Genomic DNA, 63,257 nt, shown 5'->3' on the forward strand with positions numbered 1-63,257 from the left:
TTTGTGGAATTCAAAATTTTTACTAACATTTTTAACTAAAATCTCAAATGTTGACAAAAATTGGGGAAAATTTGTTTAGCAACAATTTCGTGAATTCCTTACTCCCCTTATTTTTAAACCAGCTCTTGTCAAAGCCCTTGCATATATACATATCTGTCTATCTATCTGTAGTGCGGCGGTCACCCTGCTCCAGTTAGGTAGGGGTTAAAGGCAGCCAAGGGAGGCTGATTGGGTAGTCAGCCACAGGTGTGGGTGCACCCAATTAGGACACAGCTGAGGAGCAGAGAGGACTAGGCTGCCTGGGAGAGTAAGCAGGGTACCTGAGGCAGAGAAGGGCTGGGGAAAGGTAGACGGAGATGGGGAGCTCTGGTCAGGTGAGTACCTAGGCTAAGACCTTGCTAAAGGCCAGGGGAGGTACTAGAATGGCAGCTGGGGCTAGAAAGGCAGCAGGTCCAAACCCCCTTGCCAGTGATGAGTGGCCACTTCAAACTGTAGTTTGCCCCTGAGTGAAGGGGCTAGAAGAGGACTGGCAGTGGGTCACTGAGATGAGGTGGGCTTAGGGGATTGGGGTTCCCCAGGGAGGGGAGACCCAGAGTGTGGGAGTACTGTTGTGAGGCAGCACCCCAAGGTAAGGGGCACTGGAGAGACGTGGGGCCAGAAGTATAGTGGTGACCAGAAAGCAGTTACTGGTAGGAGGACAGCAGCCAGCAGGAGGTGCTCTGAGGCTGGATGAGCTAATTCCTGGACTGACCAGCAGGCAGTGCTGTGATGGTGAGTATCTGCCGTGCTACACGTGGTGGAGAATGTGGTGTGATAGACTCAAACCAGTGGGATAGAGGAGTCTGGTAGAGGGCAAATATACTGGTCACTGGATGAGTAGTTTTCTGTTCCCTGAGTGACCAGACTAGGGGCTGCACTAGAGTAATCAGGAACCTGCTAGAACCAATTAAGGCAGACAGGCTGATTAGAACACCTGCAGCCAATCAAGGCAGGATAATCAGGGCACCTGGTTTTAAAAAGGAGCTCACTCCAGTCAGGCGAGAGGGAGCCAGAGGAGAGGAAGTGCGTATGAAGAGTTGGGAGCAAGAGGCACAAGGAGCTGAGAGTGAGAGTGAGAGTGAGAGAGTGTGGGTGTGGGTGTGGGTGTGGGTGTACTGCTGGAGGACTAAGGAGTACAAGCATTATTAGACACCAGAGGAAGGTCCTGTGGTGAGGATAAACAAGGTGTTTGGAGGAGGCCATGGGGAAGTAGTCCAGGGAGTCGTAGGTGTCATGCAGCTGTTACAGGAGGCACTGTAGACAGCTGCAATCCACAGGGCCCTGGGCTGGAACCCGGACTAAAGGGTGGGCCTGGGTTCCCCCTAAACCTCCCAATTCCTGATCAGACACAGGAGGAGTTGACCCAGACTGTGGGGAAGATCACTGAGGTGAGCAAATCTGCCAATAAGCACAGCACTCACCAGGGTAAAGGAGGAACTTTGTCACAGTGGGCATCTATGGTCCACCCCTCACACAAAGGGAACTGTGGGGACTGGGTAAGTTGTGCCACTATTGAGGGGATAATGGATCCTGCCTATGCAGAGTTTTTCTTAGTGGAAGGTGCTTATGCCACTCCTGCTTGGGCCCCGGCATCAGTGCCCTGGTGGAAGGGGGCAGATGACCAACGAGGGAGACGGGAGTCCCTGCAGCAAGGAATGTGGGAAACTCAAGAGGGACTATGAGAAATGCAATGGGCCATCCAAGGGCAGCTGGCAAGGGAGCAGTGGGCCCTAGTAAAACACCTGAGAAGGGTGTTTAAGAAGAGCCGCTGAGAGTTGTGGGAAAAGCCCCGCACCAGGGCCAGCAGGCCAGTGGTGGAGTACAGGGCTTGTTATGCCTGCAAGAGGCATGGACATTTAAGGAGGGATTGTCCCTACTGGGATGGGGGCAAGGAGCCTCACCCAGAGCAAGGGAACGGACAAGCCCCTGGGAAGGCCCACTGTGTGAGGAAACCCAGGGGACAACGGATATGTTGGGCCTGTGGGCGACAAAGACACCTGCAGTGGGAATGCCCAGGCACAAGGCGAAGGCCCAAGGTAGCAAAGAGGTGGGGAGCCTGCTTTGGCTACCATGAGTAGGGCCATATTAAGAGGCACTACTCCTCAAGGGGTGAGGGAAGAGGGTCCTAAGGACCCCGGGGGGTTGAAGGCTGGCAGGGTTGATGCTGCAGTCAGGATGGTAGACCGGCCCGAAAGCAACCAATGGGAGATGTCAGGAAAAGGGACTGGGACAAAGTGGGTCAGTGAGAGGCCGGAACCCAGGCTGTTATGGAGCAGGTCACAGTTGGGACCCAGACCCTGAAGGTAGAGAATCCGGGGAATGCTGGCGTATGTGCGTGGCTGGAGGCAGTGGAGCAGGCCCACTGCAAGGCAGAAGCGAATGCCAGGGACATGGCCAGGGAATGGGAGGCAGCTGTAGATGAGCAAGAACGTATGTGTAAGCAGCTGGCTGAAGCAGAGAAGAGGCGAGCATGCCCAGAGGGGCATCCCCAGGCCACACTAGGCAGAAGCACCCCCCATCCAGGTGTGGGATTTTGTAGAGGGGGGTGTAGTGGGAAGGGGCTAGATGAGGGTCTATAAAGGCAGCAGGTCCAACCCTCACTTGCCAGTGATGAGTGGCCACTTCAGACTGCAGTTTGCCCCTGAGTGAAGGGGCTAGATGAGGACAGGCAGTCGGTCACTGAGGCGAGGCGGACTTAGGGGACTGGTGTTCCCCTGGAAGAGGAGACCCAGAGTGTGGGGGTACTGCTGTGGGGCAGCACCCCAAGGTGAAAAAAATGTCCCTGGAACCTAACTCCCCCTATTTACATTAATTTGTATGGGGAAATTGGATTCACTTAACATCGTTTCGCTTAAAGTTGCATTTTTCAGGAACATAACTACAACATTAAGTGAGGACTTACTGTACTGATAGGAAGATACCACCGAGCAGGAGGCACTCTGAGGCTGGATGAGCTAATTCCTGGACTGACAAGCAGGAGGTGCCTTGGCAGTGAGTCCCCATCATTTTATACTATCTATCGATATAGAAGTACTTTCAAAATACTAGACTTTTTTCTGTGGTCACCCCACAGCAGTGTGGGCTGCCATTTTATTTTGCTATTCTCAGAACTGATAACTTCCCTAGGGCAGTATTTTCTGATAAGGATTTTCAGCGTCAGCTTCTTGAATACCATTCACAGAGATGCCCCTATGGTTCTCAAACTGTGGGTCAGGTTCCCAAAGTGGGTTGTGACCCATTTTAATGGGGTCATCAGGGCTGCTGTTAGATTTGTTGGGCCCTGGAACTGAAGCCAAAGCCTGAGGGCTTCTGCCCTGGGTGGCAGAGCTCAGGTTACAGGCCCCCTGCCTGGGGCTGAAGCCTTTGGGCTTTAGCTTTGGTCTCTCTCCACCCCCCAGCCTGCTAGAGGTGGGGCTCAGGCTTTGGCTTTAGCCCCCCCACCCAGGGTGGTGGGCCTCGGGGTGGGTTCAGGCTTTGCCCCCCCCCCCCCACTGGGATTGTGAAGTAATTTTTGTTGTCAGAAGGGGGTCACGGTGCAGTGAAGTTTGAGAACTCCTGCCCTAGAATAGCCAGTCAATATGGCAACACCACCTGACTTGAAGGTTCAGGGTTCAGATAAAACAGGAACCTTGCAAATTCATTGAGAGAGTACAATATTAAGGTTTCTGGGAATGGAGTGGCGGAGTGAACATTTCCTGTCTTTAGGTGGTGCTCAACTTATACCTTAAAGCATAAGTATTGACTCCCATTGTAATTTTTATTATGTCCCTTTTCTTACACTGTGACAACAGCCTTGACTACCACTGTTATGGCTCTCCCTATCAGGAAGCAGGATGCAGTTTCTGCCAATCAACTCTAGTAGTTAATCCGTGAGGTCCAGGGAGATGGGCAGAGACACAGCAGGACTTCTTCTCCCACCCGTTGTCCCTTTCTTCTTTTTATCAATTTTCTTCTTTCCCTTGACCTTCCTGTCTTTTTCTCCTGCTCCTTCTTTCTGCTCTGACTCTTTAATTCTATCTTCTGTCTCCTCACTGTAATGAAAGAAGAAGGGTTAAACGGGCAGGATTCCAGCATGCAGAAGGCAAACTATTAAACTGAGAATTGGGTTATGAAACTCCTTCCCATGTACATTGTGTCAGGGAGATAGTGAAATCAGACTTGGTCAGAATATTACAATGAAAATTTCTTTCTTTCTTTTTTTCAGTGGGAATTGCGTTGGCAATGGAAAACTGTTAGCCAACAATGCAATACCTCAACTCCCCCAACAAAAAACCTAGCCAAAACCAGATAACATTTAATTTTATCTGGAATTTTTCAATTTTCCAATGAAATTGCTTTCTACATACATAAACTAACGGTTTCCAGGAAAAATTGTTTGTTTGACCCAATTTTCCATTTGGAAAAAAAAGTCAGTGGAAAATTTCCCACACACTTATACTGCAATGCCACATTTTTTTTTTTTTCGGAAAACAGATTGCAAAACTGAACAAGAAATCCAGGAATGGGCTGATTGGATGCTTCATCCACAACTGTTAGTATTCTTTCTCATTGTTTTCATTCACATTTTTGGGCATTCTTTGCTGGAAGGTGTTTAATATGCTAGCATAGACTAAACTAGATTATACTATATTTATGCTGTGTAGAAATACAAAGTTATAGCTAGCCAGAATAAATCATGTGGGGTCACTTCATTTTACAATGAACTAATAATTGATGATTGAAGTTCATGTATACAGCTACTGTATAATCTGGCCTCTCCAGGGAAAAAACCTTTAATAGGAATTGTTCACAGCCAATTAGTCTGAATGACCATCTGTCATTGTTGCCTCTGTATGATGTGTCTGTAGAGGATAATGGATGGTCTGGACTGATTTATATGAAAAAATACCATTAAAGGATGCTAGTGACATTACAGACCACAAGAATGGCGCTCAAGTAGTTTGTAATGTCATCAGAATGCTCCCCTCCTCTCCTGGAGAGGAAATTAATTCCATATCATTTACTTAGAGCCCTTTTTCGTTTTTGTTAGGTAAAAAAATTATTCAAGGCCATTTTTAAGTTTCAAAGCATTTAAAGTAAACAGAACATTTCAGTGCAACAGGGATATTTGTGGGGTCTAGGAATATTTGAAACAGGTGCTAATGGCAGGGAGGGGGGCCCTGGAGTACAGGGATGGGTGGAATTTATAGAATATCAGGGTTAGAAGGGACCTCAGGAGATCACCTAGTCCAACCCCCTGCTCAAAGCAGGACCAATCCCCAGACAGATTTTTGCCCCAAATGGTCCTCCTGAAGGATTGAACTCACAACCCTGGGTTTAGCAGGCTATCCCTCCCCCCATAACAGTCTCTAGTGCTTCCATAGTTGACAGGAGTCAAACCTGCACAGTGTGACTCCAAGGGATTCCTGGTCCATTACCTTAACCACTGAGCCACAACTACTTGATGTATGCAATGTGGGGCAGTTTATTTGTTAAAAAAAAAAAAAAGTAACTATTAAAACTTGCACTGTGAACATTTTGCTTGTCTGTCTGTCTTTGTATGTTTTGCCTAATTCTATTGCAAGATTTTCTGGGTAGACAACATCTTTTAAACTGTGTGCCTACAGCGTCTAGCTGTCCCGAGCAGGGCCCCAGGGCACTACTACAGCATAAATAAATGGAACAGCAACACATTCCTCAAGAAGCTTAAAAACACTTAGGGCCTCGTTCCCCCAGATCTCTGTCATATGGGACTTCATTGAAATCAGTGGAGTTAGTGTGTGAATCAGGTCCTTTAGTTTTAGGTCAGCACTGTTTCAGTAACAAAATAAATTGTCATTCCATAAAATGTATTCCAAGTCAGCCACACATTTCACTTTAATTCACACTCTGTACTGTGACTAGTTGGTCCTTAAAAACTAGGAGCAAAGTCCTCTGGCTGTTCAAGCTGATAAGACTGGAGAAGCACAAAGTACTGCTCTATTCTCTCTCCATCTGTCTTAAGCATCACTTCCATGCTGCAAGAATTCCTTTTCCCATGATGGGATTATGAAGAATGTTTGAATGGTGGCATTTAAAGACTACAGAGCATTATTCAGTATTTTAAAGCATTCAGTCACCTCTGTTTCCAGTGAGGAAAATTATACCAGTCTCCTTTTTAGCAACATATATATCTGAATCCTTTTTCATTAGTGAAGGGCATCTGGTCACAATGGGTTACTCCACTAAGGAAATCAGCCATTTTGCAAGATTTGTTTATAACATGGTAGTACCCAACACAATTAAAACATATTTCATATGTGCAATGAAGACAAGACCCAACTATGTTTTGGGGAACACGTTGTCCAGGTCTTCTTCAGCCTTCTAATTTGCAGTTTTGTGGCATGATCTGGGAAGATAATTAAACATATTTTGGCCTCATCAACAATGCAAGGACAAGCTCTGTCTTAAGCACCTCTGATCCTACTTGTGCTGTAAATGAGTTCTGCAACATAGATCAAACTTACACTATGAAAATCTACTAACACTGCATCACAAAATGAGATTGCATTGTTGTTGAGTATGATGCCATTTTGGGAATGCATGTTGATTAGCTGGAGAAGACAGCCAGATCTATGACTGTGAAAGAGCCCGTGTGGTTTGTGTATGCATATATATAAGAAGAACTGAGAGACAGAGAAACGGATCACCAAATGGTATATAGAAGTCTAGGGTCCAGAAATTCTCTTCCTATCCCCCTAGCTACTATGAGTTCAACAAAGCAGATGGATATGAAGTGCCTTGCACTGAAAGAGCTCTGTTTCTCCATTCATATTGTGACCTCACACATATTGACAGTTGCACCTAGTGTTGTAGAATGAATTTTGCTACCCTCCCCAACAAAATGAAGATCTAAGCTGATGTCTGAAAAAGGAAGAGTAAGGAGTTCACTCAGGAGAAAAAAAGCCTTGGTCCCAACTAGAAGAGCCCTAAAGTAGACATTCTCTGTCTAGGCTGGTGTGAGAGAGCTATTGGTACATGGTGTGGGTGAAGGGTTGAATAAGGGAGGGAAGATACACCTTTTATGTGTGCCCCATCCCCCACCAAAATAGAAGCAGGATAAATCTCTGATTAAATCTGAGAGTCTGGAGTTTTGTGAGAGACAGGGCCAGGAGTAGGACAAAAGTGTAACACTTAGCTTTCAGCTGTGAAAACATATTTAAGTTCTAGCTTAGCTAAGAAGCTGAAATGATCTTGGTGAGTCTCCTGTATGTGTCTGTGGAATACATGTCCACCTCTTAAAACCACAGCTTACTCCAGAAGGATTGGCAATCTTTATCAAATTAAAACAGTTGTGCTCTGAGTCAGCACTGGAGTTCATTGGCTCAGCTGTGTGGAGGAAACGTAGACAGTGCCAACGTTATCATTAGAGCTGGTTGAATAAACCACAGTGAATAATGACTCTGATGCATTCCCCATCTTTTTCTGTTGACAAGTTATCTTTGTGATTTTTCTCAAATGTATTTGCTACCTAAAATTTTTCTGAGTAGTTGTGTTGTAAGTATTTGACATTTGAGCTACTTTGCTCAGAAACATAAATCTTATCTTTCTCTGCTTAGAATCAGATTTTTCCATGCTAACATTCATGATTACAAATCTCAAATGTGCTTTCCTTGAACACTGTACAATTGGTTGTCCTCTTTGCTGGCATATTCATGGAACGTGAACACAGCAGAGATGTGAGCTCACTAAACTCAAATTCATTAAAACTTCCAATTAATATTGTAAAAACACTTCATGAATATTCATCTACAATTTATCTCTATCAGCCTGCAATTTGACTGAGCACTAAGTTAACTTGGCACAGAAACCTTATCCACATGCTGTGTACTTAAGCTTTTTTGTGTGGTGTGAAGAGGTACCACCCTTCTATGAGCTCATTGTTATCAGCACCTTTACTAATAATATTTGCACTTTAGTAGCCCTTGTCAATCTGAGGTCTCAAGGAATTCATTATTATTTCCATTATACTGTTGTTTGTTTGTATTACTGTAATGCCTATAGGCCCCAGCTGAGATTAGGGCTCCATTATATAAATACACAGTAAGAGACAGTTCTTGCCCTGAACAGGGGTGGCTCCAGGCCCCAGCACGCCAAGCGCATGCTTGGGGCGACATGCCGCAAGGGGCGCTCTGCTGGTCGCCGGGAGGGCGGCAGGCGGCTCCAGTGGACCTCCCACAGGCATCCCTGCGAAGGGTCCGCTGGTCCCATGGCTCCGGTCCACCAGAGCTGTGGGACTGGCGACCGGCAGAGCGCCCCCCACAGTGTGCCACCATGCTTGGGGCGGCGAAATGGCTAAAGCCGCCCCTGGCCCCGAAGGATTTCCAGTCTAAATAGAAAAGGCAAGGAGTGGGAGAAAGAAATGATTAATTGTGACCCTAATCCTGCAAACTGGATGTGCACACACTCCAGTCCCCAAAGAAGTGGTGCTTGGATGGATTTAAGGCCAGGGTTTGGGGTTCAGTTTTGAGGCTGAATCTGCAGTAATGTTTGGTGTTGGGTAACATGAAAGTCTCACAAGCTGTTCTCATGAGATTTTTTTTGTCTCAAAATGGCAAATATTCATCTTGAATAGAGGGGGGTCTCATGGCATTAGCAGTTCTCCAGAGATATTAGATCTACCTCATCTAGAATAACAAAAATCAGAGGGGGACACTAATGATAAATCTCCTGTCAATGCCGAAAAAATACAGAAGGTTCTCCTTTGGGTCTTCAGGGACTGACATAAAGGCAGAGGCTAGGGGCTATTTTACACAACTGATGCCATCATGCTGCAGACCTATGAGAGGAAAGGGCTCTGTCTCTTGGCCAGTATTAGGTCATAGATGGCATTTCTGGCCACTCCTTCTATCTGGGATCCCAGAAGTAGAGAGGAGTCTAGTGAGACCCTGAGACTTTGAACAATTTTACCAGTAGGCTCTCCATCAGCTGTGGGAGTTATAGGCAGGGCACCACCATGGCAGAGGGGCATTGCTGGCACGTGATGGCATACATCACATTGGTAGATGTGCAGGTGAATAAGCCCTCTGCCATGTACATTGGCCAAACCGGACAGTATCTATGCAAAAGAATAAATGGACATAAATCAGACATCAAGAACTGTAACATTCAAAAACCTGAATAAAGACTGGGAGTGGCTGGGTCACTACAAAAAATGATTTCCCCTCTGTTGATACTTACCCCTTCTTGTCAGCTGTTGGGAATGGGCCACATCCACCCTGATTGAATCGGCCTCGTTAGCACTGACTCCCCACTTGGTAAGACAACTCTCATCTTTTCATGTGCTGTATATTTATACCTGTCTACTGCATTTTCCTTTCCATGCATCTGATGAAGTGGGTTATAGCCCACAAAAGCCTATGGCCAGATAAATGTGTTAGTCTCTAAGGTGCCCTAAGGCCTCCTCGTTGTTTTTGCTGATACAGATTAACATGGCTACCCCTCTGAAGCCCCCTATTGGGAAAGCCTGGGATAGAGAGCTTGAGAAGGGGACAGAGGATACTGGGTGGGGGGTGGGTGAAATGCAGTCACTGGGTGATGGGGAGGAACATAGCTTGTACATGCATGCAGACACACGTGTGTTCTAGTGTGATGTAAATGTACGACGTGGTGCTACTGGGGGCTGGGGGAGCTTTCGGAAAAGCACTGAGCTTATCAGTGGAGAGCCAGTTCCTTGCCCTTTCCAAGGCCTCGAACATTTGTATAGTAAAGTGATTAGGACAGGGTTAATGAGTTACCCAGAGGATTCTGAGATGGAGCCATATTCCACCCCCAACCCCCTTTACTTCCTTTTTAGTTAGTGGGAGCTTTTCACTACACTGTTGTGATGCAGTTAAATAAAGGAGCATGTTCCCAGCCTCCTGCCGTGCCCATAAACATATTTTTGTTATCCTTTACAGTGATCCCTTTATAAAAATTTGAGCAAAGAAAAACAACCTCCCTAGTCCCCATCAGTTTTTTGGGGTGGTAGCAACTCTGGTGAGGCCCTCTGGTTTGTACAGTAGACTCGGAATTCTGTGGCAGCTGCAGGTAAATTGGAAAACAGAATTTTTAAAGGAATTCAACACAAAAATACACAATAAAATTTGTCCTCTGACTCTGATTCTCATTTGCATCAAGGCCCCTGTACACCACTTTGGTCACATAAAAGACGTACCTTAGGCCTGAGCTACACTGGGGAGGGGGGTGTGTTTCGAGCTAAGATACTTTGACTTCAGCTAAGCTATTTGCATAGCTGAAGTCGGAGTATCTTAGTTCGACTTACCTGGCCATCCTCACAGCAGTGAGTCGACCGCCGCAGCTCCTCCGTCGACTCTGCTTACTCCTCCTGCCGAGGTCGAGTACAGGCTTCGATTCGGGGATTGATTTATCACGTCTAGACGAGATGCGATAAAGCGATCCCCGATACATCGAACACTATCCGCTGATGTACTCTTAGAGTAAATACACATTATACTTATAGCCACTTTCAGGCCCCTTTGCACAGCTAAATATGTATAAAGCAGCCATAGTATAAGTAAACACCAAGCTCCCAGTGTTATGTATTTTGATACTAAATTGAACTTATTTTACATTGCCCTACCCCTTTTTCATTTTGAATGTGTTGCAGCCTATTTAAATCCTGGGGTGTGGAGTGAAGCCACTTAGAATGTCAATAAGTGACACTCTAATTTGTCTCCAAGACTTACAGGTTTTGAAAGGCTGCAGGTGGACTGACAGCGCTAGGCCAACAAGCCACTGCAGTTTGACTTTACACAGCTGCATTGTAGATGCTGGAGGAAGCTGGATGTTTTGGCAGCTGGGGGCATAGGAGAGGGTTAGGCACTTTGGAATAAGCATGTCAGATGAGTGTTTCTGCTTTCACTCTCTTGGCTTTGGTGATGTCGCCATTGTCATGGATAGGGGGCTAGCTGTACCCTGTCCCCTTTCTGGTCTCCGAATGCTCTTCTTCAGGTATCAGGACTCAGCTGTTATTTCTCCTGGGGTGGAATCCCAGAATTCTCCAACTCTTAGACCAGGGACTGGGCTGCAGTACCCAGCAGGTCTAACTGGCTTTGGAACATGCAGTTCTTTCCATCGCAAGTCTGAGACCAGTGTTGAACAGAGCGCACACACAGCCTTCTTAAACCAAAATATTGTTTGCTCTTAACCATAGGGATAAAGCATAACATAAGAGAAAAGGGATTTTTATACAACAGCAAAAAGCCTACGTATACGTCTCTTACCTAGAGTCTTAACATCCCCTTCTAGTCACCTAATAATTTCTGCATAATTTCTTCAGATTTCCCAGTTGAATAGTTCCCCCACAACTAAAACCCCTCTGGAGAGATGGAGTCCTTTTAACTGCATTTGAGCTTTTGTTTCCTATCCTTGGCCCCGTGTGGCAAAACAAGGCAGGAGCCAGGAGGTAGAATATTCGCAGCTCATAACTTGGGCATTGTCTCATAACAACCTTGAAGTGTTTATTGGAGGGGGATGAGGTCTAATCTGGAGCCATTGTGCCATTACTACTTGCTTTTTTTTTTACAACCTGCTATTAAGCTGAGCTGTCCCACTAACCTGGTCAGCACAGAGGACTCGTAAATTATTACTGAGCAGCTCCCTGTCTGTCCCCACCATTGCACCAGCATAGGCTGGACCTGAAATTCTAATATTAAAGACAACAGCGCACCCCAGCTTTTTTGTTTTGACAAAATCCTTTCAGACCTTCTTGATACCTCCGAAGAAGCAAGGAAGGGGAAGGCCCAATGATTTTCTCCCCTGTTTGCAATTTACCTTTAACTGCAAACCTAATGAGTACTACAATGCAGGACTCCAATGAGAAATAAAATTAACTTGAAAAAAACTCTTTCTTTCTGGGCCTAGATAAAGACAGAAGAGGGGTTGGGCTGGATTGGGTGGTGAGCCTAAGGACCATTTCCTTTATCTTTCCTGACCATCGAGCAAAAATCTTTTCCAAAAGCCAGTCAGCCTTCTTTTACTGTATTTCTGATGTTCTGCCCATCATAATTTGTATTTCTGAACACTGGACAGAACTGTTTCCTGTCTCCAATGGAAAAAGATGGGGGGTGGGAGGGAAGGGTCTTTTAAACTGAAGCAAAATTTTTTTTAAGGCTTACTACAGGAAAACAAAAGCTATTTCCATTATGGCCACAGTTCAGGCGTCCTTTTAAAAATGATTACATAGGGGAAGTGCTAATGAGCCATGCGTAGGGGTTACATTTTCTTTTCCATTCAAGTGTTAGTTTTTTTAGCTTGCAATCGGAGGCAAATCAGTGATCCATGACTGAGCACATCAGAAAGGTATGATGTAACGTCCTCTGCACTAAATCTGCCCTTCACATGGACTGCAAAACCCAATAGCATCGAGTTAATCATTGATATGAAAGAGTAGGTTTCAGCATCGACATTGGGAGGGAGTGGGGAGAAGAGAAACTTATATCCAATAAACTGAAGTGGTGGAAACTTTTTCTTTGTGTTGTGTAGCCACTCATTCCTGATGTGACACTTGGAGTCGTTGGGAAAGGCACTGAAGAATTCTATGCCAGTTTCATATTTGAAGGGGATGTTTTATGGCTCCTCCCCATCACTATTCTAATCTCTGTTACATATCTACAGACAAAACAGCTACTTGGCATTGTGTTGCGGATGTCTGTAACTTTTGCCAGGATGCTGAAAAGAGGCCAAAAACTTGGGTGGAGCCAGGAGCCAGAAGGTCATCTGGTGTTACTGCTATTTGTTAGAAATAAATAATGTCATGAATATACTAAACCCCTTTCCGTGCACTGATTTTTTTTTCAATGCACTTAATAGTCATGTTTTTTTCAGTGGGCTGATGCTGTGTGTATATATATATATATGTGTGCAAAACAAACCAGGCCACTCATTTGCACCTAGCATGAAACTCTTAGGTCAATTGTGCTGAAGAAAAAAAAGTAAAGTCTTCATTGCAAAGGTTTGATTTCTGAGAACAAGAATTTGGTTCTTGGTAGTTTATTTTCTTTTAGGCACTGCATGAAACTCCCAGTAGATTTCATTATTGGTCCCTTAGGGGAGAAGTTACAAAATATGAAAGTGAACTGACTTAAATAGAACCACTGAAGAATTCCTTCTGGAACAACAAACTTATAACTGGATCCTATGACTTTTGCATGCAGGTAGTCTTTACTCATATGAGTAAAGGTGATAGAATCGATGGCACTGTTCATATGTGTGATGAGTGGTTGCATGACTCGAGTAAAGGTTACAGGATTGCGTGGCTAAGATGCAGAAGCTACCCAATGCCACCATATCTTTTAAAAAATATTTCATTTGGGGGTTGTAACAGTATTGAACGGGCAGGATAACATAGGATAGATTTAGTCACATTTTTTAGACATCTAAAACTCAGGTTAATATTACAGATTCAATAATGTTAAAAAACCCAAATAAAATGTATTTTACATATAATCAATTTATTTTCTGAGCAGTCTAGATCATACCCCCTCCTTTCCCATGTAAAAATGTTTCATCAAATTAAATGGAGGCATCTAATGAGTTGGTATCACAGGAAATCCACTGCATTCTTTTCTTACAGTGGCGGTAAAGAAGTGGCAATTGGTGTAGCCTGCTGAACATGTGGAGCCCAAGGATCTATGGGACAATCTCTCCTGCACCAGCAGCATGGCTCAGTTATGTCAGGTTGCCACTAGTTCCCCCACTGTGGTTGTAGACACGGGCCCTCTCCAGTAGTATTCAGAAGCTTGTCTACTCTAGCAAACTTTGCAGCTGCAGTTTGGAGCAGCAATAGTGGAAGTTGTGCTGTTAGTGGCTGCCTGGAGGTAGGGGAAGCCAACCTGGTAGCAGCCTTTCCTGGCTATTTGACCCTCAGCCCAACATTTTTGTGATTAATATGGTTTTTGCTCTGTTGTGTGAAGTGTCCTGAAAAGACTACAGGAAAATTATGTGTAATAATAGCAATCAAGTTGGAAAGATTTGTGGAAAAGTAAAAGGGATAATCCTGATTTGCGGCAGGCAAGTTAAAAATCTCCTGCAGTGCATCATATCAGCCCTCCTACATAATAGCACAATGTTGCCACTTCATTGTTTAGCATGGCTGAAAGAAAAGAAACAGGACAAATTGTGCAACCACAAGTATTCAAACAATGCTCTTAATCTAAGTGAAGAAATGTGCTCTGTTGGCTTGGTAAAAGATTTATAGCTTTTTAACATTGCCTTGTCCCAGCAAAAGATGTGCTCCTGGAGGAAAGAGCTTGACACAACTAGCATGTGGCTTAACTAGGGTTGCCAAATTTCTAATAGCAGAAAAGAGAACACTCTTGCCACGCCCCTTCCCCGAGGCCCTGCCCCTGCCCCGCCCATTCTCCAAAGCCCCGCTCTTGCTCTCTCCATCCTCCCTCCCTCCCTCGCTTGCTCTCCTGCACCCTCACTCACTAGTTCATTTTCACTGGGTTAGGACAGGGGGTTGGACTGCAGGAGGGGTGAGGGCTCTGGCTGGAAGTGATGGCTCTGGGGTGGGGCCAGGAATGAGGGGAAGAGGTTCCAGGCTGGGGCTGAGGGGTTAGGAGTGTGGGAGAGAGCTCAGGGCTGAGGCAGGGGGTCGGAGTGAGGGATGAGGTGAAGGCTCCAGCTGGGGGTGCAGGATCTGTGGCTCCAGGCTGGAGCTGAGGGGTTTGGAGTGGGGGAGGGGGCTCAGGGCTGGGGCAGGGGATTGGGGTGCAGGAGGGGTGAGGGCTTCAGCTGCGAGTGACAGCTCTGGGGTGGGGCCAGAGATGAGGCTCCAGGAGGAGGTTCCAGGCTGGAGCTGAGGGGTTCAGAGTGCAGGAGGGGGCTCTGGGCTGGGGCAGGGGGTTGGGGTGTGGGCTCTGGGAGGGAGTTTGAGTGTGGGAGGAGGATCTGGGCTGGGACAGGAATTTGGGGGGCAGGGTATGGGTTCCAGGAGGGAGTTTGGGTACAGGAGAGGGCTCAGGGGGATGGGATGCAGCAGGGAGAAGGGGTGCAGGCTCCAGGTGATGCTTACCTCGAGTGGCTCCCCAGAAGCGGTGACATGTCCCTCTGACTTAGGCAGAGGCACGTTGAGGTGGCTCTGCGCGCTGCCCCCCACCTGCAGACACCACCCCTGCAACTCCCATTGGCTGTGGTTCCTGGCCAATGGGAGCTGTGGAGCCCGTGCTCAGTGTGGGGCAGTGCACAGAGCCCTCCTGGCTGCCCCTGTGCCTAGGAGTTGAACATGCCAGTAGTATCCTGGGAGCCACGCAGAGCCGGGTAGGGAGCCTGCCTGTGCTGCCAACCAGACTTTTAACTGCTGCTATGGTCCCTTTTCGACCAGGTGTTCCGGTCGAAAACCAGACACCTGGCAACCCTAAGCTTAATATAGCTGTGTTGTAGTATTTATTAATATCCATTGCAATTGGTTTATATAAACATCTGCTCAAAAGCAAGAGAATACCAAAGCGTATGTTGTTTGTTTGTTTGTGAAATCTTTACATGGTGACTGTCATGGTATCTGGCACACATTTTAAAAGGATTTTCCCATATATATATTTTTTTTTAAAGTCCATTGTGATTATTTGAGAGGGCAGGGGAAGCACACAGAACTGGATTTTTGCAGATTATAGATACAGGTGTACTTGTTACAAACATTAAAAAGGCATTTTGCTGAATAGTGCCCTTAGTTGTGATGCTGTAGCTAACATAAGGGAAACCAGTTTCCTACATTCTTTAATCCTCAAAGTGCTACAAACATGGCCCAGATCCTCAAATGTATTTAGGTGCCTAACTTCCAATGATTTCAATAGGAGTTAGGCAACGAAATACCTTTGAGGATCTGGGCTTATTCTTTCTTAGTGCTCCTTAGTAGGGCACCAGAACCAAGGAAAATCATTTTTCACTCCCTTACCCACTTCTACCCCTTCTTTCCCCCTTCCTCAGAAACAAAAAGACTCTTCCATCTCTCCTAGCCCCCTGCCAAAAGATTGTCTGTTAAGCTGGGTTCCGGTAGTGCCAGTGTCAAAAATGGCCACTTTTCAACAAGTTGGATAAATTCATAAATACTGATTTGATCATTTGGGATTTAGATGGCGCCTGTCATCCAGATGAATCCTGAAGTGCCTTTTGGTGTGTCTACACTGCAAAAAAAGACCACTGGTAGCGAGTCTTGGAGACCAGGTCCAACTAACTCAGGGACAATGAGCTATAGGTCAAAAACTAGCAGTGTAGACACTGGGGCTCAGGCTGGATCCTGGGGTCTGAAACGCACCTTTTCAGAGTCAGTTGACCTGGGCTCTGAGACTCACTGCTGCAGATCATTTTTTGCAGTGAAGACGTCGCTTTACAAACATGACTTGATTTAATAACAACATGTTTAAACCTCTAAAAATTACCAAAAAATTATTCTGTATAAAATAACATAGTGATTTTAGGGTCTGGTATTTCTGGATTTTCCAGGACTAGAAGCAAGTACTATGTATCCCAGCAGGAAGTTGGAAAGTTCCTTTTTCCAGTGATATAGGTCACTCCTTTCTAACTCTGAAGTTACCTCAATCTGCCATTGATCCAAGACTACATACTATCTTTGGCTTCTGGCCAATGTAATTTTAGGGGAGAAATTTCAGATTTGTGCAGGGTGAGGAGATGAAGAAGGATATATTTACTTAGCAGGCGTATATGTGTGTGTGTGTGTCTTCTTTTTTTTCCACATTGGCAGCTGTTTGAAACTGCTCAGAGGAGATGTTTTAATGGGCAGAGTGCAGGTGACTGCCATCAAAGGTAATACACTTGGCTCTGCTATTTACCCACACTACTTTGTGAGAGGAAGAATGGTTTGGGCCAAGATTTTCAAAAGCAAAAGCCTAAAGTTAGGCTCCTAAACCATGTTTAGGTAACTGCCTGATTTTCAAAAGTGCTATCTGCCCAGTAGCTCCCACTGACCTATAGGCAATATAGTAATAATTAATAAGCATGTGTGTGCATATAATATAAAATGTGAAACACTTCATTTGATATTGAAGTGCAGCCACTTCTGAGGTAAAACATGGCAGATGCTTAATATGTCCCTAAGGTTCTCTGCAGCAGGTTAGGGCAGGAAGTGAAAAATGTCATAGCCAAATGAAACCGCAGGGAAGATTTAGTCAGGTGAGATTAGGGTGACCAGACAGCAAATGTGAAAAATCCGGATGGGGTGGGGGGTAATAGGAGCCTATATAAGAAAAAGCCCCCAAAATTGGGACTGTCCCTATAAAATCAGCACATCTGGTCACCCTAGGTGAGCTATAACTATGAGTGTGGGAATCTGTGCAGGACCCAGGGGCTAGCGCTCCAGCCTTTGTAAATTTGAATTAATTTTAGTGTAACACCTGATGGTAGTGTTTCATGCCAGGGGTAACTGGAGGATCGCTGAGACCATTAGAAAGGCAGCGGTTCCTCAGCAAAAACATATCTGCTAAGAGAAGGAAAGAAAAATGGGCTTCTGATTCACTTTTGATTCACTATTTGCACCCACACATAGGGTGACCAGATAGCAAGTGTGAAAAATTGGGACAGGAGGTGGGGGGTAATAGGTGCCTCTAGAAGAATAAGCTTCAAATATTGGGATTGTTCCTATAAAATTGGGACATCTGGTCACCCAAGCTGTAGGCGGCTATTCTTTCGGGGGGGCGGGGGGGAAGCGGCAGGGCTGAGTCCCCAGCCTATGTGCAGGCAACTGCGTGCTGCATGTGTGTGTCAGTTCCCACTCTCCAGTGCATACCGTGTGGGAGCTTGCTGGCTCTATCCCAGCCTAGTGAAGAGTGGAGGCAGGGGAGGGCTTGGAGAGCTAGCCCACCCTAGACTCTCCCTGCAGCAGCGGCACCTGTCCTGTGAGGCTGGGCCTGGCTTCCCTCTCTGGCCCATGGGCTCTTGCTGTTTGGTGGAGCCTCTCACGGATTCATGTGATGCACACGCCCATGCACAGGTGGGGCCCTTACTCTGTGAGTCCGTCCTGATCCTGCTGGACATGGGCCGTTACTGGCCAAGCTGGGCTTACATGCAGTGGTGGAGTGGCAAGACAGAGATTGAGGGCGGAGGGACTAAACCCCCTCTAGCCATAGCCACTCGGCACCTATGTTTGTGATGCTTCAGTGGGAAAATATGAAAAGACCCACTGGAGAGACAAAGTCCATTTTTCTGGATTCTAGATTAGCTGAGTTTAAATGACCCCAAATGCCGTGCTGATGTTTTGTTTGTGTCAGTGATGCATTGTGAAAGCAGAACGGTATTGGGGGGAAAGTGGATAGAGTCCAAATCAGAGTTGCGAAGAAACAAAAAAAAAGTGCCTGAAAAGAGGACAACTCAGTCTCGTTTGCTGTAAAAAAACACAAGAAATGAACCAGTTTTTATTTATGATATTGCAAATATCCACAGTTGACAACCAAACACTTCACACATCAACACTCTTACATTGAAATGCATTGAACCTACAGTATTATAACATTCCAAGCAAAGCAAAATTAATACCTGAAAGAAAGTACCTTGTATAACATAAACCCTCTGAATTTCAGAATGCACTTGTTGACCCATTAGATTTGCCATTTGAATGGAGAAAATCCACTTTTCTCACAGCAGTTCACAAGCTTTGGAATAAATAAGTCCCTCCACCCACCCATTAATAAAGATCCAAAAGCTAATGGTAGAATATAGGTGTCTACTGTAACTCATCCATAGGTTCTCCAGAAAAACAATACTGACCTACAGAAGGGTCCCTATGATAGTTGCAGAGAAGTTGTAGAAGAAAGCTCTATTTGTTCTATCCTGAAAATAACCGAAAGCATCTAGTGTCACTTTTCCTGGCTATTCTGCTGATGTGGCCCCATTTCCTCAATTGCCGCCAAAGGACTTGAATGAAATGATCTATACCTGAGAAAGGGAGCTCAGAGGGATTAGCTGTCTATTTATTAACAGGTGGAGGTTAAAACAATTAAATATCATGGATTCCTGATTCAGTTCCCCCTCAGCTGTGTAATCAGAAGTACATTTAAGATAGCTTGAAACAGTGCTGCTACCACCTCTTTAATGCCCAATTTATGTCAGTTCCAGAACACAGCATCTTGCATCTCCTTATGAAAAAGTGCTACTTGGGGATTTGATTGTTGGTCTGTGTCATACACCCAGGCAGCCAATCAAAGTCAATGGTCAGCAAATATGCCTCAAACAGCTTCATTACTGTATTATATTTAGTTCAGTCAGAGCACTGTATACTTAAATGGAACTAAACATATACTAAAGCTACAGTATATTGCTTAAATTCAAGTGGGTCTGCCTCCTTTCCCATACATTTAAAGACTGGGAATGTTTTGGGCCCATTTAATTATTTTATTTTTTGCTGCTTGGTATTATTATTAGGTATTACTACTGAAATCTCTCTGTAAAGAAAATTCTAAATTGTGTTTGACAGGAAAGTGCAATTCACAGGATAAAAGGGAAAAAAAAGATGTTGACTCCACGTTTCCTTGTTAAAATACCTCTCCATCAGAATGTTAACTACTGAATAAAAGATTTCGAATGGTCTGTTCTCTATCCCATGCATGACAAACCTCAGCAACCAATCAGAGGCCTGCTGTCATTCTCAGCAGTACCTGCACGGCTGCTATTGCAGTACTCATATGAATTTGTGCACAGAGAGAGGAGGCAGCCTATGTATGCAATTGATTAGCTGCTTGTCATCAACTTCCGGTCTGTAGTAACACAAGGCGCCAGTGCAAAATACCTCTGGCCAGGTCCTCTGCTGGTATAAACTCCATCGCAGTTCAGTGACCTACAAGAATTCACACTAGCTGAGCATCTGGTCCTATATTACTTAGTATCAGGACATCCTAACTGCACCCACCATGGAGTGGAGCAGTAAGAAAATAAAACTTTTTCTTTCTGTACATTGTACCCTCATTTACAATATTGTGTAATTAAGAAACTTTAAAAATTATACAGATATCAAGCCACAAGATATCCCTGCATCTTGCCAGCAGATTTTTTTTATTAACTATAACATTCTGAGCTAATATTCACAATCATAACTGGCAGAGATGTTAGAAATTTGGGTGGGCTAAATTCTAACCTGCAGTCTCACACCTTGACAAGCTCAATTCCTGACAAGCTATCATAATTTTCCTCTAAAAGAGGTATCCCTTTTCTCCTATAAGAAAACAAGGCAACATCATGGTAACCTTGCGCATGACAGATGTACAGTCTTTTTTTTGTGCAGCTCCTGTCATACTGATCAGAAAATAAGGCTGCTTAGCACATCACTGCAAAACAAGAAGGTACACAGTGTCGTCGGTCTGATTTTAAAAACACACAAACACACAGAAAACATAAGGCTGTGCAATTTTTTTTTCAAATCAGAGAAAATCACACACTTAAAAAAATAGATTTGTCTGAGTCATCACCAAAAGTAAGAAAACATACTATTTCCCAGCACGGAAACTCTATTGTAACAGGATTGCTGAGCACACAAACACACACACTCAGTTAACTTACAATATTTTCCATTTGGAGTCTCATCCTGACTCCATTGCGCAAAACTCCCATTGATTTTAGTAGGAGCAGGATTGGGCCCTTTGTTTCTGTGGTTCCCAAGTCAAAGACTAAAAAGAGAAATAATTTCTCTTGACTCTCACTTGCCTGGATTTGAAAATATAGACCCTGCAACCAGGGGTGCTGGAACAATTTGTATAGCGGGGGTGCTGACAACCACTGACTCAAACTGTAAACCTTGTATACGGTAGAAACCACGTCGAGCCAGGGGGTGCAGCAGCACCCTCTGTACTCCTAGTTTCAGCACCTATGCCTGCAACCTGCTGAGAGCTCGTAGCTCAGCACGTACAGGAACAGGCTTGATTCACTGCCTTTTCTCATTAAAATTGGGTATATTTTGGTAGCTTTAATGAACTGTTGTTTACATCTAAACGTCACTGCTGCTATGGAAAAATAATTATCCTGTCTTGGTGTTGCATGTAGTATCTGTGTGAACATGTATAAACTGGATCCCATATGTATAGCATACACAAATATACATATACCCAGACAAAATCTACTGTACAAGACTTCGTATATTTAGATTTTAGGCAAAAAGCAGTTCTCAATCACTGTGTAATTTCAAAAATGCCCAAATCACAGCGGTCTTTCCAAACTCGTTTGTGAAACACAGCAACTTACTCAAGTCCATATGAACAAGAATAATGTAGCATGTATATTTTGTAGGTTTCTCTTTACATTTTATATACTGGGTGCCAAGAGCCATAAAATCCAATTATCCAAATTGGTGGGTGGAGTGGAGAAGGGAAATAGAAAGGAAGTGTGTGTGGTACAAAAATGCCTAGAAATAATAATCCATGCAATGCCAAGAGGGATAGATGAGCGAGTGCTATTAAACTAACTTTTTCTCTTCTTGCCTAAAAATCCTAAATAGTAATGGAAACACCATGGTGTGGGCTTAAAAAATAAAAATAAAAAAACAATGGGCTAAATTCATAAAAGGACTTAGGTGCTTAACTGCCACTTTAGGTGCCTAAATCCCAGAATCAGGCAACAATAGGATTCACAAATCCCATCCCAGTCCCAGCTGCCACCAAATCCTGTAGGTGCCTAAACTCACTCAGCACCTACATTTCAGCAGGAAATATTCCCTAGGCACCTATGGCTCTTCCTCTGAGCATGCACACTGCAACCCCATGCCAGGCATCCAGATACTTAACTCCAGAGTGATGCATGAACCAAGGAAAGACAGGAGTTCCTCTGCCTAACTTTCCTGCAGGGCACAATCTGGTAAGCATCTTCAGAGCTTGCCTACTGGATTGGGCCCCTATACACGAGAATACACAAAATGGCAGGAGGTGAGCAAAGAGGAGGCCCTCCCTCCAATGTTTTAGCCCTGTGGTTAGGGTGCTTATACCTGGGATGTGGGAACCCCCAGTTCTAGTCCCACCTTCACTTATGGGGGGAAGAGTTTTGAACTGGGACCTACCACCTCTGAGTGCCCAAACCACTGGGCTCAAAGTTATGTGGGTGGTTTTCCCCTGACCCCCCAAAATCTTGCTAAAGCAGTGTAGATTAACCCCAAAAGCGGGTTTGCACATAAGAATCGGAAGCCAAATGAGGTACCTCTCTGCAGCCCAGACTTCAACACCCATCTCACTGACAGGAGTGCAGCTTATCACCCCCTCCCCCCTAATTTTGGCATCTCCCAATGGCTAGCATGGGCAAGGAGCTGCCTAGCCTGCTGGCTTTTGTGAATCCAATTCTGAGGCACCTATCTCTCTCCATTCACTGTACAGGGAGTCTAGGCACTGAACTCAGGCTTTGTGAATCCTAGAGAGTTCCTAGGAACCTAAAAGTTAGGTGTGATGATGCTGAGCATCACCATGCCTACGTTTCTTTATGAATCTAGCCAAATGTCTCCATAGTAACCTGCATTACAAAACACTGTGCCAACAGGGCAAATATTGCTCTCATTTTCACACACGCATTGGCCTCAATGGAGTTGCACAGGTGAAAATGAAGGCTATATTTGCCCCAGCAGATATAGGGAATGATTTTTAACATAAGATCCTTGATTTCATGGGTGCAAATTTGCAGACATACATTTACAACAGTCACATGTTAACACCATGATTTTTTAACACAGTCAAGTAGACAGACACATAGGATGAAATTCTCTGCTGATGTAAATGGACAAAACTCCGCTGAAGTAAATACAGCTGTGTCCATTTACAGCAGCAGAGAATTTGTCACATAAATGCCACCATTTATGTCCACAAATAGTTGTGGGTACAAAAGTGTAATCACAATTTTGCACCTTAAAAATTGTAGGTTGGGTTGGGAACTTTTTTTAAAAAATCAGATCTGTAAAGTTTAGCTGTTGAAGCTTATTGATTGGATAAGCCATCACTCTTAGAAATAGAGAACAAGCTATACATTAAAGATGTAAAATATACAAAATCGGAAACATCATATGGTCTTGATCATATTTTGACATGTTCAAACATAGCAGTACATTTGTACAGCTGTTTAACCTTATGTTCACTGCTTTCTCATATGCAGTATTTTTTTAAACGCAAGTGGTTAAGTTGCTACTATTAGCCAATTCCTGTAACATTTCCAAATTTGCTTACCAACACCTTTAAGGCTAGTGACCCTTAGCAAAGGGGCTTCCAGTTTAACTTCATTCCAATGCGAGTTTTGTTGTGTTTATAAGACTTTCCATCAGTTCTTTCATGAATATATCAATCCATGTGATGCCCTCAAGCATTTGTAGCCTGCACACACAATTTCTGAATGTCAAATAAACTTGGCAGCTCTTTATAACATCTTTAGTGCAGATCAATCCTGTGTTTCATTTCAGAAAGCCAAATTCTTTGCAGCAGCTTGAGTGTTAGTTTTGACTTGCTTCTGAGCTGAGTAGTAATCTGTAGAATAGCAAACAAACAGAATTAGAAACTGCTGAAGTGGTGAATGATGTTTTAAAGAAGTGTCAGGTAGGTTTCTCTAAGGCCCACGAGGGAACAAAACTAATACCTTTAGTATGTTCCATATAAAGCTATGTAATACCAAACAAACAAAGGAAATGTGCTGGCTTTTATTCAGCACAGATCAAAGGACTTTGGACTCTCTTATATAAGCTGAGCAATGTAACATTTTACTCTCTGATTTTTAGATCCAGCACAGTAGTGTTTTCTGGTCAGAAATAGTTGTTTTTCAGTGCTCTTTTGCCACCTTAAAAAAGATCTGCAGTTTAGAATAACATCAGAAGAATGAGAATTATGCTGAACTTTGCTAATAACATTCTACTTATTACATCAAATAAGAACTCTAAGAAGACTGCATATAACCTTGCAATAACACCGAATTATTATTCATTCTGTACTCAGAGAGTAAGGGCTGTAATTATGGGGAAAATACTCTGTATTCTTCATCCATAGCAAAGTGATTTAATTCCTGCTTCAAGTGCAAAACTCAACCTAACAACGGAACCATGACCTGCTTTCCATAATTTGTGGAAACACTAAGTAGTGATTTTTTTTCTAACACAGAAACAAAGACATTTTTCAGGTAGTTAACAGGACAAATTTAGCTGAAATTAAATTGAAAGTTTACTCACATTTACAGGTAGGGATCCACATCGTCAGCTGGTGTAAACTGGATCCATTGGCTTTAATAGAGCTATTCCAGTTTAAACCAGCTGAGGATTTGGCCCTCATGATGTTTTAACTTCACTTTCTCACATAACCAAAATGGCAATGTATGCAGCAAATATTCATGGAGTCCTAGCAGCTTACAGTTGTATTCATTTCTACAGAGAATACTACTGGCAGAGGACACTCTCTGGAATTCTACAGGTTTTTACAGCCAAGTTCTGCAAAGACACTCCTGCATCCAATTTCATTAAGTTCTGCTGGTAGATTTATGATGAGGATAATATGTATAGAGGTGATCCAAATTAATACCACATATTGTTGGGAGTCTGAGCAGCTAATTCATGAGGGAAAAAGGGCCTACAAATGTCACATGAAGTTCTTGGTGGGGAATAAGGGGAGAGGAGTAACAATAATAAGTGGGATATCTGAGCTCTCACGAAGTATAATCCTCACAACTGTTAATTCTTCTAGTCATGAGACTTTATATATATACTGTCCTCCAGTTTGTACTGGGGAGGAGAGATATATTGTGAATTATACTTGGTGGGTCAAATTCATAAGTGACTTCATTGGTGTTATCCTCACTTTCATCAATGGTGAATTTTAGCAAGAGTAACATTTTCAAAGGCATCTATGTAATTTAGGAGCACAAGTTCCATTTTCAAAAGGGTCTTGTGCATGCAGGAGCCAAAGTCTTGATGGAAGTCAGTGGAACTAAGGCTTCTTAGGACCAGATCCTCAAATGAATTTAAGTGCTCAACTTACATTGATTTCAATGGAAGTTAGGGACCTAATGCCTTTGAAGATCTGGGCTCTAAGTGCCTAAGGGTATGTCTACACTAGAAATGCTACAGCGGCACAGTTGCACTGCTGTAGTGAAGGGGTTCTTCCACTGCTGTAATAAATTCACCTCCCTGGGAGGCGGTAGCTAGGTCGATGGAAGAACTCTTCATTAACCTCATGGTGATGACACTGGGGCTTAGGTGGGCTTAAATTCATCTTTCGGGGGGTTAATTTTCACACCCCTGAGTGATGTAGCTAGCTCAACCTAACTTTGTAGTGTAGACCAGTCACTTTTGAAAATTTTACCCAGTACCTTGAAACCACTAATCCAGTAGATGGACCTAACCTCACTCCCTGTGTAGACACAAATGAGTCAGCAGAAAAGTTTTTCCATCAGCCTAGCTACTGCCACTCAAGGGAGCTGGCTTAAACCTTTCCATCACTATAGAAAGCATCTACACTATGGCACTCCTGTGGCATAACTGTAGTGCTGCTGTAGCACCCATAGTGTAGACATGACCAAAGTCAAGTCCACAGTGCTCTGAAAACAAAAGGATGAGAGCTGGCATGTGAAAGTGGGAGGCTGATGCTGCATGGAAAATGTCTTCCCTTCCCTTGGCTCCTTCTCTAGCTCTGGCCACTGATGCATCTTGAAATCCGGCTTACAAAAAAGACAGCTCACTTCAGTTCCTGGAAAAGGTCAGAATAAAGCCTAGCTGTATTGTAGATCTGCAGCTGTGAAGCCCTCTCATGGAATCAGAAGAGAGGCTGGATCTGATGGTATGCATGTGTCAAATGAGCTGGGAATATGGCAAAACTGCATTTTTACTGGTTAATTAACTCTCCTTGCCCAAGGAGTCAGATACAGTGAGAAGGCTTCAGCTCCTCCCATTCTGGTGGCTCCAGTGTCCACAGAACCCATGTTGGTTTTGAAGACTTTGATATTTATTTAACCAGACCACTGCTGTCTTTTATAGTGTAAATTAAATGTACCATTGCAGGACTTTAATGCAAAGCATTACTGAGTTCTGCTTGACTAAATGAGATAGCAGATACCTGTGTTCAAAACTCGTCTAAAGTTTAGTACACACTCTCTGGGATGACAGAGGTTGGGAGTGTGGTACAGAGAGTGGTTTTGGCCCCTGGGGTAGGCATCACTCTAGATGACTAATCCAGCTGTCACACTGATTAGTTGCATCTTGTTCCAGAGGGAGCAGAGTACAGGTCTTCAGATCTTGATGGGAGATTTTGATGTACTGTGGAGGCAGTGATATGGAGGATAAATGGGTGTTTATGAGGGAAATAGAGAGAGAGAGAAATGGAACAAACTCAAAGCCCCACCAAAATAGGCAGAATATACTGATAGATCAGTTTCATTGCATCCAGAATTCTTGGGGGACCAATTTCTAAACAACAAGTTGTCCCTTGTAAAAACACATATAGGAAAGTGTTAAGCTGTGCAACTTGCTGTTTTGGTTTCCACATCCCCTGTTGAAATGTTTACCAGGGCAAACAGAATGGAAGAAAATATCCCTTGGAAATATTTGCATAATTTGCTCTTACACTGCTAGACAGAGATTTGCAACTGAATAGTGATACCCTCCAACACACTGAAGTCTGAATAATGCCCATGTACTGCTACAGTTATATTATGCTGTTAATTAGTTAATGCCTGCAAAGTGCTTTGGAGATGAAAAGTGCATTAAGTATCTCTGTCCTGTGCTCTGGTGTAGGATTGTCCTCTCATCACTAAGAGTCCATTTTGAACCTCGCTAATGATGGTGACTCATAGATTCCAAGGCCAGAAGGGACCACTGTAATCATCTAGTCTGACTATTGAACTTCCCCCAAATAATCCACAGAGCATATTTTTTTTAGAAAAAACTTCCAACCTTGATTTAAAAATTGCAAATGATGAAGACTACACCACGGCCCTTGGTAAGTAGTTCCAATGGTTAATTAATCTCACTGTCAAAAAATTTACACCTTATTTCCAGTCCGAATTTGTGTAGCTTCAACATCCAGCTATTGGATCATGTTAGATTTGTATGTGCTAGATTGAAGATCCCATTATCAGAATTTGTTCCCCAAGTAGGTACTTATAGACTGTAATCTAGTCATCCCTTAACCTTCTCTTTGTTAAGCTAAATAGGTTTTGTTCCTCGAGTCTATCACTACAAGGCATGTTTTCTAACACTTTAATCAACCTTATGGCTGTTCTCTGAACCCTCTTCAATTTATCAACATCCTTTTTGAATTGTGGACACAACTGGATGCAGTATTCCAGCAATGGTCACACCAGTGCCAAACGGAGAGTAAAATAACCTCTCTATTGCTACTCGAGATTCACCCATTTATGAAACCAAGCATCACATTAGCCCTGCTGTCATGTTCAGTTAAATATTTACCATGACCCTAAATCTTTTTCAGAGTCACTGTTTCCCAGGATATAGTTCCCCACCCTGTAAATATGGCCTATATTCTTTGTTCCTAGACATACACATTTACATTTGGCTGTCTTAAAACACATATTGTTTGCTTGCACTCAGTTTATACCATAGCCTCTCCTGGCAAATTAGTCTATTGTCTGATCTGCATCACTATTCAAAATAAGTTTCCTAATGTCTTAGTTTAATTATCCTTTTTGACAATTTCAGGCTGGTACTTCTCATTAGACTCCCCCTCTCCATATAGGCTAGAAAGAATCCTTTTGTTCAGGAGTCCAGGACAACCAAAATCCCTGTGTGGATAAATGAAATATAATCAGGATAAGATATTCAAAATTGCTCAGCACTCACAATTAGGGTAGATTTTTAAAAGATCTCAGCTGCCATTTATCTATAAAAATAAGTGGCGAGATTTTCAGCATGCTGCGTAGCATGCTGGGTGCTGAGCACTTTTTAACAACCTGGCGATAAGTGTCACACTAGAAGTGGCTGGGTGCTGAGTATTTTTGAAAATTTTGCCCTGGTGTTGGTGCCAAAGGGTATGTCTACACTGCGGCTGGGAGGTGCGATTCTCAACGCAGGCAGAGAGATTTGCGCTAGATCTGCTCAAGCTAACATGCTGAAAATAGTAGTGTTGACGTTGTGGCATGGCTGGTGGCTTGGGTTAGCTGCCCAAGCTCAGACACAGTGAGTTGAGTGGTCTTGGACTTGGGTGGGTAACCCAAGCCACTGCCATGAAAAAACGTCCACATTGCTATTTAGCAGTCTAACTTGATCCCAGTGTAGAAACATACTCTAAATGTGATCTGAGCTCCTTTGAAAATCTGTGTCTAGTTACGGGTGCTCAGCACTTCAAAAGCTGGCCTTTTCTGGATTCCTGCCTGGTTTAAGACTGGTCTGCTCTTACAGTTCCTGGATGCATTCACTCAGTATCCTATCCAAACTGAAGTTAGCATGAACCTTCTCTGGTTCCTGTTCCTCCTCCCCTGGTTCTGCTTGACCCACTGTGTCTCAGACAGCACTTTGGGAAGAGCACACATGGCTAACTATGCAGATCTGTGAAAAGAATTGGGGAAAGTCATACTGTCTTGCTGGCCAATCCAACTTGAGATCCAGGCTGCCCTTGGACAAGTCATCTTAACTATTCTTCATCGCCCCCTTCCCTTTAGTTGCCTAGTCTCTCCCACCTATTCTAAGGCCACGTCTGCTGTGCCATTCTAGCACCACAGTGTAGATGCTTCCTTCACAGATAGAAGAGAGGTTTTCCATCAGTGCAGTTAATCCACCTTTCTGAGAGACGGTAGTTCGGTTGATGGAACAACTGATCTGACCATGTCTACTCCGGGGCTTAGCTCGACCTAATTATGGTGTTCAGGATGCAAAAGTTTACACAGCCCTAAGCACTCTAGCTAAGTCAATCTAATTTTTTAATGTAGACCAGGCCTAAGTTTGACAGAGCAACCATACTCTTATTTGGCTTGATTTTCAGACTTCTGAGCATTCACAAATCCCACAGATGCCCGTGGGAGCTGCAGGTGTACAGCCCTTTTGAAAATCAGCTTAATTGTCTCGTATGTAAACTGCACATGATAAGATCTCCTAATATGTCTGCATCAGGAATGTCATCTGATTTATTTGAAGTGTTTTTTGTATAAGACAAGGCTAGTTACAGGCCTATCAGGATTAAATTCCTGTGAAGCTCTCAGAGCTAGTTCTGACCCACTGAACAGCATAGAGTACAAATCTCACACACCTGTCAAGGATGTCTGTCTTCGTTTCTTCCCTGCTTGGCTCTTCTTGCCTGACATTTTCTTGGCAACTTTGGGGTTCTCAGTCAGTGTCACTGTGGCAAAGTGGTGAGTCTTCACCTCCTTGACTATGCCCTGGTTCAAGGGCTTCAATGGCTTGCGAGCCTCACTCACCACACAACTGTGGTAAAAGGCCGGGACATCGTGGCTCTGTAGTTCTTCCCACTGCAGGAGCCCCTCAGCTGGCATGTCTCGCAAGAAGTCAAAGTTCCACTTCTGCTGGGCTCCCTCCATGCTGCTGTGCAGCATGTGCTGGAAGTCTTGCTGCAGCTGCTCATGGTCCACAGGGCCGAAGAGGTTCCTTCGTACACGGTTTGCCTTCACTGGTCTCCACTCCATTTGCTCTCCAATCCACCGCTCACCAACGAGCGTACAGAGCAATGATTCCCTGCCAGAGACAGAAAGATCATCAGACACATCAGGCATCACATGCTCTATGGGGGATGTTGCAAGTGTTAGGGTATTTCTGATCCTCTTACAGGAAATGTTGGGAAACTGTTTGGGAAAACTTCTGCCAATCTCCAGTCTTCATGGAAAACTCTCATTGACTTCAGTGGACTATGTTGACTGGAGCCTCAGCCAATGCTGTATTTGCTGTGGAGGGGGAGGGCTTCTCCCTCTCTTTTTTGTGGAGGGCTTCATGTAGAGCTAGTGAGGGGGTTGGCTTGTTCATCATGGAGATTGAGGCTTTGTCTTCATTGCTAAAAAAGCTGCATTTTTTACTTCAGGGTAACTAACAACTGTGAGGTAAAGACGGTGAAAACCAGGCACTTTAGTTTTAAACTCACCAAGGTCAGCCCTATATCCCTCCCTGGGGTTGACCTCACCAGTTTACTGGATGGTAAAACTAAAGTGTTTTGTCTTCACTGTGTTTCTACTTCAGCATAGTTCAAGTGTGAGGTAAAACACAGCTTTACTAGCAGTAAACAGAATGTCCCTGAGGAACAATGGAAAGTTGACCCCAAGCTTTTGGGGGCAGGGACTGTCTTTTTGTTCTGTGTTTGTACACCTAACACAATGGGATCCTGGCCCATGACTGGGGCTGCTAGGTAAATACATAACAACAGAGTGGATAACAATACAGAGGGAGAACAGAAGATACACTGGAGAGGATGGGATAAAAACATCCCAATATAAGTAGAGGGGGGAAAAAAAAGAAAGCTTAGGATGGGGAGAAGTGACGAAGCCAGTGATTTTATTTTAACGGGGATACTGTTCTGATTTACTCTCTGCATTAGCCAAACTGTTAGCTGAAAGAAACTTAGAAATATAACTCTTCTCCTGAAATTTTTTGTTCTCCCATCTAGAATAAAGTGGGGAGAGGGAAAGGCTGTTTTTCATCTACAGATAAAAATAAAAGCAAAATGCCGTCTTTGTCTCTCTAAGGGCAAATCCTATCTCAGTGTTGGTGAGTGCAGAGGACTCGCCACACAGCAGTTCCTACTGTGCGGGAGAGGAGGGATATGATTTTTGGAAGCTGCTCAGAGGCATGCATCCCCTGCATTATGGTCATCTACTCTGACCTCTTGCATTACACAGGGCATAGAACCTCACCCAGTAATTCCTGCATCAAATCCATAACTTCTGGTTGAGCCTAGAGCGTACCTTTTAGAAAGATATCCAATTTCTTTCTCAACATGGATCATTGTTCTGCCATGGAGATGGAGGCAGAGGGAGCACAGAGGCTAATGCGGCTTTAGGGATGCATTAGCGTCCAGCCACAGAGTGGATCTAGCTGCTGCCACTCTGAAATCTGGAGGATATACAGAATAGGACACTGAGAGAGGGTAAGTGATTTGTCCAAAGCTGGGCATCCAATCAGTGCAGAGCCAGGGGACAAAATAATTCCAGACTCCCACCTTCTCAGTCCACTACTAGCCCCTGGTGCTTCTGTATGTGAAAATATCTAGTATAGAAACAAAATATTATTGTCTCTAAAAATTATGGTTTTCATTTATTTTCTCTTTTGTGAGCTATCTCTGAGCCCTCTGTGCCCATAAAGGAGAAGCAGCTGCAAATACAGCAACAAAAATAAACCCCCGGGGTGGTGTCCAAAATCTCAAAAGGCAATTTCACTTTTCCTAGCAGTGCTGGTTGTCACTATAGCTAATAATCATCACACTGCTGCTCTGTCCCTTTTCCGTCTGGTGCCAAACTTCCAGCCGTTTAAATTAAGTTTACTCAAAGGTGATCCATCAACATTAGGAAAGGACAGGTAGTGAGTGCACTGCAGGAAATAATCTTTTGCATTAGAAACTTTTCTCATCTGAACTGTAAGTTGGCTTTGGGCTATATTTCGCAAAGACAAAATATGGCATTTCTCAAACATTTTTGACCTTTGGTAATAGCATTTTTGAATCTCTTAAATAACATTAATTAGAGAAGACTCTGTCTCGCCCATGTCTATGATTAGAGGAACACAGGAGTAGCTATACCACATGGGACTAGTGGTCTAGTCAGCCCAATATCCTGTCTCTGAGCTGTAATTTCAGGTTGGGTAGATGTACATGTGCTAGCTTTGATGGAGCTAGCATGCTAAAAATAACAGTGTAGCCATGGTGGTATGTGTGACAAGAGGGTCTAGCTGCCTGAATGCATACTTAGGATAGTGGACAAGATTGTAATTGGAATGGCTGCAGTGTAGACAGACCCTGGGAGTGCCATAGCACGAGCCTTGGGAGCCTGCGCCTGCAGACCCAGCCTCTGAGAGACTTGCTGCTGTGGGCTGCGTAGACTTACCCAGAGCAGCTGACACCAGCTGCTTCAGAAGAAGTGGGTAATTCTAGAATAACCTTTCCCTAGGGAAAGTTTCTTCCTACTGTCTTCATTCATACCTTGAATCAAGAGGGGTCATACCTTTGCCAAACTTGTGGCATATTTGATTGCTGTAGATGTTATCATTGTTCATATAAATATCTAGACTGGAATCCTGGCCCTACTGAAGTCAATTGGAACTTCTTCATTGATTTGAATAGAACTAGGATTTCACCCCTAACATTTCTCTAGAAACCTGCTAAGCCTTGGACGTCAGAGGTACGTTGTGGCAATGAGTTCCACATGTTAATTCTGCATGTAAAACTCTGTGTGTTACAAATCTGCAAAAACAAAATAATCTGAAATACCTTCTACATACAACATATTTAGCACTTTGATCTTTGTGGTCAGTACGCTTCAGTTTCTCGTGACCACTGATTTTTGTGAGTTGCAGTAACAACCAGTGGACCTGTCCTCTCATCACTGGAAGTTTTTCAATCAAGTGCTGATGTTTGTCTAAAAGTTATGTTCAAGTTCAGACAGGAATTAATTCGGGGAAGTCCAATTGCCGTGTTATACTGAATGTTGGACTAGATAAACACAGTGGTCCCTTCAGATCTTAAAAATTTGTGCATCTACCATTCATGCATTGTCTTTACTCACACAGGTAGCTCCGTTGATGTCAACCTGAATAAGTAAGTGTTGAAGAACAGGGGTCTGCATTAGTGGTGGCCATTTCTAACTTCCTTCTGGTTATATGTCAACGAGAATGGGTCAACATTTAATTCATATTTCCATTAACATTCTTCTTTTTGCCTCGAAATTTTGATGGAACATTTTGTCAAAAATTTGAATTTCAAAATAGTTCAACCAGCTCTTATCAATGGTCAAAACACTGAAATAATTTTTTGGGGGGAAAAACATTTGGATGGAATATTAAATTCTCATTGTTACAGAGAACTGTTCCCTCAGTATAATAATGGCGTGTGTGTGGGTTTCATTTAAAATTCTAGTTGGAAAGTCCAATTTTTTCAGATACACAACATGCCTATTAGGTAATGTGATCTACTGCACAGAACACTGAATTAGACCTCAAGAGTCTTGGGTTCTATTCCAGACTTTGCTGTGTCTCAGTTTCCCCATCTGTAAAATGGGATAAATATACTAACTTCCTTTGAAAAGAGCTTTGAGAACTGATTATGGAAAGTGCTCTATAAGAGCTACACAAATCATTATTATTAGGGTGGGTGGGTGGCTGCCTCTTTTTTACCTTTTCCAGAGGAATACAAAGGCATAACCACCTTCACTAATTTCAAATTACTCTGACCTCTTCTCCTTTCTCCCTAGTTTTTGCCTAGTGCCTGCCATGCTTCCTCAGCAAAGGCATGTGCACCACAGTTCATCCTTGAATGGTTCACCCCTTGCACAGATTCAGGACAGCAGGGAGGCGGCTGAGTGTGAGTTATTTTACATATCCTCAGACACTAGGTAAGGGAACAGCTGACTTCTCCAAGAACAGCTGAACGGATCTCCCGCAGCCGCCAGTGCTAGGGAATGAACGAGTCATGTATTCCGGGTGTTTCCAGCTGCAATCGCTCTGCTGTTCACACGGTTCCCATCAACAGGGGCATCAGGTTCCCCAAGTACCCCTTGAGCTGCGGCCCCCTGGGCCTCTTTACTTCTGTGTCAAAGGAATGAAACACTGTCCCCATTCCTTGCCTACACTTTCTCAGGGAGGAGCACTTGACATGATCCTGCGTGGGTGCAGAATGTAGGGGAAATCTATGGGAAATCTTAGGCAGACTTTAGGGGAAATGTAACCTACATCCTTCCTACTAGTCTGCCCCTTTAGAAGGAAGAGAATCATAGGGATGGATCCGGATTTTTGTAGCACCCTCTTCCAGCTCACCTGCCCACCAGGGGAAAGTCCGCAGCTAGAGGGAACCAAATGTAATATCCTGTTGGACTTTTGGCTCCTTGCACATAGACAAGTACAAATACGCACCTGACTGCACACAAATATATTCTATATTTGCTCTGGGAAGTCAAAAAGGCAATTAACATTCCTGCCTTTGTTAAGCTAACAAGCCATATCTTTCTCTCCCATCTACAGACTTTACATGGGGCGATTAAGGAGAAGACAAATGATAAGGACAAATATAAATGATAAGGAGTCTGGTCAGCAACTTTGCAAAGACTCCCCCCTCCCCACGAGTTAGCACTGGGGAATAGGAGCGCCCTGGGTGTACTGGTATTTCGCCAGACCCTTCGATACACCTGCGATTCGGAGTGAAAAATAAAACCAATTCTCCACCAGATGCTACCGGGGAAGATGCAATGCGACTGTCACTAGTTACGCTCGCTACCACTGCTACGATTACTGCCGGGGCTACATTTCTACATTTTGTGAAGTAATTGTAAAAGAAAAACAGCAACAAAGCAAAAAAAAAAAACAAACAACTCAGCCGCGCCCTCCCCAAAACAAATAATACACTTACTAAATTATAACCACAATCGGAACACTAAACCCCGAGGTTGCTTCTCCCCCACCAACCGTGTTTGCTTTGCTGCATGCTCGCTGGGAATGCCCCGCACACCTGAATGAGAGCCCTGACGCGGGATTCTCAAACCGTCTGGGATCCGTGTCGAAACGCGCCACTTTTGCCCGGGAGGCTGCAGTGGGGGACGGGGGGGTGCGGGGGGGAGGATATTCCCAGGACATCAAGCCTAGAACATCATCGGGCGCGCCCGATTTGTAAACAAATCGTAAATGTACTTTGATTCTTTCCGTTAGACTTCAGTTACCCCCCGCAAACATAAATAAGCCTGGGCACATTGAGAGGTAACGAATATTTACACGGGAAAGACACTCCTAGTAGCAAAGGAGGGCGGAAGGGAACAGGACCGGTGGCAGGAGGGAATAATAATAATCAATTAATTAGTGGGACAGATCCTGATCTCAGTTACTCCAGGATCATTCCGCGGGGGAATTCCACTCTAGTCCGTGGGGATCCTCTGGAGTGACACCTCGCACGAGCGATCAGCAAGTGATCCCGTATTAAGTCTAGTTGCAAAGCAATCCGTCCACTCTCTTTCTGGGCAGCGCTGGTACATACTTATTCACCCCATTTTACTGCTCCCACAGCGGGGCGGAAGGGTCAGACCCGGGAGAGGACTGACTACCGACGAGGGGTTAGTTTGGGGTTTTGATTCAGGTGTTTTTGCGTTTCCTTAAGGGACAAAAACTGAAAAGAGGATAGGATTTCCCCCTGGGAAGATTCAAATTTTCCACGTGAGGCCAGATTTGAGCGCCCATTTCCCTCCGCCTCGTCCTCCATCCAGGCCCTATGGTTGCCTTAGACTTCACTCCAGCGACATCTCCAGTCCCAGGCAGTGTAACAGACCGCCCATCCCTTCATAGTCCCAGCCACCAGCACACATACGCACGCCGGAAAGGCTTTAAACAGCGTAAGATGGAGGGGAGAGAAAATCTGGTCAATCATGAACGGAAACCAGATGCTCCAAGTGTCATTCAACAAGTGAAACTAGGATCTGTATGTGCGTCTCCCAAGTTTAGTTAAGCAGGGTCCTTTCCCCAGTCCTGGGAATTGGAATTTGGACTCAGGCTGAGACTGAAATAATCAGAGGATGCAGTCAGTGCTGTATGGGGAATTATTATCATTAGCAGCAGAAATCATTAATCTAGTCAACAAGTGAACCCTGGGGCTATAAGCACAGTAACAGCAGTTCTTTGGTTATTCGCTTCTATAAACCTTTTGCGTTAGTCAGTTTCAAAGAGAAGATCACTCACATGCAGGGGCTCTCGCTGCTTGTCACGTTTGCCTCTCCCACAAGGGGATTGCTTGCTTTTCCCGCACGGATCTGGGGCGCAGCTGCCCCGATGTGGAGAAAGATGGCACTTGTCACTTCCAGACTTCACAGAAGAGTCTTGTTGACATCCAGATGTTTGGTTTCCCCTCCCTCACCACCTATCAAAGGCTCTCCAGCAGCAGGGAATGACTGAGAGGCGATTTATCCTGCTGCTGTGTGCTGATGGCTGCAGAATGGACAGATTCCGTCGTCTACTGCTGCTCTCTTCTTCATCGTGTTTCCCCCCTCCCCCAGCCCGGCCGCCCTTCCTCATGTGCAGTTTGTAAAGCTGTTGCTCTTCGGCTGATTAACTTTCACATTCCGGGCTGCTTTCCAGTCGCTCGCTGTACTGGCACGTGGCTCTGCAACGTGACTGCTCCCCCTCAAGAGCTGGTGGTTGCCAAATAGGCCAAATCTAAGCCAAACACTTGCAGGCAGCGAGGACAGTGCTACAGAGGAAAAAGAGGAGGAGGATGCGGAACATCAATCCAGGACGTGGAGAAAAAATTAATCCCAGAGAGTGACTCAGGATGGGACAGTTTTTCGCTGGGATGTTTTTGATGCCAACTACCTTTTGCGAAACACCATCAAGTTGAAATCGAGTCAATTACAATTAAATAAATAGTTTCAGCCACCAATCCTGCCGCTCACCCTCTTTGCTTAGGTGGAAGAAGGAGGGGGGAAGGCATCACAATCACATTTTCCTTGTTTTTTAAATTTTTTTTTCTCACTGATTGCTCATGAAAGATTCATACAAACAACAGAGTCTGCAGAGGAGCAAGGGAAAGTGACAATATTCAAAAAGCTTTGAAATTCACAAACACTGAAAAAGATATTCTTTTTTCTCTCTAAATTTTCAAGTATAATAATTGTAGGAATTATTTGTCACAACAGAAGGTAAAGAATTTCAGATAAAAATGTGATTTTTTAAAAACAGTTGTAATCATTTTCAAAGGGATAATCCCAGTTTTTTTCCACTGAAATTTTACCTCATTTTCATGTTTCCGCACTTAAAAAAATCTGTCTACCCAAATTCATTTAAATACATATAGCTCTTTTTAATAGTAACAACACCATTGGATTGTCCAAAGTGTGCCAGGTGCTTTACTGACAAATATGAAAATAACATCCATACCTCAAAGAGCTATTTTGCCGCTAAATGTCCATTTTGGCGTCTGTGTTTATTGATGGCACTTTTGGTGCCTATGTTTTGGTGTCTATGTTGATGGCACTTATTGAGGAGAGATTGGAAAACCTGCCTTTATTTAAAAAAAAAGGGAGAAAAATCTGAGTTTGGGAAAACTGATAATTAAAATAATGAATAGATCTTTGATAATCACAATGAAATGTAACTATGTATTTATTTATAATCATAATCAGCAATATAGTACTCTGTGTTTTAATAACAGCACTTAGATAGAACTATTTCTCTTCAAAATGCTTTACAAATATTAACCTCCCAATGTCCCTGAGAAGTAGGAGGTAGGTAAATATTATCCTCATTTTACAGATCAGGCTGTTTATCGGGGTCAAAGTGTTAAGTGGCTTGCCTCACATCAACAAGGAACTTGGTGTTCACCGAAGAATTACAGCTCTGGAGTTCCTGGCACTCACTAGTAAGACAAAAATCTACTACTTTTTGTTTCCTGCTTCTCCTGAATCTTTAGGTTGGTGTTCAAACGCTGGAAAAGTGGGAAGAATCTCAGAGCACCAGAAGCTTCCTTTTGTTTATTCTCAGGCAAGGCAGGCTAAAGGGACATAGGTGGTCCTGTGCAAGTATCCTGCTTATTAGTGGATAAAAGAGGTTTTGAATGGCGAGAGAGAGAGAACGAAATGATATGGGACACAAAGGCCACTCCAGTAAACTTGCTGCCATAGATTTGGTATAATCATAATTGGCCATGTTCTTGCCAAAGCTCTAAAAGTTTTTGCCATACTTTTATTTTCTACCCCCTAAGGATTCACACACCAGAATGCATATCAAAACAATAGTTTAAATGTCCCATTTCAAACCCATCTTTAAACTCTTCTTGGGAAAGCCAGATACAGTATTTTGCACTGAAAAATAAACCTGGAACGACTCAGGGTTGGATTGTTCCCTCTTGCAGTAAAACCCACAGGAAGGAATGGAGGCAGAGGAAAAGTCAGTGATATTCTCCCACATTGTTCTTTATTGTAGAACAGGCTGCTGGATTGTCCCACCATCTTCACAGAAGCCAGGCTGGAGCATTTTTCTGGGAATTTTCAAAGGGTTGCAGGTGGTATGACATGTGTCTCCTGCCCCGTCAGGCTCTGATTCTTATTGCCATGTGGATCCTAGCTCTGTGGAGCATCTCATGAAGTCCTAGGAAGGGGTAGAAATGATGACATGGAGGAAGGTGGCTGACTGCAAAGGAGGGTTCAGACTAGATCTGGGACCCCACCACACACAGATCTTCAGTGCATGATCTGGCCCTCAGTTTTTACCCAATTTCACTTTCAGATTCTCGTGTACCACCACAATGTTGCAATGTCTGAGGTGCAAGCACTGCAAAGGACTGGATGCTTTATGTTTTAACTGCAATTGAGCAAATCATGGAAACATGATTTTAGGTTTTGCGAAAGCTTGTGGAATTTTGTTTGTTTGGTTTTTTTTTGTTTTGTTTTGTTTCTTCTATGTTTTTTTTAAAAGAGAAACCTAAAAGTTGGACTAAATTTGACCTGAAATTGTCCTCTTGACAAATCACAAACTATAAAGTCATATATTTAATAAGCAGAGTTTGTTTGTATTGTCATCTAGGTACAGTAATTATCCGTTGAAATAACAATGTCCTTTATGTGAGATCTTTGTTTGCTTTGCAAGAATTTGAACTGTTTGGAAACTTGGAATGCCTGTTCTAACTTATTGGATTTTTATGGAAGCTCAAATTAGCAATTTAGTTTCCCACATAATTGCATGTCATCATGTGCCTTGTCTTAGACACACAGTGAGTGCCAAACATTATGAGTCATTATTGTATCTATTTCAAATCATCATCTTATGCTTAACAAAATTACAAAGGTAATTCACATTTAAATATCAAGGAATTCTCAAAGTTCTGCTTTGGTTTCACAACTTCCTTATTCCCCAGTGAAGCATTGTCTAGGTTAAATCTGCCAGCTATTCTGAATTTTTTGGGACTGTCATAATTCTGAGGGGTCTATTCCTCACCCTGCTTTACTAAGGCCCTATCTACAGACAGATTGTGTACTGTATAACTATGTGAGTTAGGAGTGTGATTTTTTTTAACCTATAACATATTGAAGAAAGCGGAAATTGATAGTAATGAATATAAATCAGAAGTTAGGAACTATAGAAAATTGATAAAGGAAGCAAAGGGACACAAGGAGAAATCTATGGCCAGCAGAGTTAAGGACAAAAAAAAGACGTCCTTTAGGTACATTAGAAACAAAAATAATCCTGGCAATTGTATTGGTCCATTATTGGATGGAAATGGTAGATTTAGCCATAGAAAGGCAGAAGTGTTCTACACTTGGGGAAAAAACAGATAATGTAGTCATATCATATGGTAACACTCTTTCCATTCCACTAATATCTCTGGAGGATGTTAAACAGCAGCTACTAAAATTAGGTCTTTTAAAATCAGCAGGTCCAAGTATCTTACACACAAGAATTTAAAAGAGCTGGATTGTCAGTGCTGATTTCCAATAAGTCTTGGAGCACTGGGAAGTTCCAGAAACCTGGAAGAAAGGTAATGTTGTGCCAATATTTAAAAAGAGTAAATAAGATGACCTGGGAAATTATAGGCATGCCAGTCTGTCATCAGTCTCTCAGGCAAGATAATGGAGCAGATGATATGGGACTTGATTAATAAAGAATTAAAAGAGGGTAATATAATTAATACCAATCAACGTGAGTTTATGGAAAATAGATTCTGTCAGACTAACCTGATATCTTTTTTTTATGAGATTATAAATTTGACCGATAAAGGTAATAGCGTTGATGTAATATACTTAGGTTTCTGTAAGGCCTTTGACTTGGTACCACATGATATTTTCAGTTAAAAAACTAAAAAAATATAAAATGAACATGCCACATATTAAATGGATTAAAAGCTGTCTACATGATAGGTCTCAACATGTGATTGTAAAGGGGGAATCATCATGGAATGGTTGTGTTTCTAGTGGGGTCCTGCAGGCATCAATCCTTGGCCTTATGCAAAACAATATTAGTCACATGGTGCTATGTTCTTTGGTCATTCAGATGAGCACTTAAAGGTGGCATATTCATTTCAGGACATAGAGTTCTAGAATAGAAAAAAATCTAGTACGGAGTCTGCAGCCTCAAGTGTAGTAGAACATTGCCAGAATATTTTTCTCACCTGTGTTTATACAGAGTTAGTTTTAATCTCGGCTTCATATTTTGCCATGCACCTAAACAAAACTGCAATTATTGTTCTGGACTTCTCTCTGTTTTGTATTTCACAGGCAAGCTTGGAAAGGAACAGCTTGTGCTGTTGCAAAATTTTGTTTTTCACAGAAGTGAATCCTTAGGGCAGCTTCACTAGTTCTTTCTGAGAAGCAAGACTTCTTCTAGGGGAGAACAACTCAGTGCTCAACCTGATCCCTGTTGATCACAGCAGTAATTGGGGGCGAGGCCTCCTAGGTGCCAGGTCAAAGGATCAGAATCTTTTACTTTTGCATACAAAGATGCATACCACTGCAACCATGCAGAATGGTGGCGTGTGGCCAGTGTGGCCAGAATGCAGTGTACTATGGGTATTCTCTGCTTCCCAGGGCCCATGAGGGGTGGGGGGAGGCAGGAGGTGGAATGGGACCCAGAATGTATGTAAATTAGAAAACCCTAGAAGCAGCCTCTAATTTACACCAGAGGTTAGGCAGAGCTCTGCATATGGAGAGCACAAGGGTGTTTGAAGACTTGTTTACATGGGGAAAACTGACCTTCATAGCTATTGTGGAATAACTATTCTGCTACAGCTATTCCAGAATAGCCCCCTATGTGGACTCTCTATTCTGGAACAATTACTCTGTTTTGGAAGCCAAATAATTATTCCAGAATAAAATCACTTTTATTATGGACTAGAGTATAGAGTTCACCTGGGGGAGTTATTTCAGAATAGCTAAATTATACCAGAATAGGTATAGCAGAATAGTTATTCCAGAATAGCTATGATGGTCAATTTTCCCCATGTAGACAAGATCCTAAAGTCACTTTTCCCTCCTCTTTTCTGTCCTACTCCAAGCACAAGGATGGTATATTTAACTAGAATCCAGCCCCTTTCATGAGCAAGGGCCTAACTAGTGCTTGCCAGAGAGAAGCTAGAACTCTGCCATCTCAGAAGGAGGCACTGGGAAATCCAGTCAACAGCTAAAAGTGACCACATGTCCCAGTTTCACTAGGCCAGTCCCATTTTTTTTATTTAACCAATCAGAACATTTGGAAGGGTTTTTTTTAATAACTTCACAATGTTGGTTTAAGATGATTTGCTACACCACCTCGTATTTAATCTGTGTTTTCTAGGGACACACTGTCCAGTTCCAAGAGCTATGAACAACATTTGGAGCAAAGAGAAAAGTCAAATGAGCATAGATGCTACCCAAACTGTCCATTGGCTCAAACTGAATGTTAGTGACACTTGTTCAGTGTTTCATAATAAACTCCTTCAGTACGGTGGAAAGCGGAAAGCTGCCGATCTCACTGTTGAGAAGCTAGTTAGCAGTAGGGACAGCAGGTCGCCATTTTGAAAAAGAAGGTACTTTGTGTTTTCTATGATTATTTCATGTTGCTAAAATTGTCACCAGAAAAGTATTCTGCTTTTTTACTTTTTAAAATATGGCCACCTCTGCTGGACACAATATCTTCCCATTTACACCTCTCCCTCGATATAATGCTGTCCTTGGGAGACAAAAAATTTGACCGCGTTATAGGTGAAACCGTGTTATATCGAAGTTGGTTTGATCCACCAGAGTGTGCAGCCTCGCCCTCCCCGGAGCACTGCTTTGCCACATTATATCCGAATTCGTGTTATATCGGGTCACATTATATTGGGGTAGAGGTGTATTTTATTAGCCACCTTTTTTAGGTAGCCCTGGCACATCCCAAACCTTCACCCAAAGTGAGGTGAAGCTGTTAGACTGTAATTACTGCTCTTTAAGGCCAACGTGCACCCCAAGGAGCAGTTAGTTATAGGAGCACTAAAGAGTGTATTAAAACACTAACCATAATGTTTTTTGGCAGCCTTTCAACGGCTTTTATTTTCCAGCTAAACAATACTTAAGATCCTGTATGCTGCAAGTCAGCCCAGAGTTAATTGTTTAAACCTGTTTTAAAACCCTTTAGGATAGGGGGATACAGTGCAAGCACTGCCAACCCCCTGTGGCTTGATGACTCAGCGAGAGAAAGATGGAGTGGGTGAAAAGTCACATATAAAAACAAAGCTTGAGACTTAGCCATTGTATTGTCCTTCTCTTTGGGATCTGGGATCCTCCTGAGTTTGCTGTAACAGAGCCAAGACTGTGCTATGGTCTGCCACTGGTGAGCTGTCATGATCTGCAGAAAACCACTGCAAATAATTTTATTCTGTAAGTGCTCTGATACTTCCCGAGTGTGGAATGGGCCTGAGATGGACCATTGGACCTGACCGCCCCACTTTGGGGAACTTTATTCATTATTATTATTTAGCTCTTATATGGTATTTTATTTATTAATTGTGTCTAAGATCCCCACTGGGCACTGTACAAACACTTATTAAACAGATAGTTCCTGCACCAAAGATCAACATAGGAGCTGGACCCAAACTTGGCAGTTAAGGTCAAGCTCTGAATGTGACCCTTTGACAGACAGTTCTATGAAGTTTGTCTTTGTGCTACCCAGCTAAGATCCAACATGTTGTTAATATAGTAGACCCGATATCTCTTGGCTATATTGTTTCTAATCAAAAAGCAGTTTTCTGTGGGCATGGGGAGCAAATACACATTCACAATGTAATATCAATGTGATAGAAACCCCACAATTAACAGTTTGACAAACGCCTGTGTCCATGATGTGAAAGGATATTGATGTTGGGGTAGGAGGGAATACTTTAGAGAAAAAAAATGGCCTAACATTTTATGCAGGTCAGAGGTAATGAGAGGCACGAGTCATCCAAACGTCTAATCAAATGGGTTTCCACCATGTTAATCCAAATGAGGATATATTACCAATGTAGTCTTAACCTACCAGAGCAGGTTATAAGAAAGGAGGAACTCTGATGACACACACAAATCACTGGAACATGTGACACCTTTCTGAGGAACTGCCCCTTTGAATAGTGGATCAGACAATAGAGTTTTCCTGCTAAGTCACTGGCGATATTTTGCTATTCTGTAACTTAAACTTAGGAGCTGGTGTGATGGGGTGCCCACAGTCAACCCCACACAAGGCTTGAAGGGGTAAATGAGGCCAATTAACCTTAACCTTAACAGCTGTTTGGCGCCACAAGCCTGGGAGGAAGAGAAGAAGAGTGGGGCGGCGTGCTCAGGGAAGGAGATGGAGCAGAGGTGAGCTGGGGCAGGGAGCGGTTCCCCTGCATGCCGCACCCCCCTTACTTGCTGCTGGCAGCCGTCCCCATGCCCCCCCCCCCACCGCCCCAGGTCCCTCTGCTTAAATGCCGATGACGACCGGGGCGGCCAAAGCTCCGGCCGCTGCGGTCGCCGCTGAAGGATCCAAAATGCCACCCTCCAAATGCTAGTGCCCTAGGCGACCGCCTAGGTCGCCTAATGGGTTGCACCAGCCCTGAGTCCAGGGAAGGAGCAGTAAAGGCTGGGAGAGTAAAAGCCCAGAGCTGCTGGGTTGAGGGTCCCTAGAGTGGAACATGGTGTAGAGGGTGGGCCTGGGTTCCCCTACCAGCCACAGACAGTTTGCCTCAAAGGACTTTTGATACCTTGGAGGCTGGGTAACCGCAGGAAGGGGCATCAAACTAGGTGGCAGAGCTAATTCCAGATGAGCCACAAGAAGGTGCTGTTGAGTGGTGAGTAGAGCAGATGCCATGATACCTGCCAATAAATTGTCTAGTACACAGCTAGATGTATGTATTCTTACTATAGATTATTTGCCTAGAGGATCCTAGAAGTCCAGTGGTGCCAGGCACTGTACAGACAGAGTCCCCACCCTGAAGAGTTCGCATTCTAGATGGGCAAGGAAGATGAAGGTGGGAGAAAGGAACTAGTATTGCCTCACTTTCTCAGATAGGGAACTGAGAGGCACAGAGGTTCAACGATGTGGCCGATTTCACCCATGGTTTTGATGGCAGAGCTGGGCAATGAGCCCAGCTCTCCTGAGTCCCAGTTCAGTGCCTGAACTACAAGGAGCATTGCCAGCAGATCGAGGGAAGTGATTATTTGCCACTGGTGAGGCCACATCTGGAGTATTGCGACCAGTTTTGGACCCTTCCCCCACTACAGAAAGGATGTGGACAAATTGGAGACAGTCCAGTGGAAGGCAATGAAAATGATCAGGGGGCTGGGGCATGTGACTTAAGAGGAGAGGCTGAGGGAACTGGGCTTGTTTAGTCTGCAGAAGAGAAGAGTGAGGGGGGATTTGGTAGCAGTCTTCAACTACCTGAAGGAGGGTTCCAGAGAGGATGGAGCTCGGCTGTTCTTAGTGGTGGCAGATTACAGAACAAGGAGCAATGGTCTCAAGTTCCATTTGGGGGAGGTCTAGGTTGGATATTAGGAAATACTATTTCACTAGGAGGGTGGTGAAGCATTGAAATGGGTTACCTAGGGAGGTGGTGGAATCTCCATCCTTAGAGGTTTTAAGGCCCGGCTTGACAAAGTCCTGGCTGGGATGATTTAGTGAGTGTTGGTCCTGCTTTGAGCAGGGGGTTGGACTATATGACCTCCTGAGGTCCCTTCCAACCCTGATATTCTATGATTCTATAACTCTTTCCAGTTCTCTTTTATTTTGTGATTTTTTTCTTTCCACTTGTGTAATAATTTGCCAATCAAATCTGCTCCTGTTTAAGGCGATTTGGCTGCTGTAGCAGATGTTATAATTGGGACTGTCATTGACTGTTACCTAAGAGACAAAACTTAATTAGTTGATGGTAGTAAACACTTTTGAACATGGAAATTGCTAAACAGGGGTTTGTTAATTATAATTATTGAACTAAAATATGACCTTAGAAGTGGCAGAGTCAGGGTGACTCATAACTCAGGCATGGGAGAGGTTGTGATCTCCCTCCCTAAGGGATTTGCCCTAGTCATTTAAGATGGGTTACAGCTTGAGTGTTCCCTTTAACACAACCCCATCACTCTTGTTATTGTGGTAAGTGCACAAGTTAGCAAGTTTGGGAGCATGAGGCAGGCCCCAACTGGGCTTCCCTCAGAGTTGCTTATTCAACCTGTCTCTAGGGTGAATGCAGGCTAGCACTGTGGCACAACAGTATAGGGCTGAGTCTTTCAATGCCTTCCCACAATCCTCTGGGACCTCCCTGCCCCATGTCTTTTTCTTGCCATCTATCTATTCCCTGTGTACTGACCAGAAGTCACTACCACTACGAATAGGCCTGCTCAGTGATTTGTTTCCCCAGCTGTCCATGGCTCCCAGTAGCAGCAACTGTGCTCATCTCTGGTTCAGAGCTCCAATGTTCAAGAATGCATACAGCCAAGTCATTGTCTCAGCCTGCTGCCTGCCATCCAGAGGCCAGTGCAGGAGGATTCACCTACCATTAGAAACAGCAGCCACTGTCTCCACTTCTCCAGCTTTGCATCCAGCTCACACACTCTACTCGAGAAGAGTCAAATAGTGGCCATTACCAAAATACCCACCACAGCCTTTTGTGCCCCGCTTTGTCCTCCTCTCCCCAAAATGAGTTATACTAATACCAACATCAGGTATGAGTCATTGCTCTGAGTAGGTTCCATGCCTCACTGCCAGTTGGAACGAAGGCTGCAGGCAGAAATCAGGAGAGTGGCTACCTGGAACAGGTTTGTGTGAGTTGCCTGCTTTGCATCATTTCCACCCACAAGCCCCAAAAGGGACAAACAAGTTCTCCTGCAGTACCCAGTGAGAGCTATCACATAGTGGTGCAGCTGACCCTGTGCACCATGGGATGTGTCCCCAGAAGTCTTGGCACCACCCATAACTGAGTAGGCCACTGTGTGGATGTAGGTCATTACAGAAAACCCCTCCCACCACTTGACTTTTCCCCTGAAGGAGAGTGACCACCCTACAGAGTAAATTATCCCAGGGTAACAATTTGAAATTGAAACATTTTTGTGCATTCTATAGTGTGGGAACAGCCTAACAGTGACAGAGATGATAGCAAGGACTATCTGGGTACAAGGAGAATTAAACAATTTAAAAAGTAGTAGGAAGAGTTACAGGCCCTAAATGGAACAACATATTCACACACCGCTGGATTCTGGTTACATTTAGAACATAGTCTAGAGCATATTTGAACTTTTTGGATTGGGCCTCCCTTGCATTTTAATTGAGCTATAGTTTAAGGTGGTAGTTCATTTTTAAAATATATTTTTCAGTGTTTGTATGGGGTCTCCTGAGGTGCCTGGCAAAAGATGGGGGTCACCTAATGAGCAAACTTAGTTTTATTTTGCATGGTGCAGCTCTCAGAAAGTCCTTATTTTTACTTTGATTTTTTTTTCATGGTGAAGGCCCAGATTTTTGTGAGAGATTGCCAGAATAGTAAGGATAAAGGTATTCATCACCTTCAGATAATTGAAACAACTCTATGGTAAGCATCAGACCTCATAAACCCAAGTCTGAAGATAATAAATGTGGGTTTGCTTAAGTGTTCAGTGTTGGCCTAATTTTGCTCCCATTTAAGTTGCTGTAAAACTCCCATTGACTTCAATAGGAGCAGAACAGGGCAACTCTTCTGGACATGTTGCTCACACTCAGGTCCTGCTAGGTCTTTTTGCAGTCGACAAGCAGCATCTGCAGTCACACTTGCAAAACTAAATTTACAAGGCATGTAAGCCCTCATGCTTCAAGGCAGAACCTGATCACCAGCAGGTGACAGCAAGAAACTTTCCCTCTTGTGTAATGCACAATTAGGTGCATTATGGGTGTTTTATGCCTTCCTTTCCGCAGCATCTGGCATTGGTCTCTGTCGGAGACAGGATACTGGACTGGATGAAATATTGGTCTGTTCTAGTGTTGCAATTCCTATGTTCCTGTCTCCCTGGTGGGCTAACATCCTGTGATATCCTTCCAGCTGGTAATATGCCCAGGACAAAGTTTTAACACCATCAGCCTCCCGAGCTGCCTGCGGCCTCAATGCAGTATGACCAAAATACAGCTTTTTGAATGCAACAAGTGTTTGGGAATGTGCTGTGTCTCTCTGTGAGGGTGCCAGAGTGTACGAGAAATGGGGAGGGGATTTTTCAAAACTTTGCAAGCATGGATCCCACCCCCATGCTTCCCAGGGAAACACAAATGAACATTGAAACCATGCAGGACATATTTACATTAACCATCCAAATTTAAATTAACTTCAGAAAAACTCTAGGGATTCATTTCCCTTGGTACAAATGCAGCTGTTCTTATCCCTTAACCCACCACCCAGTACAGTTCGTGCAAGAAAAAGCTAGAGACAGAAGCCAATCACAACAGGAATCAGAGTAAACTTGTCCCTGGGGTTGTTTGATTTCATTTTTAATCAGATGGCTTTAATTTCTCAGGTTAGCTTCAGAGATTGCCCCTGCTCTCTCCACTCATACCAGACACACAAAGAGTTTCAGGCCATTCATTCATGGCGCAGGTTCCCTACAGTCTACAGCAAGAATGTTTACTCCTAGTTCCGCTTAGCTGCCAGTCAGAACATTAGCCAATTGCTAACTATGTCCTTATAGGGACATTATGTGTTTTGCGAGCTAAAATGAGCATATACATTCAGTCAGGCAAGTCAGCAAACTCCCGATCATATTTACACCTGGCAGCATTTGCAAATGTTCTGGTAGCACAAATGAAGTCTTGGGGCTCTGGTCCTTACCCCAAAGAGCTGTGGGTTGGTGGGAGGTGGGAAAGCAGAGTTTCTTGAATATTTAGCATTTGTTAAGCACAAGCACTTTAGTGTGGTGGGTGTGTTAATAAGAAAAATGATGATGGCAGTTTTATTAGTGCATATATGCCCTGGACATAGCTTATAGATTCGTTCGCTGACTTCTTTGAGATTGTCTCCTGATTTATGAGGGTAAAATAAAATATGTATCATTTGGCAATGAGATGACTATGTGCGGGGCTGTGATAACAGTCTAAAAATATTTCAAGAGTGTAAGCACTGAGATGAAGGGGGATTGTTTAGGGAAGCACAAGCATGAATAACAAAGAGATACAGGAGGAGATTTGGAAAAAGAAAATGTAGCCTGTCAGGAAAAATGTCACACTGGTAGATCTATTAGGCTGGTCCCCTAAGGGAAATAGTGGGAGTGAGATATTTAAAAATAGCTGGGGGCAAAGAACTTGAAAATGTGCAATCTGAAACAATCCTGCACTGGTCATGGTTCAGCTATATTATTTTCTTCTCTTTCTAATTCTCTTCCCCCAATCTATTTCTCTTCTCTAATCCCTGATATCTGTAGGAATTGCCATACTTGATCAGACATGTGGTCTTTCTAGCCCAGTATCTCTCTCCCCCTTTGCCTTGTCTGTCTTCTTGTTCTCTGTGCTCCTTCTAACACTTTCTCTCCCTGCTACTTGTTGCTCCATGGTTATTCCCTTTCTACACTGTCCCGTTCCCTTGGTTCACTCTTCCTCTCCAATTCTTTTGACCTATACCAGTTTCCTGTTGTGTAGTATTGCTGGGTTCCTGTGTGATTGCACCATTAACAGTAGTACTTTGCTTTAGGATGTACGGTGAAAAATGCTCTTTGCAAAAGAGGGTAAGTGTCATTATCCCTATTTTGACATGTGGGGAAACTGAGGCACAGAGCAGCAAAGGGATTTGCCTAAAATCACACAAGCAGGTCAATGGCAGAGCAGGGGGATGAAATTACTCAGTTCACCTGAGTCCCAGGCCAATGCCTCCTCCACTGGACTATGCTGCTTGTACTACTGTGACCCATCTGAGTTGCACTTCAGTCCTGAAGCACATGGGAAGAGTGAGGGGTGTGTTATGCTGAGAGAACTCCCTATGTATTGGACAGAGGAAGGGAAGAGTGTTATGTTTCAGGCCATTAAAAGGCAGTAGTTAGGGACTTGGGGAAATAACAGGTGAGGGGAACCTGTAGATCTTTCCTCATTCCTCCCATGCCTCCCATAATAAATGCATACGCTGTTGTTACCATTTCTTTTAACAAATAAACAAGGCAGCTGTAGCTTTATTTACCAAGTAAGGAAATCTGTATAAAACATTCCCCAGATTTGAAGTAATCGTGTTTTTCAAGAGACTATATTTAAAAAAAAAAATTGGCACATAGTGTCTTCTCTTAAGTCCAGGAAGGCACACACATTTATTTCCCAGTAGCAGCACACTACGTACTGACTGTAACTAGGTGAGAATACTAAACAGACCCAGTTTCCCTACTGGCTTCTAAAAAACAGGGATAAATTCCTCTGCAGAGAAAAGACAGATGGCGTGGGCATTGCTAAAAACCTGGCTTCCCTGTGTCAGAAAACTATGCAAATCCAAAAGCTCAGAGCATGGACAATTGCTAATGAATTATTAGTATTATTGAGATGTTGTCATTCTTTGCTAGTAGTACAGAGGGCTGGCAGAAATCTTATCCATTTTGGGAGGTACAGTATTTCTACGAAGGTAGCAACCTATCCTCCTTCTGATGAATAATGCAGTCTTTCCCCTGCCGGTTGAGGGAGTCAGGACATTGTTGGTGGTGGTGGGGATACGGACGAATGAGCTGACTGTGGTGGATGGTGATTGAGAGCTAGCCTATTGCACAGGGTAATTCATAAAAAGAATTACACGGTCTCTGCAAGGTAAGAATAGACTGTGTTGTCTACAGAAAAATCAAAAGCTTCCATTCGGGGTTTGGAATTCAAACCATTGCAAAGAAGCATCTAACAACAATGAAGAATAGCAATGGTTCTCATTTTATTTCACTAACAGTACATCTGGATGGCACCTTGCAGGGCACAGGATGCCAATGAGCTTTATAGATAGAGGGGGTCTGATTCTGCACTGCTTTGCACCTTGTAGTGTCATTCACCTCCATACAAAGCGAGTGGAAAGACCTTGCTGATTTTTCTCTGATGAAGAGTGATTGACATGTTCCACCCCAGCTACCAAATGAGAATACTCTGAAGTCCAACCAGTACTAAGTCCCAATCCTCCATTCTCTCAGAAGAATTGCTCAGAATACAACAGAAGGGAGGGGGCAAAGGTGGCTTTAAGCCACGTTTGTGTCCTCTGATCCAGCGGCCATTCGATCCGAGGCCTGTTTTCTTGCCTAGATTAGAGCAGCAGGAGATTGCTGTAACTTGTGCAATCAATGGCAGCCAGGGATCAGAGGAGTACAGGGATGCCCTGACCATGACCCTTTTCCCCAGCCATGACCTCTGAGCCAGCCACAGGAAGGATGGTAGATAGGACCTATCATGGTGGCTCTGTACCCAATATGTTTTCCCCTACCCTCCTAAGCTGGGAGAGTGGAATCTTGCCCATAGAGTTTCACAGGCATTTTGTAGTGGTGTGAGCAAGTTACTCACAAGGTACAGGGCAATGGAGAATCAAGCCAACTCACAGAGGTGAAACGTGTCTTTGATGATTCAGAGGAATAGCAAAAATTGGCTGTCCAGTGGAGTTGGATCTTTAATTAAAAGGATGAATGAAAGGCTTTAAAGTGGATGAGATGCTTTAAAGCGATTGGTGTGTACCTATAATCACTTGCCCCTTATTGCAGGTTTCATGGATATTATAGGCTGGGTTGGTAGCACCACCTATTATTAAAGTTGCCTGACACTTCGTATTATAAAACCATATTTTCGGTTGCTTGTAACTTTGCCTATCTACCACCACTGAAACTGAATTTTTCTGTGCCATGTGTCTGTCTTAGGCTGAATTACTCTGGAAAATCTCAACTGAAATGATTGTCATTTCCAAGAATGAAGCTGAGAAAAATACATAGCATGTGTCCATGTTAAAAAAGTCCTGCTGACATTTTTCTCTGAAAAGCTTTAATGCTCTCGTGCTTTGGATCAAGGACTTGAAATTTGGTAGGGAGGTGGCATTCTTTCAGGGAGGTGCCATCTGCCATCATTATGAAAACCTGCCCAAATCTGGCCAAGTTATAAGCATTTGGAAAATTGCAGTTCACACATGCTCACTAGAGACTTGCTGTTACCTATTGACAAAAATCATCAAAGGTTCCAACCACACTGGGCATGCTCCAGCCCAGAACAGGCAGAACTTTCCCTGTGATTGTAGTCCTGGGCTTCTTCAGGCCATGCTACGTCCAGGCCCCTGAACTGAGTGTGGGGAACCTGTCTCTCCTGTGTGTTCAATAAGCTCCCTTCTGGGCTGAGTCTGTCTGGAGGAGAAGGAAGCTGTCTGATTCAACTGCAAAGGGGACAATAGCTGGACCCATTGCGGCAGGGGAGAGTAGATTGGGATAAGGAGCCTGGGAATGAGAGGGGAGCAGAAACTGAGACTGGTGGCAAGGTCAGCCTTAACCACATTTGTGACAGAGTGTTGAGAGATGGAACCTGAGCCAGCACTCTGGTCACTATTAGCACCAGTTAGGTTCCCCTGGAGAAGGCCTAATTGGTCAAGGGTGGGCTTGATTACTAGGCCAGACTGGGGTTAGAAAATGAATGAGCTCATTAGCCCATCAACAGATGACTGGTTTAAAAAGAGCATGGGAAGAAAGCGCTTGTGGCAAGTGTGTGTGCACAAGACTGATCACACATGCATGTGAGAGAGCTTAAGAAGGCTAGGAGAGCTGACAAGGGGAGTTCTCTAACACAGACACATCGCCACACAACACCCCCTCCTACACACACACACACACACACACACACACACACTCACGGAGGAGGGGCTGGAAAGCTGGAAAACAGGGCAAAGATATGGATGTATTGATATGTATTGGTGAAGGGACTGTGGCACTGTAAATGAAGTACATGCTGGTGTTTATAAGCAAGAAGGTCTCAGAGTGGTCTGCGTCTGTGGAACATTTGTCCCAAAAGAAATGACACCTACTCTCTGTAAATCATCTCTGTTTTCTGAGGTCTTCATCTGAGAAGTCTTACACAGCGGTTGTTCTGTAGGGTGTTTAGGGGCCTGTTTACATTAGAGATTTTTGCACTGGAGCAATGGAAATTTGCAATTTGCAATCCAGCAACATTATTGCAACCCCCTCCCCAGTGTAGATGTGCTGCGCTAGTTCAAGCCCCGCTTTACATCAGTGCAGCACGACTGTGGTGGAGGTCTTCTGCAGTGTCGCTAGATTAGTGTGGATACCGGGGCAGCCATGTATTTGTATCCACGGTAATCTACAGAAGGCCTAGGGCTTTGTAGGACCAATAGAAAAGCAATTTCCAAAGCCTAGGGCCTTCCTGAGAGCATTCTGCTTCCAGCTCTCTGCAAATCTTCTTCTTAGCGTATATGCAACATGCCTCAAGTGGCACGTGACTAGGATACATCACCAAATCTGATCTGCTGGTTGGATCATTAGCATCCCCGGCCTGGGCCGGTATCATAGCTTTCCTACTCCGATTTGAACCTTAGCGTTCATAACCTGAGAAGCTAGCATGAACCCCTCTAAGCTTAATTACCAGCTTAGATTTGATCTCGCTGCCACCAGCCAAGAATTTCCAGTGTTTCTTGGTTCACTCGTCTCCCCAAAAACCTTCCCTGGGGACCCCAAGACTCAGAGGCTCTGAGTCTTACCACAAAGGGAAATAACCATTCCCCCCACCTCTCTCCCACCCAGAATTCCTCTCTGGGCTAACCTGAGAGTTACTGATGCAACCTCTTTACATCACAATACCAAGACGCATGTCTCCTCTCTTACACAAGAGACAAACCCCAAATACAAGGAAACAGAAAAGATTCTATCTCTCTTCCCCCTTAGCTTCTCCCGTCCCACAAATTTCCCTGGTGCTGCAGAGATTCTCCCTCCCTAGATCTAACACAAAGAGAATTTCCCTACTTTCATTCCTTAGCCTACCCAGAGAGAAAAACTCAAACAAGTCTTAAAAGAAAGCTTTATATAAAAAGAAAGAAAAAACACATGAACATGATCTCTGCATCAAGGTGACAATACACAGGGCCAATTACTTAAAGAAAAATGATGAATAACAGCCTTATTCAAAAGAGATACAATTTAAACATTCTAGCAACTACACACATGTAAATACAAAAAAACAATAACAGCCTATATTTTTCTACCCTTTGTAACTACACTTGGAAACTGAAGATTAGAAGCTTGAAGATAGAAAAAAAAATCCCCTTCTCATAGCTGAGAGCCAGACAAAGAAAGACCAAACAATTCCCTCCCTCAGCTTTGAAAAATCCGGTTTCCTGATTGGTCCTCTGGTCAGGTGTTTGGTTCCCTTTGTTAACCCTTTACAGGTGAAAGAAACATTAACCCTTAGCTATCTGTTTAGGACAGCCGGGTACTGATGAGGAGTGCGACATGGACGTTGGTTCCTGCCTCCCTGCCAATCAAATCTATGGACTGTTATCAAAAGAACTCCAGCTGATTCCAGCTGTCACTATGTATGTTAAAAAAACAACAACAGGGAACATGTGCAAACACGTTTGCAATAGCGATGCAATGGAATTGCAATGATTGTACCTATCAATGAATGTTTGCAAAGGCTTGCTTTACTCATATGCCCAATTGTTCAAATTGTAGCCTTTCCAGTCAATGGGACGTACTGGGCAGGAGACTGACCGAGCAGTGATAGTGCCAGATAAATTATCTAAGAGGCTTTCCTTGACATTTACTAACTAAACACTCTTTATTATCATAAGTGTGAACCAAATATTCCTTTGATCGTTTTGGAAATTGTATTGTGATTTCTTCCTTTAATTGTTTTTTTACAAGCTTAGGTGTGTGTTAGTCCTGAGATGATATTTTGTAATGTAAAGCAAACACTGAAGGTTATCTGCAGCTCTCAGGATTAAATGGGGAAAAGAAGAAGCAAGATACATTTTTTTCACAAGTTCAGCTTCTAATGCTGGAGGCTTCTTTCCAGTCAAAACAAGGCTATATCAGGATTACTTATCTCAGGGATCTTAAACACAGTATGTTCAATAGCCTGTGGGCAAGAGACCTCACCCACTCAGTACTGTGCTTAACTCAGGGCTGGATCTGCTGACTTTCTTGGAGACTGTTGCTTCATTCCTATCCTTTACAGCATCAAAACATTGGCACCTGGGCCACTTGCTCCCTCCCTGCCTTTGTGTAGGCACTTTCAGTTACTGTTATGCCTCACTTTTGTACAATGTGACCACTTCAACACGTGGCGTTGTTTTCTTAATTCTTCCCGTTGCTGTTCTGGAAACATTTCCTTAGTCACCTAGGGAAAACCCTCTGTAGTCACATTCTTATGGGGAATTCTGGGACAGATTTTTCAGAAGTGGGCTCTGATTTCACACTTTTGCAGTGATGAGCAACTGAGCCTGGAAGCCCTGATGTTCCAAAAGTCTCTTGGGCTTCTGATTTTGTGTCTGCACATAATTCATAAGAATGGCCATACTGGGTCAGATCAAAGGTCCATCTAGCTCAGTATCCTGTTTTCCAACAATGGCCAGTGCCAGGTGCTCCAAAGGGAATGAACAGAACAGGTAATCATCAAGTGATCCATCCCCTGTCGCTCATTCTCAGCTTATTCCAAGCAGACTGTGTATGTAACACTTCAAAATGCAGATTCCATCCTTTGAAAATACAGGATTATTTATGATCTCAGTCAGGATAAACATACAGCACACATAGTCCATGTGTTACAGGTAAGGCTTACTTTGTTGTAACACTTTTATTTGGTTCCAACATGAAAAAATCCTTTACTACCTAGGGACCAAGACATTTGGTGTCACCAGTTGGATTTTTAGATCATAAACTTATTGTGTAAATGACTGAGATATGCCTATACTTCAAATTAACAATTTAAATATAACAGGATCTCTTATGCAATTAATCCTGGTATATATATTGTTGGACCTAAATTCAGTGGCACTAAATATTGTAGTAACTGGTACTCTGGATGCACAACCTCAGAGGGACTATCCAAATTGATCTGTGGGTTCCTACACTAGAAACTTGAGGTCTCAAGCAGATCATATGTGAATATTCTCTATTCTTTTCTCATCCTGGTAGGTCAATGACTGTTAGTGTTTGCCTGTCCCCATACTGGTATTGATTCCTTTGACCCAGCTTCATGTGACATCCCAGCACTTCCATCAGAATCAGCAGAAGTGTGGGAATCATTTGTAATAGTGAGACAATAAGCCACAGCTTCTGAGTTTAGTGAGCTGGTTATTATAAGTTGGTTGCTCTTCAGTTGTTGTTCCCCAGTGTTAACAGGCACAGTTTTTATTCTGACCTTGAAGATTAAGGAACTGAATCTGTATGTCACCTTCTGAACTGTCAGAACAATTCTGTTCCTGGAAAAATTGGGTGTGATGCTGACAGACCAAGTTCCAGATCTGGCCCAGGCCTAAGCATCAGCTGGGACCTGATAAACTCACAGCTGGAAGCCAGGTCAATTGACCTGTGTATTAGTAGAAATCAAAATGATTGTTAAATATGTAAGAATGTACAGTAGAATCTCAATTATGAACACCAGAGTTACAAACTGACCAGTCAACCACAAACCTCATTTGGAATCAGAAGTACACAATCGGGCAGCCGCAGAGACAAAAACAAAACAAAAAAACAAGTACAGTACAGTGCTGTGTTCAACATAAATCACTAAAAAAAAAAGTTTTAAGTTTTTTTTAACAAGGTAAGGAAACTTTCTGTGCCTGTTTCATTTAAATTAAGGTGGCTAAAAGTAGTATTTTTCTTCTGCATAGTAAAGTTTCAAAGCTGTATTAAGTCAATGTTCAGTTGTAAATGTTAGAAAGAACAACCATAACATTTTGTTCAGAGTTATGAACAACCCCATTCCCAAGGTGTTCGTAATTCTGAGGTTCTACTGTATTTGGTGTTTAAACTTCATGAAAATGAATGGGATGCTGCATGTATTGTTTTCACTTATCTCTATCCTGTTAGAATGTAATAGGAAACCTTTACATTGTATAACCCCCCTGTAACTAAATAACACATCAAACAAGAACATAAGAATGGCCGTACTGGGTCAGCCCAAAGGTCCATCTAGCCCAGTATCCTGTCTACTGACAGTGGCCAATGCCAGGTGCCCCAGAGGGAGTGAACCTAACAGGTAATGATCAAGTGATCTCTCTCCTGCCATCCATCTCCATCCTCTGACAAACAGAGGCTAGGGACACCATTCCTTACCCATCCTGGCTAATAGCCATTAATGGACTTAACCTCCATGAATTTATCCAGTTCCCTTTAAACCCTGTTACAGTCCTAACCCTCACAACAAGAAGGAAGCCTTGTGTAATGCAAGTGAAGAACTTTAACAGGAAAATGCTAATTCCTGTGCATTTTAAAGCAAGTGGTCATTGTATGTGATGACAGGAGATCAAAGACTCTAAATGCATTCCTCTCTCTGTTACCAAAGAAAGAGCCCATGTGGGTAGCTGAACTGTCAGCTTGTTTTCCAGGAGAAGAAGCTATAAATATGGACACAAGGAAAAGCTCATCATCTCTGGACAGTCTGGATTTTAGGAGGGCAGAATAACTGAACGAGAAGATGGAGTTCCCCAGAGTTATTCTGGGTATCCCTAAAAGACTTTGGGAAACTGGCAGATTACTACAGCTCTGCTACCTTTCAAAATTACAGACTGTGACACACGTGCACATATATTTTTACCTGCTCTAACCTCTCAGTATCTCTCATGCCTTTATCTTAGCTAATAAACCTTTAGTTAGTTCACCACAGAATTGGCTAACAGCATTGTCTTTGCTGTGAGCTGTAGGATGCAAATTGGTCTGGGTGAGTGACTGGTCTTGTGGGACTGGGAGCAATCTGAATATTTAGTGATTTTTTTTTTTTGGTGTAAGTGACCATTTATCACATAGTCTAGCTTGCCTGGGTGGCAAGATAGTTAGGAGTGTCTAAGGGGACCATCTGTGACTCCATTATAAGACTATTGTAGTAATTTGGGAGTTCATATTTGGTACTAGGTTGGTGAAATCTAATTATAAAACATACACCAGTTTGGGGTGCTTTGGACAGTCTACCCTCAGGTAGGCACTCTTCCCTGCTGATGTATTGGAACCACTTTGGAAAGTGGATGATCCCCTATTCTTTTGGTAACAATATGAATCAGCTTTTCTGAATAGGCTTTTAATTTTGCAGGTTGCCCATGCCCTGACAAATTTGGGACAAGTACCCGATCTCCTGGGGAGACAGTGGCACTGTGAGCTGTGTAACCCTTCTTTCTGGGGAGCTGACTTTCTGGAGTTTTCATTGACTAAATTAAAAGCTTCTCTCACCCATGCTTTCCACTTCTGCACATATTACTGTAGTCCTCTGCTAATTCCTAGATTCCCTGTTAAACCAAATATGAGTTCAATTGGCAAGCAAAGGGCTCTCCCATTCGAAAGGTAAAACAGAGAAAATGCTGTTTCATTACATTATAAGTATACATACAAGAGCTTGTTTAAGAACTCTCTCCAGTTAGATTTTTGATCTTCAGGGAGAGTTCTCAACATTCCTAGTAGTGTTCTATTACATTGTTCAACTTGGGTTTGTTCTTGACCTTGCAACAGGGTGGCCAGACAGCTGCCGAATCCACAGGACCGGGGACCTCCCGCAGGCAAGCTGCCAAAGGCAGCCTGCCTGCCATGCTTGGGGCGGCAAAATACCTAGAGCCACCCCCCTTAGGTCCAGCAACGGAGACATGCCCTGATCTTCCACCCTAGCAACATCCTCGCTGTCTTAAGTGCTGATTAACATACCTAATTAGAGCTAACTGGTCTTTTCTTTAACTCTGCTTTGACTCTTTCCTGAAACGTTTAAGTAATCACAAATAATAAGGAGATCATCACTCTGTAGCTGGTAAAACTGGCCTTCTAGCTGGATGTGTAGATTTTCCAGCCTGCCATCAGCCATCTTGGTTTGCTGTGCTCAGCGTAGCAATACTCTCAGTTGCAGTAGCTAGCTGTATTGCTTTGTAAGGCCTGCTCTTTGGAAGGTTTGTTTTCCACCTTCAGAGATTGGCAGCTAACAACCCCTCCTGGTTGGCTTATCAAATGTAGCACAGTTCAAAACATGGATTCTGTCCTTCAAAAACATAGGATTCTTTATTATCTCAGTTAGTGTAAATGTACTGCACACACTCATAGTACAGAGCAGAAACTGAGGGATTTGTGCAAAAACAGAGCTCCAGACAAATTGTCCACTCCCATACCACAGGAACCCCAGACAACAAAAACTTAGAATGTGTAAAAGTCACCACCTCTGAGGAACAGAGTGGGGAGTTGTCCAAAAAGTTCAACCTGTGGACTCCCTTTTGTGCCATTTGACACTCCCTTTTGTGTATGTCTTACTTGGATTTAGCTCTTCAGTGGGAGCTGTGGTTGCTCATGACCTCCCAGAGAAGGATAACAAAGCTGATCAAGGGTATGGAACAGATTCCATACCAGGAAAGACTAAAAAGATGAGGGCTGTACAGCTTAGAAAAGAGATGACTAAGGAGGAGAGGATATGAGAGAGATCTATAAAATCATAAATGGTGTGGGAAAGGTGCATAGAGAAGTATTATTTACCCTTTCATGCAATACAAAAAACAGAGGTCACCCAAGGAAATTAACAGACAGCGAGTTTAACACAAACAGAAGGAAGTACTTTTTCATGTAACACACAACTAACCTGTGGAACTCATTGCCAGGGGATGGTGTGATGGCCAGATGTATACTTGGTTTTAAAAAAAAGAAGTGGATAAGTTCACAGAGGACGGGTCCATCAGTGGCTATCAGCCAAGATGGTCAAGGATGCAAATCCATGCTTGGAGAGACCCTAAACCTCTGACTACCAAAAGAGCTCTGTGTAAACTCAAAAGCTTGTCTCTCTCACCAACAGAAGTTGGTCCAATGAAAGACATTACCTCACCCACCCTGGGTCTCTAATATCTTGATACCAACACAGCTACAAAACTGCATAGAATCTGGGAGTGGAAGACAGGGGTGGATCACTCCATAATTGCCCCACTGTGTAAACTACTCCTGAAGCTCTCATATGGGCCACTGTTGGAGACGGGATATTGGGCAAGACGGACCACGGTCTGACCTAAGGTGGCAGCTCTTACGTTCTTATGTATGTTCTGTGATCGACCCAGGCCAGTTGGGTACAACAAAGCAGTTGAAGGCAGATATACTGGCCACTGGATTAGCAGTTTTCTGTTTCCTGACTGACTAGAGCAGGGGCTGCTCCAGGCTAATGAGAACACCTGACTCCAATTAACCTGCAAAGAGTCAGGTGAGGCCATTAAGTTAATGTGAACACCTGACTCTAATTAAGGCCCTTTTGATACTATAAAAGGGCTCACTCCAGTCAGGCTGGGAAGAGCCAGAGGAGAGGAAGTGCAGCTGAAGGGCTGGTTAATGAAGACACCCTCAAACCACCATTAAGGGAGCCCTAAGGTAAAGGTGAAGAAGGGAGAAGCAGGAGAGCTGTGGGGAAGTGGCCCAGAGAAATGTAGCAACTCTGGCAGTGAAAGGTTGGCTGCCAACAGCTGTACCATTAGGGTCCCTGGGCTGGAACCTGGAGTGGAGGGTGGGCCTGGGTTCCCCCCCAACCCACCACTACAGGAACATCTCCTGGGAGGGGAAGTCAGGCCTCTGTCAGGAGGCTAAACTGTTCTGAAATAAGCTCCCAGGAACAACAGAGACTGTGGGAGTTCTCTCGCCAACCTCCTTGCTGGCCTATGATGAAAAGGGCTCAGTAGACTGTAACCCTGGCCCTAGAGAGAGAAGGGCTACGTGGAGGGTCACAGTGAGCCACTGAGGCTAGCATAAACCACCTAGAAGTGCAGGACCCACAGAGACAAGTTTGGAGCTCTGCCACATTTCAAAGAACTCTGAAAACTCAGGTCACTCATTTAGGTACCTAAAGATGGATTTATTTTCCTAATTTCCAGCACCTAAGTTTGAAAAATGGCCTTATACTTTATTCCTCATACGAATCAGATACTAGTGCTTAGACATCTAGATCTATACATACAAAATTGTTTCTGCCTTTGTATTTAATTACAATGTGGGCACTGAATTGGAGGTCCGCTTGAGGCACTTGGCCCCGTTGCTCTTATCTTTCTCTCGGTAATCAACCAATCTTTTCCATGAGATTTGAAAAACTGAGGTCTAGTCTGCTTTCTATGTATACTTGTGATCTTAACAGCATCCCATATTCAGAAGGCAACAGGCTCACTGGTAGCAAGTAGTGAGTGTCCTCTGGCCTGATCAGTTCAGTGTATCCCAATTCACTGATGTCATAATCTGTATTTAAAAGATGTCATGTAAGGTATCATCAGAAAACCATTAGCACACTGATCATTAATATTCCTGTGTTGTGTATATATGGTAAATACCCGATGGACTGCACAAATCTGAAAAATATCAGACTACAATATATTTGAACCGGAGAAGTCTGGGGAATAGATAAACAGGCTTTTTCCCAGACAAAGGAAAAGCTGATGTCTCCAGCCAGCTGTAATCACAGACAACTGGCAATCAGAGTCAAGTTGCCATTCATTGGCATACTGGAGGCTGTAGGGACAGATCAAAAATTTGCATTGTAGAAAGCACCAGCAGGGAAGAAACCAGCATGGAATCTTATTCACCAAACTCCCTGGTGCCTCTGCTCACAGCTGGGGCAATAAACTTTAAGAAAGGTACATTTCAAAGTTCACTGGATTATAAAAGAGAGGGGTAAAGAACCTCAAATTCTTTCACCTAAGAAGACTTGTAGCACTCTGTACTTTGTGGGAGATCCTGACCAAGGGGGTGGGCAGCCATCTTGCTGAAAGGAAGTGGGTTAAGAATCTTACCTGGAACCAAGACTACATTTTTGTTAAGTCTGAGTCACTAGCAAGCATTATTCCCTTTTGTTTGCTTGCAACCATTTATCCCTTACACATGAACTCAAGTAAAACCTCTGTTTATAAATTTCTTTTACTTCTATTCTATATCAATCCACTGCTTTGTTTGACTTGAAGTGATTATTAACTCCAGTTAAAGCAACAAACTGCTTGATTTTGTCTCTTTAAAGGAGCAACAGACCTTAGCATGCCTCTGAATGTTCCAGCAGAGGGCTGGACATTTCAGGGCAGATGGTTTTGAGGAAATTTGGGACTGAGGAGTTTCTTGGAGTCACATGGCTAGTAGTAACTGATGTTGCACCCCATAATACTTTATAGAAATATGCTTATGAGTGTAAATATGACATAATGAGAATGTTTTATGCTAGATATGCCATGTAACATATCTTTGCAAAGGTTATGTTCTTCTGCATGTATTCATCCTATTTGTATGCATGTATCATTTTTATATTCAAAATTATGAATATTGGCTGCATACTTGTTTGATGTTAAGTAGCCTCAGTGAAGCGTTTGGTCAGCTTCTTGAGAGGACTACTCTCAGTAAGTGCCCAGTCAAGAAACACTTAATCTGACAATAGATCTTGATAGACACAAATCCACATCTGAGCTTTCCTGGGAACGTCCTGTAGAAAACAGTCATGCACGGACATGTGACTCGCCCATGTGACTCCAAAACTCCATTTTGTAGCTGGGTTTACACAGGAGAATAGGGGGGTTTTCACCCACAAGAGAGAAACTACATAAACTCCTGGATACCCCTCCATATTGTCTTCAGCTGGATCAAGAGTCTCTCCACCCCAAAAGATATCTGAAAAACTGGAACAAAGGACAGTAACCACAGGGGTGTGAGTGATTGCTGGAGCCAGACTAGAAGGAGGCTAATCTGTGAAAAAAGCTTACTGGAACATCTCTGAGAGTAAGATTTCATCTGTAATCACTTTCTCATTTTATTAGGCTTAGACTTGGTGTGTTGTTTTATTTTGCTTGGTAATTCACTTTTTTCTGTCTGTTATTACTTGGAACCACTTAAATCCTACTCTTTGTATTTAATAAAATCACTTTTTACTTATTAATTAACCCAGAGCATGTATTAATACCTGGGGGTGGGATGGGGGCAAACAGCTGTGCATATTTCTCTATCAGTGTTATAGAAAATGAACAATTTATGAGTTTATCCTATATAAGATTTATAAAGGGTAAAATGGATTTATTTGGGGTTTGGACCCCATTGAGAGTTGGGTATCTGAGTGTTGGAGACAGAAGTACTTCTTAAGCTGTTTTCAGTTAAGCCTGCAGCTTTTGGGGGACGTGGTTCAGACCTGGGTCGGTGTCTGAAGTCCCAAGCTGCCAGGGAAAACAGGCATAAAGGCAGTCTCAGCACATCAGGTGGTAAGTCCCAAGGGGGTTTCTGTGATCCAGCCCACCACAATAACCAAGGCTGATGAAGACTATGGTGTAACAAGCAGGCTGCTTCAGTCACAATTACTGAACCATGGATGCTTGCACATGAATTCTCAGTGCTTGCTTGTATGCTGCTGATGAACATCCAGACAGAACTACAGGAGTGGAGCATTTTAAGGCACTCAGGGTAACAGGACAAGTGGTGATGCAACCTCTCACTGGTCTGAACTGCACCCCAGAACGTGACAACTTTAAAGAGCCACTGGTACTTTACATGGGTCTAAAGGCTTGGGCTGGGGTCCCTGGCCAAATATTCCTTTCCTTCTAATGTTGTGCAGTATTCAGTGCTGCTCTCACCCCCAAAGCTGGTTGCGTTCCAGTGGTGCTTGACCATGGGCTGAGATTTAACTAAGGGCATTAGGCACCCAATGTTAATTACATACGAGTGGAATCTGGCTGCCTTGTGCACTTATGCATCCTTGAAAATCTCAGCCACAGTGCAGTTTGAGATTTTTAAGGATCTGATATATTATCATGTTGTTTGTACTGTGACCCCCTTTCCTGGACATTTGTCAAGTTACATCTGGGCCTCCTCCATCAGGATCTTATGTGGCAGCTGTGACTCTACGCAAAGGAGGGGTTGTCATAGCTTCCTACTCAGATTTGAACCTTAGCGTTCATAACCTGAGAAGCTAGCATGAACCCCTCTAAGCTTAATTACCAGCTTAGATCTGATAGGCTGCCACCAGCCAAAAATTCCAGGGTTTTGGCTCCCTCTGGTCTCCCCAAAACCTTTCCTGGGGGACCCCAAGACTCAGAGGCTCTGAGTCTCACAAC

At 43.6% G+C, this 63,257-nt stretch overlaps 1 protein-coding gene across 3 annotated transcripts; it reads right to left on the bottom strand.

Annotated features, from left to right (window-relative positions):
- Positions 1 to 18,399: 18,399 nt before the first annotated feature.
- LOC116838036 (cyclin-dependent kinase inhibitor 1-like) lies at positions 18,400 to 36,480 on the bottom strand. Of its 3 annotated transcripts, none has more exons than XM_032803010.2 (3): positions 35,825 to 36,480; positions 29,205 to 29,647; positions 18,400 to 23,492 (listed from the first exon to the last, which is right to left on the bottom strand). In XM_032803010.2, coding segments are annotated over exons 1-3 (513 nt in total). In that variant the 5' UTR covers positions 35,827 to 36,480; the 3' UTR covers positions 18,400 to 23,424. The 3 variants fall into 3 exon arrangements, with proteins under 3 accessions (XP_032658901.1, XP_032658903.1, XP_074926709.1); XM_032803012.2 differs by lacking the exon at positions 35,825 to 36,480 and adding an exon at positions 34,512 to 34,615; XM_075070608.1 differs by lacking the exon at positions 35,825 to 36,480 and having other exon boundaries at positions 29,205 to 29,685.
- Positions 36,481 to 63,257: the final 26,777 nt, after the last annotated feature.

The sequence above is a fragment of the Chelonoidis abingdonii genome, chromosome 1 (assembly GCF_003597395.2).
Source record: "Chelonoidis abingdonii isolate Lonesome George chromosome 1, CheloAbing_2.0, whole genome shotgun sequence".
NCBI lineage: Eukaryota > Metazoa > Chordata > Testudines > Testudinidae > Chelonoidis > Chelonoidis abingdonii.

Coding starts and splice junctions, on each gene's coding strand:
- LOC116838036 (XM_075070608.1), bottom strand. CDS start 29,685: ATGCCTGATGTGTCTGATGATCTTTCTGTCTCTGGCAGGGAATCATTG. Junction 23,493..29,204: donor AAGACAGACATCCTTGACAG/GTGTGTGAGATT, acceptor GCTATTCTACAG/ATTACTACTCAGCTCAGAAG.